The sequence below is a fragment of the Apium graveolens genome, chromosome 1 (genome assembly GCF_009905375.1).
Source record: "Apium graveolens cultivar Ventura chromosome 1, ASM990537v1, whole genome shotgun sequence".
NCBI classification, from domain to species: Eukaryota; Viridiplantae; Streptophyta; class Magnoliopsida; order Apiales; family Apiaceae; genus Apium; species Apium graveolens.
In genome coordinates, this window is record NC_133647.1 from 172,953,265 (window position 1) to 173,025,353 (window position 72,089).

The 72,089-nt window shown below is 33.1% G+C and overlaps 3 protein-coding genes and 1 long non-coding RNA gene across 8 annotated transcripts; 2 read left to right on the top strand and 2 right to left on the bottom strand.

The window, feature by feature from the left end:
• Positions 1-18,152: 18,152 nt before the first annotated feature.
• On the top strand, positions 18,153-19,983 carry LOC141671176 (uncharacterized). Its single transcript, XM_074477330.1, has 2 exons — positions 18,153-19,239; positions 19,484-19,983. Exons 1-2 carry the CDS (start codon positions 18,271-18,273, stop codon positions 19,544-19,546), a joined length of 1,032 nt encoding a protein of 343 aa, XP_074333431.1. The 5' UTR covers positions 18,153-18,270; the 3' UTR covers positions 19,547-19,983.
• A 1,422-nt stretch (positions 19,984-21,405) lies between these two features.
• LOC141671182 (heterogeneous nuclear ribonucleoprotein 1-like) lies at positions 21,406-27,942 on the bottom strand. Its single transcript, XM_074477341.1, has 5 exons — positions 27,616-27,942; positions 26,783-27,005; positions 24,594-25,797; positions 22,893-22,950; positions 21,406-21,777 (listed from the first exon to the last, which is right to left on the bottom strand). Exons 2-4 carry the CDS (start codon positions 26,996-26,998, stop codon positions 22,937-22,939), a joined length of 1,434 nt encoding a protein of 477 aa, XP_074333442.1. The 5' UTR covers positions 26,999-27,005; positions 27,616-27,942; the 3' UTR covers positions 21,406-21,777; positions 22,893-22,936.
• A 4,482-nt stretch (positions 27,943-32,424) lies between these two features.
• Positions 32,425-38,837, bottom strand: LOC141671188 (calcium-transporting ATPase 12, plasma membrane-type-like). Of its 5 annotated transcripts, none has more exons than XR_012555002.1 (4): positions 38,664-38,837; positions 35,554-38,359; positions 33,638-33,836; positions 33,159-33,281 (listed from the first exon to the last, which is right to left on the bottom strand). XR_012555002.1 is itself a non-coding variant. In XM_074477361.1 (3 exons), exons 1-3 carry the CDS (start codon positions 38,835-38,837, stop codon positions 33,082-33,084), a joined length of 3,180 nt encoding a protein of 1,059 aa, XP_074333462.1. In that variant the 3' UTR covers positions 32,425-33,081. The 5 variants fall into 5 exon arrangements, 3 of the variants coding, with proteins under 3 accessions (XP_074333462.1, XP_074333470.1, XP_074333456.1); XR_012555011.1 differs by having other exon boundaries at positions 33,198-33,281; positions 33,652-33,836; XM_074477361.1 differs by lacking the exon at positions 33,638-33,836 and having other exon boundaries at positions 32,425-33,281.
• Positions 34,134-38,993, top strand: LOC141671221 (uncharacterized). The gene is made up of 3 exons (XR_012555012.1): positions 34,134-34,235; positions 37,979-38,362; positions 38,657-38,993. It is a non-coding gene; the product is annotated as an uncharacterized LOC141671221 (long non-coding RNA).
• Positions 38,994-72,089: the final 33,096 nt, after the last annotated feature.

The window sequence follows — 72,089 nt, forward strand, 5'->3', positions numbered from 1 at the left end:
ATCTACATGATCTTTTCCTTTCGTACCCCTGCAAACACAGATTGATTAAGAAGACTTTGGTACCCAAGCTTTCTTGGGTCCTGAAGGTTTAGGGGTAGAAACAAATTCTATAAATGAAACCTTAACATGCTTAGATTTCACTTTGACTGACTTCTTCTCAGTGCTAGTCTCAACAGAGTTGTCAGACTTAGAGATATGAGGTACTACATTCTTGGACTGTGTGTGCTCATTACTCATGCTTGTCTTAGTGTCAGTGCAAGTGCTAGCAGTTTTATGAAAAGCTTTAAAATATTCGGACATGGTAACAAATGCACATGGCATACAACCAACTACGCCACAGGGCTCATGAAAACTAGGCATCTTAGGCATGGCAGGCATACTAGAAGTTGCAACAGATTCTACTTTAGCATTTATGCATTCATGTGTAAGGTGTGCATCAAAATTATAAGATGCAAAATCAGATTTCTTATTTACACATGCCTTACCATTTCTGTTCTTCTTAGCTTTAACTTAACACTCTCACCAGTCTTAGAGTTATCTACTGGGTCTGGTTTCTTAAGTGTGTCGGGTTCTTTCCTATCCACCTTATTACCTAGGTCAGCTTTGGATTTAGCTTTACTAGCTGGAGCCTTAAGTGTCTTAGGGGATTCCTCTACCTTCTCTTTATCTCTGTCCTTGACAATCAATTCCTCATTGATTAGCAAATTTACTTCATCCAAAGGTTCTGAAACAGACTCAGTGAACAACGGAGATACAACATCCTTAATGAAATATGGTACCTTTTCTGAGACAAACATGTTTATCTCAGATGCACCACTATGCTTCTTACTATTCAGCTTAGAATAGTCAATTCCTATTAAAGTCTTAGATTTAAATCTTTGACTATCTATTATCTCCTTCTGAGTCAAATCTGTATTCTTAAACGCCTGTAATTTCTTTTCTAAATCAGCAATTTGGGTTCTAAGAATGGCTTCTATGTCTGCGTTGCACTTAACCTTATTCTCTAGATATTAATTCTTTTGTTTAAGGTCTTCTAAGCCAACTACAAGCAATTCTAGTTCTTCATTTCTAGAGATTAAACTCTCAGTTTTAAGAACTAACCTATCATTTTTAAGTTTATATGCAAGCATGCTTGTATGAACATTATACAATTCTAAAGTAAGTTCATGCACAATAGATTTGTATTCAGATACAGACATATCAATAGTGGTAAGTTCAGGTTCCTGAGATGATTGTGGTGATTCCTTTGCAGAGTCTTCCATAAGAGCTAGATTCACATACTCTTCCTCTTCATTCGAATCAGTATCATCCCAGCTTCTTCCATCAGCAATGTACGCTCTTTCCTTTTCCTTAACCATATAAGCATTCAGCTTCTATTTCAACTTCTCATTCTTCCTCTTCAGATCTTCGTAAGTTTTCTTCATTTCATATAAATCTTTTCCTTTTGCTGCCTTGGGCATTCTGCAATCAGATGTAAAGTTTCCCAACTCATTACAGTTGTAACATCTTTTTTTGCTCTTGTCCACCCAACTTGACTTGTAGCCTCCTCTTGAGCTTGACCCTGATGAGTAGCTTCCTTTCTGAAATCTCCCTGATGAACCCCTTAGTTTGTAGGTGGGTTTCCTTCTAAATCTAACATGACTAAATTTTACAGCCATGTATGCCATAGATTTATCCTCCAACTGTTCAAGTTCTTCCTGAGTGTAAAACTCACTTTCATCTTCTGGCTCACCATGAGCAATTTCAGCTATAACAATTTCTTTGATTGTTGAAGAGGGTGCAACCTTGACTTCTTGAGTTTTAGGTTCACGAACTACAAGTGCAGTAGTTTTTGCAAGTGTCGTACTCTTATTGTCAATAGAACCAGGTCCATAGATAATAACTCTCTGCTCTTGTTCTAGTTCATGGGTTCTTAGCTTTCCATAAATCACATCCATAGACATGGTAATAAAATCAGTTTTTTCCCTGATTGATGTGTTCTTTTGTTCCAAGTGAACAGGTAGAGTCAGCATAAAATTTATGTTAGACTCTCGTATAGGATAAACTTTCCCTTGTAGATTTAATTCACATAACAGTGTTGTATATCTCTTAAAGAGTGAAGACGGTGTTTCTCCAGGTTGAAGTTTGAATGCCTCATACTGAGTAGTCAGAATATCCATCATGTTCTCTTTGACTTTTTTTGTACCTTCCATCAAAAGCTCAATGGTATTCCACATATCCTTTGCACTATTACTTCCCAGAAGTTGATGACTCATATCATTATCGGTCGATTCCACAATTATGAGTTGAAGGCTTGTGTCCAGATTTATCAACTCCTTGTCAGTCTCCGTATATTTAGACGGATCCCTGGGAGTAGATGAAGAAGGAATTCTTACACCAGTTGCAGTAGTGGATTCAGCAACTACTTCCATCGGGACATAAAGGTCATTCAGTAGTATCCCAATATAAAGTGGATTCGAAGCTTTCATAAATAACATCATCTTTTTCTTTCATAGGTTGTAATTATCTCTGTCGAATGGGGGAACCTTGATACTTCCAATTCTTTGATTATTCATCATCTTGGCGGAATTAAAATTATTTAAAGCTCAAAAAATTAAAGAAATGAAAATTTTTTATAATTAAAAAATTTTAAGAAATTTTTTTAAGAACTTATTTCTTTCTCCGGATCTTGATTTGTATGTCAATCAACAAGCTCTGATACCAATTATTAGTCCCAATACTCGTAGAAGGGGGGGTTGAATACGATACCTACAATCTTGTTCGATTTGTTACAAGTTCTTCGTTATAAGTACGAAATCAAAATAGACATAAAACAATTCGAGGAATATATTGTTTTATTAATATAATCCTTGAGGTTGCTACAATCTAATCAATGAATTGATTAGCTACAATAAATTCAGCCGCACAACTTTGTGTTTACAAGCTTAATGAATGAAGTCTTTAAATGGAGCTCCCGTAAAAACACTTTCTGTTAGCTGAAGAAGATGATCAAATTAAATGAATTCATTTGCTGCTTTGTAGACTTCAATTTTCATTGGACATGTAGCATAACTGTATCCACACATTCCTTTTAATTGCTGCATTTGTAATCACCAATAATATAACCAAGTAGTTACTTGTGACCTTTATCTGCTGTGTAGAGAAGCAGTTACTTACGACTCTGAGGAGCAAGTAATTTCCTTAACCAAATTCTGCCTTTGAGACTTACTTGCGACCTATCTCTCTCTGTTGGCAAGTTAGTTGCGACCTAGATCACTAGTATCAACTTACTTGTGACCTGGGAGGATAAGCCATCTTTACTTAGCCATTTTTCCCTACTTTGATAGTTACTTGCGACCCGGTACAGTAGAGCAAGAGTTACTTGCGACCTAGTGTACTGCTGTAGGATTTTTCCTTAGTCAAATACATCCCCAACACTTACTTGCGACATGTCTTTCCCTGTACAGGTTACTTGCGACCTATTACTTCTAGGATGATACATTTTTCCTAAGTCACAGAGTTACTTGCGACCTACCTCTCCCTATATGAGATACTTGCGACCTAGTTGTCTTGGAAGAGAATTTTTTTGACTTAAAAAAATTCTTGTCTTCAAATAACTGTACCAACATTGATCTTTCTGAATTACTGAATTAAACCCTTTCTGATATGCTGATGTTTGGTGCACTGGTCTGGTTCACAAACAACTAACATAAATTGATTTAATTCAATTTCATTTGTAATGCTAAGCTGATACATCTTGATTGATTATTCATTGCTTCAATCACTGAACCCTTGATCTTTAATACTTCAAATCAAACCATGTAACTGATACTGGAAGCCTTTGATGTCTTATTCTTCATGGAGGCTTGAACATATTAATGAACTTATTTCCATGACTTCATTGTGGACTTAGAGAGTCATTTGCATCTTTTGATTCTTTGTGTATACCATGTCTTCATATTCAGGGTTCATGTGCTTCACAATTTAATATTGTTTATCTGTTTCTGTTACATGTTGAGTTATAATTCCTCGATTACATGTTACGTTACATTATGTTTTACAAAGATCCAAACAAATTTTTTATTTCATTAAAAATATATATAGAATTTTACAGGAAACAAAAGTATTGCAATTATAATACCATTTCAATAGTTTTATTATTTCAATAAAACGTAATATAAAATTTAAATGAAATAGGAATTTAAGGGTGAACTCATAATACGGTAAAATCAAGTCCCAGTATTTAAAAATAATATAGAGTTTTACGGAAAATAAAAGTACTATAATTATAATATGATCTGAACAATTTTATTATTTAATCAAAATGGTTATTTATCACATCACCTAGTTTATTCTTCCTAACATTTAAATTTTTAACAATTAATTAATTTGATTTTTAACATAATTTAATTATTTGTTAAATATCTTTATTTCTCTTAATACTGTAGACACCTAATTAACGGTAGTTATATAGGTCTCCAAATAATATTGGTCTCCACTGAACCCAACTCTCTATCTCCCTTCCCCCTTTATACACACACACACACACATATATATATATATATATATATGTATATATATATTGGAGTTGTCCCATATCGTTTATGGGAAGGGCATATTGCTAGAATATAAGCAAGCAGATAACTCTATTAGTATGAGACCTTTTGGGATGTCCCCAAAAATAAATATTAGGAGTTGTTTCACATTGTCTATGGGAGGGGCAGATTGCTAGAATATAAGCAACCAGATAACTCTATTAGTATGAGGTCTTTTGGGAGTGACCCAAAAATATATCTGTGCGGGTTGGGCCCAGAGCGGACAATATCATACTAATTTGGAGTTAAGATGCTTAGCAAATCCCAACAAGTGGTATCAGAACTTCAAGTTATAATGGTCCAAAAACAATCTCAGACGGGCTCACGGAATGGATCTAGGAGAAGGCTGATGGGCTACCCAGTAAGGGCTCAAGAAAAAAGCAGGTGGCCTTCTAGTATGGGCTTAGGGGGAGCCAGATTTCACAATCAGGAGGCAGATCCGATAGGTGTCGAGCCCGATATGTAAAGGGGGAGATTGTGAGGAGTTGTCCCATATCGTTTGTGGGAGGGTTAGATTGCTAGAATATAAGCAACCAGATAACTCTATTAGTATGAGGCCTTTTGTGAGCAACCCAAAAACAAACCCGTGATGGCTCGGTCCAGAACGGACAATATCATACTAATGTCAAGTTATGCATGTTCAACAAGCCCAACAAGTGATATCAGAGTTTAAGGTTGTGCCAGTCCAGAACAATCTCAGACAGGCTCCTAGAATGGGCCTTGAAAATGGCAGAAGGGTTAACCCAGTATGGGCTCAAGGAAAAGACATATGGGGCTTCTAGTATGGGCATAGGGGAGCAGATAGTCAGATGGACTTCTAATATGGATCAAGGGGAGCCATATTACAATGAAGGGGGCATCTTCAACTGGTGTCGAGCCTGATGTGTGAAGAGGGAGACTGTTAGAAGTTGTCCCACATCATTTGTGAGAGGGGCATATTGTTAGAATATAAGCAACCAGATAACTCTATTAGTATGAGTCCTTTTGGGAGTGACCCAAAACCAAACCCGTGCGGTTTTGGCCCAGAGTGGACAATATCATACTAATGTGGAGTTAGGTCTGCTTAGCAAACCCAACACACACACAGATATATATATATATATATATATATATATATATGTGTGTGTGTGTGTGTGTGTGTGTATGTGCGTGTGTGTTTATTAGGCATAAAGAATTATAAAACATATAGGAATAAAAAATACATAAAGATAAACATATAAAAATTATATCATATATGAAAAAAAACACTTTAAAATAACACATATATGATTAGAAAGTAGTACAAATAATTAATATGCAATTAATTATGATAAATATAGGAATCAAAGAGTGTGAAACCAAAAATTTAAAAGGAATCATAATACATATAGGAATCAAAGAGGGTGAAATAAAAATATAAAACATATATAAATTAAAAAGGGTGATAACAATGGGGTGATGGCCCTAAATTCCCACCACAAAAACAGATGGTCCAAAATCCCTAAATTCAGAATTGATGGCTCCAAAATTCTGACCTGATAAGTAAAAAAAATTAAGACAAGGTAAACATTTGTGTAATGCATATTTTTTTGTAAATTTTTTTTAAAAAAGAACAAGTTCAGACACGAATACGTGAAATACTTATCCCTGGATGCACATTTGACAAATGCGTGTCTTTTATAAAATTGGATATTTTTTTTCAAAACAATGTGTATCTCGTTAGTATTTAGGGTGATACACTCCAGATCTGGCTATTTTGGACCATTGATGTTGAAATATGGGTATTTTAAGCATTTTCTCGAAACAATAAAAGTAAAAAATGGTGAAAGCGAATTATCACTAAAAGAGATTTCGTTTAATAATAATGGTTATTAATTCTATGGCTTGTATTTATGACTTGTATTTATATGTTATGGTTCCCCAGGTGGTCTCTTTATAAACTTGCATTAATATAAAATTTCACGGGTATGTTTTCAGTTAAAACTTGATTTTTCTTATAATTGAATTAATTAATTTCTCTATATTATAAGTATATAAATATTTTTTATAACATAAATATTAGAAAACATAAATACTTTGTTTATTGAACCAGTCACTTTTTTCGACCTCAATGATGTTGGAATAATCTTAAACTTAGTTGTTATTAATTATTTGTTTTGTTTAGTTATTTATTTGTATGAAGTTTGTTTTATTCCTGCATGGTCGTAGAGATGGCAAATTAATCCGATCCGACGGATATCCGATCCGAAATCCGAAATTTTGGATGATCCGAACCCGATTTTTTGGATATGGATTTAATTTTTGTACCCGAAAATTTTTGGATTTGGATTTGGATATAGCCATATCCGATCCGATATCCGATCCGATACCCGAAACCCGATCTAAACCCGATCCGAAACCGAAACCCGATAAAATACTCGAATATATATACATATAATTATATTTATATTTATGCATCATTAAATAAATAAATAAATACTTTTAAATTATAAAATACATTTATCATTTTTTATTTTAGTAAATAAACCTAATAAACCCAAACAAAAACACAAGTAGACAAGTAGTCAAGTACAACAAATTAAACACACAGTCCACAGAGTTAGAAAGTCATGGCTCATTGCTCAAGCTAGGGTTACAGGTTACTCACGAGTCGGCCACCGCCGCAGCAGATATTCATCAATTGATTCATTCAATAATCGTTATTATACTTATATTGGTTAGTTTCTATATTCAGACAATTGATTCGTTATGTTTATGGTGTATGCAGTCATGTCGACATCACAGTTGGCTCCCACTTCTCAATCGGCTCCCACTTCTCAATCGGTTCTAGGAGAACAATTTGAACTATCATCAACACCAGAGTTACAATCGGCTCTGGATTGCTTATTTGCTTTGATTTATATGTTCATTATTCAGTAAATTTATCTATTTCAAAATGGTATTTTAATTTTCGGGTTTCGGATATCGGATTTCGGTTATCGGGTATATTAAAATTCAATCTAGAAATTCGGGTTTCGGGTATATCCAAACCCGATCCGAAATCCGTTGGATCGGATTTGGATATTAGTTTTCGGGTAATTTTCGGGTTCGGATCGGGTTCGGGTATGATCAAAATTTTCGGGTTTGGATTTGGATATAGTCATACCCGATCCAATCCGACCCGATTGTCATCCCTACATGGTCGTGACTGTTGCTGCATGCCTAGAAAGTAGCTGCTGATCAGGTCATGGGGTGATGGAGTAGAAGTAGGAGTAGTTCCTTGTTTTTAGGTGCCACCTCTGTAGCTTTAGGTGTTTAAATTCAAGCAAGTTGTATGTATTTTTTTTCTTATCAGTAGTGAAATCAAAGGTAATACAATATAGTCCTAGAGAGCATTTTGGTCTTGTACATATCAACTTTCCATCATGTTTATTCTACAGTAATCATTTTTGTATTTATTTTCAATATGGTATCAGAGCCACCGATCTTTGGTGAGCTTGTTTGCAATGTTGGTGAAGCCACTGCTGGTGTACGTTCGAATTATGACAGGTGGCTGTGCTGCAGAGAAGACAGCTACCGCAGGCAGTGGCAGGATGGTGGTAAAGCTACATGTGTAGTATTGGATGCATGTGTAGTACGGGGCTGCCCAGAAATATAGGTCATGCCAAATGGGAAAACAAGAAATGTCGTACGGGCAAAGAAGCAAAGTGCCAGACGGGCAAATCATATCCACACAGGCTCAGTTGAATAGCCATACGGGCTCAGTGGAATAGCCATACGGGCTCAGATTATTAGCCATACGGGCTCAGTCGAATAAGCCATACGGGATGGAAGGATTACACGAGTCAAGTTTAAGATTATGGGGTGATTGTTGGAATAATCTTAAACTTAGTTGTTATTAATTATTTGTTTTGTTTAGTTATTTATTTGTATGAAGTTTGTTTAATTCCTGCATGGTCGTGACTGTTGCTGCATGCCTAGAAAGTAGCTGCTGATCAGGTCATGGGGTGATGGAGTAGAAGTAGGAGTAGTTCCTTGTTTTTAGGTGCCACCTCTGTAGCTTTAGGTGTTTAAATTCAAGTAAGTTGTATGTATTTTTTTTCTTATCAGTAGTGAAATCAAAGGTAATATAATGTAGTCCTAGAGAACATTTTGTTCTTGTACATATCAACTTTCCATCATGTTTATTCTACTGTAATCATTTTAGTATTTATTTTTAACAAATGATAACACCAAACCCACCAAGCCCATTGATACATGGGTTTAACAGTTACAACAAATATGCGCCTAAATTGTATAAAGCTTGGCGTCTCAAACAATATTATTTGTAGATTGTAAATACCTGTCAGAATTTTGACGTCATGTGAACTCATTTTCATATTTTAATAGCCTTACAATTTTATACTATAATACAAAATAACATACATACAAGAACTTCAAATAAATTTTATATAAAAATTTCCCGTACGCTTTAAATGACATCCTAATGTACCGTGTATGCTAAAATGAGATTTCATATTTACGGACGCGAAATGTTACAATTTTTAAATTCGTGTTTGAAATGGTTGTTAAAAGTATGATGTGTTTATAAGCTGTTGGATAATTTTTATATAAATAAATTGGACCCTACTTATGTAAATATGAATTTATTTTCAGTTTAAAGAATACGTGTATTCAGCATGTTAAGCGATTCAGAAGCAAAAATTTTAATTATTTAACTATTTTTAACCTGATTGCAGCATTGATCGAAAATTTATCACGTCTGATTTTCATTCAGGTCCAGTTGGATACATTCGTGACCAAACTTGGATTATTTTAATTTTCTTTTGTTTGTGTACACCTTTTTCGCAATATGGAAGTAACAAGGAAGGAAGCTAAGTGAGACAAAACAAAATAAATGTGAAATTCATGGGGTCATGCCCTTTTCTAGATAGCGAATAAACAGAAAAATCGTAAATTGAGATTTTATTATGATTGACCAGGAGTGGCACAGGTGATGGTTTTGATTTGAGTTTTACACAGAAGCACGTTCCGGAGGTGGTAATTATAGTCATCATGATCGTGTTAATCAATCAGATAAATCAAAACATGCTGTTACATTTTCATTTCATGCAGACTTTTTAATGATTTTTTTTATAGTAGATAACCTGCAACTAGACCTGATTTGTGTCGTATATTTCCGTGTCATATATTTTTGTGTTTCGTGTATTTGAACGTCAAACACAAAATCGACATGTTTAGGTTTCGTGTAATTTTATATTTGTGTACTTTCATTTCGTGTCGTGTTTTTCATGTAAAATTGAAATTTAATATTAATTAAATGAAAATATAAGGTTTTTAGGTAAAAATTTTATGAACTATATTAAAGATATATATTTAGATCACATTTGTATATATATTATAAAATTAAATAATTATTAAAAAATATATATTCATATATCTATTGTAAATATACATATATTCATTATAAATATTAATATTTAATTATAATATTTATTTATATCGTATACTTCGTGTCGTGTCGTGTACTCCAAGGCAAAACACAAAATCGACACTAAATCTCGGTCATTTACCTTCGTTTTCGTGTATTTCCGTGTCGTGTACCAAAAAGACAAACACAAATATTACATTTTCGTGTCATTTCCGGTCATGTAAGTTGTGTCGTGTCAAAAATTGTCGAGTCTAACCGCAGCCGCTACCCTTCGAATGCGCACTTGGTAAACCCTATGTGTTCACGTAATAACTTGAAAATCACATGAACCCGATAAATCGTATTTAAGCGACAGGGCTGGCTCGTGAGGCATAATCATAAATTCTCGTTTTTGTGGAATTTGAACCTGTAACCAAAATGATAGTTATCCACTATTTAAACAACTAAGTCGATCCTTGCTAGCTTTTTTAATGATTTTTGTCGGTGAAGATGATATTTCTTGTCACCAACATTTAAATTAGTGAAGGATGGTAATCCCAAACAATCATGTGTCAGATAAGGCATATCTAACACACTGTTCCAGAACCTTATATCAATATTTTAAGGATCCAGATGTAAGGAATTTTTTTTAGCGTTCCGTGGATATTTTCCGCGGAATGGGGAAAAAGCCCTTCTGTGGAAAATATTCGCGGAACGCTAAAAAAATTTCTTTAAATCTGGACTCTTGAAATAAAGATCTGACGCCACTGGACTAGTATGTTAGATAAAACTTATCTAACACATGATTGTCAGGGAACATTATCCAATAGTGAAATAGGTATTCTAAAATGTTTAAACTTTTAAATTTTTTTTGATTAATTTATTAAAAAAAATTTGGCTAGAATTTTGAAATCTAAATTTCTTTATAAATTAACATTGAACAATGTAATTTAAAATAAATAAAATCTAATATGTTAAATATAAATAAATTTTTTAAATAAATTTGTTTATTGCTGTGATTAACAAAATCCCCCAAGTTTTAATTGATACGGTTTAGTTCCGAGTTTCGACTTTTACAATGATAAATAGAATATTTATTAAAATTTTACTATCGTGTTTAAGGATATATTCTTTTTTTGTCGAAGAAAAGATACAAGAATAAATTAGAGAAAATATTAATTAGTGGATATATTTTATTCGGCACCTTTCTGAGATAATTTAATAAAGAGAGAAAATCTAATGAAAAGAATGTTCGGTATCATTCTACTGATTTTTAAAAAACAAATCCTGAATAATTCATTTTTTAGAAAAACATTAAAAAAAAAAAATTAAGTAGGTCCTTCTCTTTTAACCCTAGTGACTCGCTATTAGTATTTGTCGATACATAGTAGTAAGTGGTAACGAGACTTAACAAAATTTTGTTCTTGCTTAATAATCTCCTCCGAGTATCATAAAATTATCATAATCCCATTTTAAGTGGCAGATTTGGTTTTGAATGGTCAAATTTTTTAATTCTAGACTGAAAACTATAAATACAAATTGTACAGGTACATTTAATTTATTTAAAAAATGTATTCAGATTTTTAAGATAATAAATATATTAATCTTAATTTTTTTTTATCGTAGGTAGGTAAATCCTACGGGCTCACGAAATAGCCTGCAAATCACGTGAATCAAGGTAAACCGCATTTAAGCAACAGGCTCTGACTCAGGAGGCATGTGATTCGAACCTGTGACTAAGAGGACAGTTTTCCTCTTTTTAACCAACAGAGCCAACCATTGCGGGTTAATCTTAGTTTTCTATCAAAGTGAAATTTGACTATCCAAAAATTAAAATTCGTAATGCAAACGGAGGGGAGGCTGCATATATACAGGGGGAGGTGGTTAGAGTTGGACCACTCTGCTGCATTAATAATTTTCTGGAAATATAATTTGGGAATTTCGAAGTTACAAGCGAGTTGAAAGAATTTAAACAACATAAATGTGATGTTCATGTGAGACGCCGTCCTTGGATAGCGATTGGACTGAAAAAAGGCTTAATTCAGATTTTATTATAATTGACCACCAGCCTCACAAGTTTGGTGGTTTTCACTATAATTAATCATTAATTAACCTAACCAAATTTCTGATTTATTTGTAACTAAAATGTAATAAAACATAACTTATCAAACAAAATGTAACTAATATGCGCATGATAGTTGTCTTATTCGATCGGCTATTCCAATGCAGGTCCGATCAGGCGAAATAACCAAACAATTCTTACGATTTAACGCATAATCTAACAGTTCACAATTAAATGATGTGCTGTATAAATTTTTAAAATTAATAGTTAGGGGTAATTCAAACCTAGTTATCTTTAGTGTAAAAAAAGAAAATTACTTTTTATATTCAATCAGTGTTCAAAATTTTAAGTACGTTTAATATTAAGAATTGCTTAATTTTATGAAAAATAATTAATTTTTTTATGTTTTTTAATAATTAGTGGAGATATTTTAGAGTTGGGAAAATTAATTTTTTTATCGCTCAACTATTCAATCTTTTAACAACCTATCATTCAACTTATATTTGAATTTTTATGTCATTAGTGTTAATTTTACCCTATTTCGTAAAGTTTAACCTCCTTTTTTTAAAATAACTGAAAAACGAATAAAATGCTGCGGATTCTGGATTCTGGACTCCATTCACTTACCGATTTTCCGGCCTAGCTACTTCATGGTAAAATAACTTAATTTTCTATGATTTTTCAGTCCAATTATTCTATACAAATTCAACAACTTATGTATAGCAACAACAATCAACTTCTCGAGAATTCCATCGAGTTCAACAAAAAAAGTCCGCCAAGTTCAAAATTCAAAAATATCAAAATTAACAAAATTTAATGAAACTTAATACATATTAACCAATACACTCAATGTGATAAGACCAATTTATACTAACAAATAATCATTTAGTCAGCCGGAAAAATGGATGTCACTTGCGCAAGTGACATCCATTTTTCCGGCGAACATCAGATCTGATGATAACCCAAAATCACGAAAAAAATATATGAAAACTTAAAATCAAACGATTTATGTGTTCATAACTTCAAAAGTAGTCAAAACTGGTGAACAATTAACCACAATGAAACCCTAAAATTAACATTTTTGAGACAAAATATTAACAAAATTGTTTAAAATGAAAAGGAAATGGAACGTCAGTGACAAAAAAAATCAATACATAGATTGAGTGGTACATTTCTAAAAAAATAGATAGTTGAGTGATAAAAAAATCAATTTTCCTATTTGAGAATAAAAAAAGTTTGAATTTAAAAATAGAAAGGTAAGAATCGGGAAAAAAAATTAACTATTGTTGAAGTTGAGAGTGTTAAAAATGGCCCCTGCAGAATACCCTTATGGACCGGTTTCTGTTCCTACGTAAACATTGTAAATTGTTTTGGCTGTGCTTGTTTGTAAGTTACCGGCATTCGCAACGACAAGGAGAACAACACTGCGTAAGGTGGCGAGGGAACACTTTAACAGGCAAAATCTATATATATCAAGGTTGGGACAGTGGGACAAAGAGTATATACTTCTGACTCTGAAATGTTCTTATCAATTTATCACTGGAAATATATTATCTTTGGTTAGGGTTTCGATTTAATTATTGATGACATTTTATATTTTTGTAGTTCTTCCCGTCCTGTTGTTGGTGGCTGGCATGTTAACAAAGATGACATTGCAAGTGTTTGGTTAGACTTGTTCTTCTTTGATAATACACAAATAATGAGAAAACTATTCATATGTTTATCGTCTTCTTAGCGTGATTGTGGGAAACTAATGCAGTCAGATACTGGTCAGATGCTAATACTGTGACTAATTCTAGCTATCACCTAATTTATAAAGCAGTTTCTCATACTTTATTTGTTGTACCCAACAGGGTTTAGCCGGGGGAATATGTTGGTCGAGAGCCAACATGAATTAGTGGAAGACGGAAGACCTATAAATAATTTATGTATCTAGAAACTAATCAAAGAGATTTTTCTCCTGGAACTTAAATTATTATATTGCATGGCATCTCACAAGCAGCTTCATCTTTCACATATAAAACCACAAAGAGAGTGAACTAAACAACTGTCTGCTAATCCATTTGCAAGTTTTTGCGTGCCTTCATACATTATTGTTCAGTTTGGTAAAAAAAAATATGACAATTAAAACCGGAGTTACGTGTGCCTTCATAAATTAAATTCTGCCACTTATTATGATACATTATTTTATAACTATTTTGGAAAAAAAATAAATTACATAGCATTACTTATCAGAAAAACACTCTTTCACTGCGAGCATAATAAAAATATAATTTCAAATTAATATTTTTTACCATCATAAAAAGACACCGGAAAATAGCATTACTCATCTCGAAAACACCATTTCACTACGGAATAAAAACATAACCTCAAACAAATGTTGTTTACCATAATAGCAAGACACCGTAGGATTAGTAGAATTTTTTAACAAATAAGTATTAAGAGCATAATTATGTGACCCTTTAAATTTAAAACACTACAACAAATCTGGATATTTATAACGGTCAACTTACGACGGAAAAAATGCGCGCTTAACTTACGACGGAATATATCTTCCATTGTAAAAACTTACGACAGAAATTTTAGCTCGTCGTAAGTTAAATATTTTATTATTATTTCATAATAAAGTTTAATTACAAAAAGGATAAAAAAAGATATTTTACGACGGGAATGATTTAAATCTAATGAATTTGACACAAAATTCACTCAAACAGGCTAACTAGTTGTTCCTTAAAATTTGACATGCTCCTCTTCTATCTCATTTTTAAGAAACCCTATCTCATTTCTTATTATTTCATTTTTTTTACTTCAATTTTAATCTTCTCTCCTCTCTTTCTTTCCTTCCCTCTCTTTAATTCGTGTTTCACATGAATTATGAATAATTCTCTACAAATATTAATTGGATATTTTTAGTATCGAGCCCGTGTTTCGCACGGGTTATCAACTATTTATACTAATAAGCGTACCAAATCTTCGTACTCACTAGAAAATTATACAACTATTTTTAAAATTTTAAGTAATAAAATCTCAACTGACAAAAATTAACTTCTACTCTCTGAAAATTTTATTTTCCTTCAATTTTTATTTGTTGCTGAACATTCAAGCGTCAGTTTACTTTAAAATAATCGTATTAGTAAGTTAACATGTCAAATTTATATAAGTAATTAGGTGCATGCACAACTAGAACTATACAGTGAAATTTTAGAGTTACACTTAACTTCGATTTTTTAACCACATATTTTAACAACATTTTATATATTATATTTAGATTTGTATTTTGCACGGATTATAAATTTCAGTTTTATGCAAATAATAATGTGATAATATTATTTTTAATTTTGGGCCCGTGCTTCGCACGGGTTACCAACTAGTATTTATAAATGGTGGTTGGGTTTAACCTCATCGATTTAGAAAAAAACTAGTCGAAATTGACCAAAAATAACGTTGACTTTGTTTGTCGGTCAAAATGACGTGTCTTGACACGTGGCAGGGTCTCAGCCAACTGACGTGATGGACCCACAATTCTGATATGGCGCTGCCACATCAGGTGACACGTGTTCGGGGCCGAGGACATATTTGGGCATTTTATTTTTTGAGGAAAACCGACTGCTCAAAACCGACTATGTCTATAACCAACCAATATAACTGACCAACAACACGAATGATCTAGATGTTCCATTCGGTTTTCGGTGGTCGGTTTTTTAGCTTTTGCATAAAAAATCAAAAGGTTGCAGAAGCTAAAAAACCCGACCAATATAACCCAACCATACTGTTAATTTGAATGCTTGTTGGTCGGGTTTGGTTGCATTTGATCGATTTTTCTAGGTTTCCAAATGGTCAAGAACGGTCAATTTAGGTATTACATTCGCTTTAAACGGTCGTTTTTAATCCTGAAGTTTAAAAAAACAGTAGGATTTTCTACAACCCCTGTTTTTTCTATCCCAATCCATAATAATGCATAAAACTACTACTCAAAACATAAAAGACCATTTTCATTCACAATTAACGTACCAAATCATTCACAAAAATAATTATAATTACAATACAACCATAAAAACGTTGTTCACAAACCAAATTGTTCAAAACATAGTACAACGTTAAAAGCATGTACTATAAACATACTATAAACAGACTGTTCGATCAAAACTCAAACTGAACTACAAGCTCATTCCTCCGTCATCACGCTCACCCCCGAAGAAAGATGTATTTCTCATTTCCATTTTCGTCGTCATCGTGTCCACCCTCATCATCTATATGCTCATCTACATGTTGGGAGTCATCCTAATCTCCATGATGGTCGTCATCCTCATCTTCATGCTTACGGTTCCGGAATACACTTACGTTTCTTCGTATGAGCTTTTTTCTCTTTACCATGTTTATCACATATTTCATAATTTCTTAAATGCTATTTTGATACAAGTGAAATTCAAAAATTCCATCACTCATTCATGTTCCATTTTTACATTTGTTACACAGACATAATATTTTTCCGAATACCATCCATTTATATGGGAAAATTTCAAAAAATCTTGTACACCATCCCAATATACATTATTCGATGAAAGTTGGACATGTTCGAATCATATTTTCATCTAATCCTGATTTTGCTTAGACATCTACCAGTGCAAAACTATATATATCGATTAATTTATTTTAACTAATAACAAGAAAATAAAATAATATCCATTTAATATCATCAAATCATTTATCGTAAATTAAAATTAACAAGTTAATTAAGAAACAAATATGCATACATGGTATTCATATTGAAATAATATCAAAACAAACATATATGTACAAGTTATATATATATAGACACACACATATCTATAAATTGAGAAAATATTCAAAATACAAGTAATAATTAATGATTCATATTTTTTTTCTACAAAAATTTCACTTTTCACCCACTTTTCTTCTCCTCTTAAACTCAAAAAATTAATGAAGAACAAAAAAGGAAATAAGGTAAAGAAAATATTATTTGTAGATTTAAAACTGACCATTACAGTCCGTTTTATTAAAGTAATATTTTCCACCTAACTGATGTGCAGGTAGTTGGGAGTATTAACTGCGCGCGATCTAAAATCAATGATTACGCGCTCAGTTTACGTTGGTCGAGTTATTTGATCGGATTAAGCGGTCAGTTTAGGTTGACGTGTCAAAAATCATACGAATTCTCTCAAAAGTGTGATTATAGGAAGTTTTGGTCGATTTTTTTTGTTGGTATCTGTTTAAAACTACTGTCACAAAAAATGATCGATTTTAACTTTCGACTTTTATCGGTCGGATTAGTGACGGTCGAAAAAGTCTCTACTATTTGTAGTGCAAGTTTTAGGAACGAATTTGAAATATATAGCACTGCCTGTGAATGTTGGTTGATAAATTTTGAAGATTTACACGTAGAAGTACAATGTGGCACTGTCATCAGCATGAAAATGTTAATAACAATATATACTGTGCACACAATATGATTGCATCATTGCATGCCTATTTTGCATGCATGTTTGGTACAATTTAAACTTCAAAGCTATTGAAGAAATTATAAAGATTTAAACTAGGGTGTTATGTAGTCGAATTGAGGAGTCTTGTTTCATTGGTAAAGTAATTTTAAATGAGATCGTTTAATTCTGTTCGGTTATTTTTTAATAATCATTATTATGGGATTTTAATAATTATATAAAGGAGACTCGTAACGAACGTATATCATGCATTGTCCATGAAACTTTGTAAAATAATAATTACATGTTATCATAGCGATATCTCTTTCGTTTTGTTAATAGGACGGCGAATATTCGAATTCTGTTTAAGAACTAAAGAGGTGTATGAACATTTTCTATAGAATGGGTGTGTGCATGAGTGGCTTTAAACGTTTAACTAAAAAAACCTCTAAAGCACAGCCACATAGAAAGAAAAAAGAGGGTTTGCGTATAGCGTATGTAAATATCTTTTTTCTACGACCGTATATATTGACGTCCTATGTACGTAAAACAGCAGCTAGCTTTGGTTTTTTGTATACTCAATAAACAAATAACATGTGTGTGTGTAAATGTATAATACGACAGTGGGGCTTGCGGCACCGATATACGTAAAAACGTGTGTGGACACACACTTCCGTGTACTCATATTTCAGTCTCCTACACCTGCAAATCTTCGAGTTTAACTCATAATCTCATCATACGCCTTTCTCTATATAAACGTATATACTTGCCTACATCTTAGAAATAAATACACAAGTCAGCTTACAATAGCATACTCTTTACAAAATTATGGTTTCATTACAAGAATCTAAGTGCTTACATAACACTATCCCATGTCGTTCCATGCGCACCATACGCTCCAATCTCTGTCGTTCGTTCTCCGGAGATCTTCACCCGACATGTGCAACTGATAAACTAGATTCATGCAGTTCTGTTTGTCCAGAGAATCTTGAACAAACTGTCAAGAATTGCATTGAAAATCTTGAGTTTCCGTCTGTCACGGTTAAAAGATCAGCGGCAGCTAAGCTCAGGTGTTTAGCGAAGAATCAGTCTGAGAATCGAGCTTTGATTGGAGAATTAGGAGCTGTTCCAGCTCTGATAGCGCTGCTTCATTGCTCTGATTCGTGTGTTCAGGAACATTCGGTCACAGCTTTATTAAATTTGTCGTTATTGGAAGAAAACAGAGTCTTGATTAGTCAATTAGATGGTATTAGGCCGTTGGTTCATGTGTTGGAGAGTGGTACGGAGACTTCTAAGCAAAACGCAGCTTGTGCGTTACTTAATCTATCTTTATTGGATGAAAACAAGGCATTAATTGGAGCATTAGGCGCGATCCCGGCTCTGGTGTTGATGTTGCAAAACGGGTCAAATAGAGGGAAGAAAGATGCGATTACAACATTGTACAAGATATGTTTGGTGGATGAGAATAAGGAAAGGGCGGTGAATTGTGGGGTAGTGAAATTGTTGGTGGAGATGGTAGGGGAGGAAGGCGATGGAATGGCCGAGAAGGCTATGGCAGTGTTGTGTAGATTAGCTGGAATAGAGTCGGGGAAACAAAAGATAGTGGAGGAAGGTGGGATTCCTGTCTTGGTCGAGGTCATCGAGGAGGGGTCGATGAATGGGAAAGAGTTTGCTGCGACAATATTGCTTCAGTTGTGTGATGTGAATATGAAGAATAGAGAATTGTTGGTTAGAGAAGGTTGCATTCCTCCGTTGATCGAGCTATCGCTGTGTGGAACTGCCAAGACTAGGCAAAAGGTGAGTAATGTTCCCGAGTGTTCTAAGCTTTTAACTAGATTGCAAATGGTCACTAGTATTGAGTTGCATTTGCTTCGTTCAAATGATTAACTTTTTTGATTATATTAGTAAACAGAAAATTTCATACTCATTATACTAGTTTATAACTCTAGGCAATATAAGGTTAATATTCTCTGATGTTCCTGATGAATCTTAGCAAATTTCAGTTTCTGTTATCTGATAGTATCTAGTTTGTTCTTAACAGGCTAAAATCCTTCTACGTTATCTTAGAGAATCAAGACAAGAAACTCCCGGTTCTAGTCCTTGAAGGATGTTGATCTGTTCAGATTAAACAACAATATTGACTGAAGTCACGAGTACAGACGCTACAGATTCATCAACTTGTCTAGGCCACAACCTACTGTTATCAGGCCAAAATCCAAGGGACACCCTTGGACTGAGGTCAAGAAATTTTCTTCCATTTAGACTCCACACTGGGCAAGGTTCTGTTGGATGTTGCTGCTTGTTCATAGTATTTTGTAACATCTATGTTTGTACAGATTAGGGCTGGGTAGAATACTTTTTCTAGGTTTCAGGCAGGTTTAGTATCTGAACATGTACCTAGGTCTATTTTTAGACAGTCCAGACTCCAGAGAATTTGGGTACAGAATTTTTGTATTCTTTGGTGATGACAAAAGGTCTTGTACTTGGTTCTGGTTTGTTCAGAAGGTCAGTTCATTAATGTTACAACTCTGTTCAGGGCTCTCTTGCCTCGGTTCTTTGCTTACTGCACAAAAAAAGTACAATTTATGTATGTTGCTAGAAGCAGAGGTTGGATTCTCCCCCTCTCCTCCCCCATACTTGAAAATACATTAACCATAGAAATAAACTATTCTCTCGTTAAGGTATAATAATACCAGACAATTTCATATGGCTGACAAAACAGCAAAGTCAATGGAACTATCATCCCATATGCTAAACAGCAGCACCATAGACCTCCATATAGTCAGCAACTCAGCATGATCATCTAAATGCTTATTCTTGTTTCTGTGATTTCTTACTGTTTATCCGATGTCAATTTCCAAGGTCTTCACGAAAATGGTCTCTCTAAGTCTAACCCCCCTCCCTCCCTCGTAAAATTTGCACACATTATCATCCCTGCTATAAGAGCAGAAAATAGTAGCTGGTCTGATACTAAATATAACAATAACATCAAAGTATACACTCCCTCCTTTCTTTGATAGATATCTCCAACACAATAGTCATTTTTTTCACAACACATTAAACAATATATATTTTCTACTATGTTATTATGTTTTTTGATAGGTTCCAACATCCTTGTCCAACTCTTGGTGACTTGGTCTTTAGCCTTTCTCCAGCATTTCATCAACTACCTCCAATTGGAGCCCTTTTGTTTCAAGCACAAGCATGTCGATGAATACTGAATAGCATTTCAAGAGAGGAAAATGTTGCAAAAAGCTCAAGTAAAACCAAAAAAATTCACCTCTGCAGCTTTGACACCTAATCTCTGTTTAGTTCTATTTGTCTATTCTAGTCATTTTATCTTAGATATTGCATGATTAATCGTCAATATGACTAAGCTCAACCCTGTTCAGAAAAAAGTAACATAATAAATAAATAAAATTAATCTTTAAGATTTTATAGATTAGAAAAAGTTCAGTGGATGGATGAGAATTTAGAAATCCGGCACTTTGATAAAATGTGGGATCTCGAATGGAATGATTTTGACTATCAGTTTATCAGTAAAAAAACCTTCTCCTATGTTTCAATTGTCAAAACAAGAACTTTATGGGAGAGTCGAATCCCCAAAAAGAAGAATTAGAAAATACGGGTGTTTTCCTGGGAGATGAAAAATCCGACCACCGGATTTTTGCAAATCCTTCCTCAATTACTTAAAAGAATAAATAGTAGTTAGTACTCCAATTAATAATCGTCCTTATAATCCTCCGATAAACTACACCCTATTAGTTGTTTATGGTAAAACTATCTTTGCCCTCTATTGTTAAATTAAGCATCATCGTCCCCCTTGTTTTATAGTTGTTGAGCTTGTAACAGAATATCTCTAGGAAAAGCAAGTATTATCTTTCCAACTGTTCTTTGTGAATCTCAACTTGCTGAACCACCCCAACAACATTAAATCTAAAAACCAAACAATATGTAAAAAAATTAAGAAATCAACAATATTTATCTCAACTACCGGTGAAAACTTCTCGATAACATAACACTTAACAAAATACTACACAATATTCAGCAACTTTGCTGGACATTACAGCAGAGTAAAAGTACGAAAATGTAAACAAGTTTTCTTCTATTTTCGTTTTATCTTTTATGTATTGTTGTGTCACCTTCGCAATCGTAATTTACAGTTCAACTGAATTCCATGAAATGATTCTATATAAGAAAAAACTCAAGCTTAAGGCTTACGGAAAACCTTCTGCATATTGTTTTCTCTGCAGACAAGATGTTCCAATTAGCTCTTCTAATCAAATATACTTCTCCCAATGGGCTGCATATTCAAATGCCTACTGCATATTGTTCCTGCAAAATTTTGTACCAAATTGTTAAAAAGAAGAAATAGACATAGATATAGAGTGTGGGGTTTTACCTAAAAAGAAAATGCTAATCACTGTAGAAATCAAATCATCCATGAGAATTCAAACTAACAGATGTTGTTGACACTCTTTATGAGGGAAACTAAATCACTGTAGAAACTATCATGATTGGAATATTTTATTCATTGGAAGGTCAAATTGTACAATCCTCGAGGCCGTATTTCAATTTGACACTCTTTATCTTTAATCGATTAAGTTAAAAATTAATGACAACTAGCTAGGCTTTACATACTAGCCAAAATCTTTAATCAATGCATTTACATAGCATGCATTTCATGAGATAATTAAACATAGTCATATCTTTACACATAATTACATAAAAGCAAGAGTAATAAATAGCAATGGTAAACACAAAGCAACACCGAGCAACCATGAATATAAGAGAGATAGCCATGGTAGTTTAGATATTCAGATACCAATCTTATTGCGTTTACTTCTTGATTTTTCTTCCCCTTTCTGTTGAATCTTCGGAACTTCTTTATTCACCTGTCTATTTTTCTCTTGACATGAACTTTCTATTATCCTTTACTTATAATATTTCTTCTGTCTTTCAGAATGTATTTGTAGTTCTAATTATTGAAATAATAAATTTAATATAACATATTTCTTCTGTCTTTCAGTATCTATTTGTACTTCTAATTGTTGAAATAATACATTTAATTTAACTTGTAGATATAACTTGTTCATTAAATTCTTTCTCACCTCATTCACCCTGCCCCTTTTCTTCTTATTCCGTCTCACTCCCTCAATTATATCTTCTCCTTCAGTAAATAATTTTTTGCCACATTGTATCATACTTCATACATTAAGTGTCTTGTTCCGCATATACACGTGGCTAATAAATCTATACAATATAAGGAATTATATTTAACAACAAAAATCGGATGAAAAACAAAGTAGAAACATCATTCATTATTTTTCATATTCACTGCTCCATGCTCACATGATGCATCGAGCAGGTAGAACACCCAGCTAGACCTTTCAACTTGTATATTAGTTCACTGCTATTAAGTAATTATGAGTTTAATCAGCCCCCTTTACCTGATTTTCCACCCATATAACCTTCTGTTACTATAATAATCCTCCTAGGCAGCAATCCCTGATCAAAAACGAAAAGGAAGAGGATATTAAGTACAATAATAGCATACTTGAATAATTTTTTTTAAGGGAGCAGAGTATACAAGAGAAACATTATTGCATTTTAGAAACATTCTTGTGCCTAATTATACCAACAACTTCATTCTTGTTTGATGAATTAGATAGTTAGCAACAGACATGTAACAATTTTAAAAAACTATCATTTCAAATTAACTAATTTGATCCAAACAGGACAGGAACATGCACATCCATTTTTGGAGTGTTACTAGATGCTGGCTTAAAAAATTTATTGGTTCAAAACAAAAATATAAAAATACTGAAACACCTTTAACATTGTAGGACATAGTGATTGTGCTGTAAAAACTAATTCATATTCGGTACTCCTCAGTCTGGCATATAAAATAAATTTGGGGTCAAGAAAAAGAAGTACATTACAATAGACCCTAAAGTGACAGTTGTGTCAACACTAATTTACCAACCCAAATTAAGTGTTATCTTGTTCTGGATTATGCATCTCTTTGGAATCAAGTAGTGGACACCTTCAACATTAATAAAAATGATTTTGTGGTCAGTACTAATTTGTTTAATGAAAAATCAACAACCATTGCTATATTTTCAAGACTCGCCCCACTATAAGACAAAAATGGAATGATAAACGAATTAATTTGGACATATTCAAGTTATATGAAGATGATTTTTGAGTGTTGATTCAATGTGCAAAAACAAGGATTACTCTATCTTATCTAACGAAACTTCAGAACAAACAAGTGTAATCGAGTACTCCCCGTGTTTTTTTATCAGCTCTTTTAGAGAATTACAGTTAATACAAATGCTAAGCTTTACTTTTGTTTAAAGACTACGTTGATTTCCAACTACATCCTCAATAACAATGATACATATCTGTGGTCACTAATTTGTTGAGTACTTGTGAAGAAATATAAATAAACACTAGAGTTCAGTAGGGGTAACATGTAAAGATCACAACTATTTACATTGATACTTGAAAGTGGATCATGTATTGGTCTGTGTGTTCCACCTTAAAGAAAAAAAACTAAAAAACACAGAAAAAGCATTAATTAACCATATGTTGGCAAAGAAGGCTTGATTGATTTACTTCCAAAAATTCATACAAGAAACATTATTTAACTATATCAAACTGCAAAAACTTTGTACTTTTAACCAAACAACCAATGCATGCGCTCACTATCACATTAAGGTGAGAAGTTCAAGAATCACTATAACAATGCACATCCATAGCCCAAATATGGAATTTAATAGTGCAGCACCATGCGTCCAATTTGGGGAAATAATTATAATAAGATCTCAGATTATACTCAAACCTATACCATGTTAAATAACCAACTTTTTAAACGTTGGGTGTTAAGTTTTGAGCCTAATATGAATATCAAGCACTCTAAACATGATTAACTTAAGTTTGAGAATTTGCTCCCTGAAAGCATCATGGGTTCGAACTGTATCATAAAAAAAGTGGCATAGATCTGTACACTAAAACTGATGGAACTGTAAAGAATAACAAAAAGCAACAGGAAGAAAAAAAGGTATGCACAATGACATCACATTGAAAGAGTTAAAATTGCAAAAAATAGGAAAAGCAATAGAAAGATAGAAAAAAAGGCCATGTACCTCTTGTTGATCTATTATTAACACTATATCCTTCAGCATAATGAACAGCATCTCTAGGGGTAACATTAGAAACTGCATTCCTGAGTCCATCACCAAACAGGCCAAAGCCATCAATCTCTGGAGATGATGATCTCCAGGCTGGATCACCATAAAATAAACCACCACCACGGAAGTTCCCAAAATCCCCCTCATTATTACTAGCTGCAGCAGCATACAAAGACGATGTTGGAGCAGTATTGTTGCTTGTGTTCCTGGCATAACCTACAGAACCTAAATCAAAACTGCTGTCAGCACTGCCAAAATTTAAAATGCCACTGCTCAAATCAGAAGCCATTCCTCCTCTTTGACCTGAAATTGGAGGTGAATCCCAAATAGCTTCAATATTGCCAAAAGAATTGAAAAGTCCAGAATTCCCAACTTCAGTACCCATAAAAGAGCCAGAGTTTGTGGGACTTTTAGCAAAAGTAACACTACTGTTTCCCAGTGAGTTCCTGTTACTTGAACTGATGCCATATCCACTGCTACCTACACCGTACCCAACTGCACTACCATACCTGTTTGGACTCACATTTTGTAAAGGATTGGGACCACGACCATAGCCAATATTAGATACATGTCCAGCTCCCTCAAAATCTGTAACAAAACCAGGCTCAAGATTTGGTCCAATGCCATAACCAGGACTGAATGTAGGATATACACTCCTACCAACAGAAACTGGACTAAACCTACCATCCAATCTCAGTCCATAGTTTCCAATCGGGCTTTGATTAAATCTCTGAGTGTAAGCACTAAGCAAATCACTGACTCTGCTTACTCCATAGTTCGGTCCACCTAATTGTTTCTTGATTGTCCCCGGGGATAACTCTTTGGGAACAGCACGCTTGACCTCAACCATTTTGCCATTAAGTTCATGAAATGTTCTGAGCAGGACTCTGTCCACTGCTTCCTCTGAATCAAATGTAATGAATCCAAAACCTCTAGGCCTTTGGGTGTTGTGGTCATACATCACTACAACATCTGTGATAAACCCAAATTGATCAAAGTACTTCTTGAACTCACTCTCCGTAACTGTAGATGCTAAGCCACCCACAAATATTTTTTTTGTGCGAGCAGTTCGGGCAGGAACTGGAGACCCTTGAAAGCTGCCACTATTCCTCGTTGGAGTTTGTTGATCATCCCTAGGGACGGCCTTTTTTGCTTCTACCTGAGGAAAATGAAGTGATAACATGTAAGGTTATAGTTGTAACACAGAAAGGAGTGTTCACTGAAAGAAATTTATATAGAGAGAGGTGTTGTTGAGTGGAATTGGAAAAAAGATGTATCTAGACTCTCAGACAAAGAGTTTGTGCTTCCATGTCCAGTATAAAAGAAATTGTCATGCGACTCTAATCGCCATTTAAGCTCAGTGATTAAAAACTTCTTCATAGTTAGCATGTATTATTTTCATGTGAAATTTAGTTCCTTCTTATAAATCATAGCTAATTGGGATACCATAAGCATGAATAATTGCATATTGACATAAATCAACTGGAACTTCAATTTTTGCTACTTACAAAAAAACATTAAAGACCATAACCTTATTTCATTTTAGAAGTCCAACTAAAATATGTGGAGCAGCATTCAACCTCTAGTGCATCACTTGTTACTCCCTGTGTGGCCCTGATGTTGTCTCAACCATCTCAGTCACATAAATCATGTCCTATCAGGCTAGCACATTCTTTAACATGCAGAGATGCAGTTGATTGTAATTGTGTAATTATTCTACAGAATATTTTATCTCGTGTCTTTTCACATTTTGTCAAGTTTCAGGCAGCAATTGTTACCATATTACAACATTTAGTTATGGTATACAATCATAGAGTAAGCAGCTTCACTTCTCAGTCCCATCTACATCAATGTTCCAAGTGCATTCTGATATTTTTTTTTATTCTTGCCTATTACTTTCTTTCTGAAGAAACATATTTTAAGCTGGTGTTTCTCATTTATAACAGTCTCTACTCAATTGTAAATTGTAAGCAATTACTAAGACTCTAATTTGTTTGTTAATAACAAGAATTTGTAACCAAAATCATTCAACTACCAAGATCTGATCACAATTGTAGCACATATAGTTCATAGTAGTATAAACAATTTTCTATGTGCTGATATACCAAAGTAAAATATTACATAAATTTTAGTGTGCAACTTACAGTTCTGCCATCAATCATGTGCTTTGCCTTGACAACTCTTTCTGCAACTGCAGCATCAGCAAATACAACAAACCCGAACCCACGGGCCCGGCCTGTTGCTCTATCCTTCATTATCACAGCTTCAACAACCTCCCCAAATGTTTGAAAGTACTCTTTCAAACTATCTTCATTAGTGTCCCAAGAAATTCCGCCAATGAAAAGCTTTCCAGTTTCCATTTCCTTTCTGCACATTAAAATTCAGTCATACTTTAGTTACAATACATTGCCAATGAAAATTTATCATAGTACTACAATTCATCCGGTCTGTGGTTTATTTTCTAAAATAGTTTGTACTCAAACGAACAACTGTACACAGCTATCTAGATACACATAATGACAATCTCAGCAGAAAGCACTCAACATTTAGTTACAAAATCGCCATTGATCACACGACAAATAAACAACATATAACAGATCTATTTAACAGCTAACAAGTAGAAAAAACCAAAACCAAACTCAATCAGGTTCACCTTTATTCTGCAATACTAAAAAAACTGAACTCGTCTGTTCATCAACAAAAACACAAACAACACAAAATATCATAATGTAGATTAAATCAAAAAGCACCATCTTTACCAAACCAGCATACAAGAACTAACCCAATTCTTATAATTCGATATCGAAAGGGCAATCTTGGAAATCTTAGATGACTATGGATCCATTACCAATCAACCCACAATCCAAAACACCACAAAAATCAATAAAAATGATAACTTTCACACTATAACTCATAAAAAAATCAATCTTTACACACAAAAAATGATAAAAGGCCTTAAATTTAAGCTGTAGATTACCAAATTCAATGACCCAGATGAGAGAAATGAATAAAAATCAAGATCAGAGATGATACATAAGGTGAGAAGAGGGCTAGAAGAACCCCCTTTATTATCTGTATTTTTGTACTTAAATTTCAGTAATATTGAATAATATATCTATAATTTTAATATTTTAAGAAAATAAAGGAAGAGAACAAAGTAGTGTGAGAAGGTGGATTTTACATCTAGAGAGGATATGAGATGATGATGATGGTGTGTGTGTGTATAGTGTATGTATATATGGGAGTGAGAGGGGGTGGTCTTTGGCTATCCTCTCATGTAAGAAATGCAAATGGGAGATGGAAGATGGTGACTTTCCAAATTTAACTTATATTTGAATTAATGCATGATTTTATATTTGTTACCATTTTTTGTACAATGATTTTTAATGGAATTTAAATGGCTATTTATGTAAGATTTTTCAATTTTGACTTCTCATTTTAAGCTTCTCGTAAATCTATCGAAATTTTCAAAATTTTATTTGCAAGTTTTACTACTATTATATTTCAAATTTCGTGTATACCACGTGTTATCCAACATTAAAAATGTGAATAAATGAACCATATCACCTATTTAAATTTCAAAATTTTCATAATTTCAACAACCGTGACAATATACTTACATTTAGAAATATGATAGTTAATATATTTGAACAAAAACATAGTCAGTAAATGTATATTGCTTGAATGTTTAATTGTCTATTTTCTCGTATCTTCTTATCTACTCATATTTTTAGTCAAGAGAGAAACGTATATTTCATCTATATTGTAACTAGCATAATAACCCGTGCGTGACATGGGTCATTTTTTAGAGTTTTTTTATACATCATGCGATTATAATGTTTGTAAAGCAACTCCAACAATATTCTTATATAGGTTATTGAGTCAAATTTTGAAGAAATTGAGATAAAATTTCTCTCCAACAAACTCCATGTTCTCCTCTATAATATTATGAGTTTCGAATTCTTCCTCACTTTTAGGAGTGGATATCCCCTCAACTGTTATTATATTGTATTTTTCTTACCCGTTATTTTATATTTAATTAATGAATACATAAACGATTAAACTTAATCTGTAGAATGTCGTTAGTATATTTACAAATAAAAAACTACAAATTAACATATATGTTGAATACAGAGTTGACCAAAATCTTGAATTTTATTTAAATAAACTATATGTATTGCTATATATTATTAGTGAGTTCACTACTAACTTACAATTAATTTACTCAATTTAAAAAGATAAAAAATGCATAACTGAAGTCAGAATGACTTGCAATCATAATATACAATAATATAAAATTTACATTATTGTTAATATTAAAGTTGATTTTAATGAAAAATATTAGTTTTTGAAATTCAACGTATGTATGTATGGGAAAATGTTAATTTTTTATTTACACTACTGTTAACAAAGTAAGATTAAGTTATATGTATGTGTGTGTTAGCATGTAAATTATTGTATGTTATATCTCTTAGTAAATTATGATGTCTTCAACTATTTATATGTTAAATATTTGATTTATGTATATGTATAATCATTATTAACATCTAGTGAGATAATAGATCACTTAAATAACATGAATTTATAATTATTCAAAAATTAAAATTATGTAATAAATAAATTGCTATATTCTATATATGATATTCACATTATCACCGACAAACAATCCATATCTATTTTTTACGCAACCGGGTATCAATCATGGTTGTAACATAAAAATGAATTATATATTTTTAAGACTTATTATTGATATTCATGATTTTTTTCAAGAATTCGAAAGAAAAATTGTATTTATATCATTATTTAAACCGTTTTTAAAGTTTCTTTCCGTACGACTTTGATATTTCTTAATATAATAATTTGATAACATTTTATGCTATTCTTCTAAAACAAAAAATTTTCAGTTCGATAAAGTTTTATAAATATCAGTTGAACTGGTTAATTCCTTCAAATTATTGAACAACATATGTTTTTTTCCTTAAATAATATAAAATGCATTGAATCAAATGCTACAATATAGTATAGATATAACTTTTATTTGAATAATTCGAAATATTAAAATAATTCAACATATTTGTACAATATTATCCTGATCAATGAATATTGCTCATGTAAAAGAATTCTTTTTAAAAAGTTAGTTTTTTTAAAGTGAAAATGAAAAATAAATCGATTTAATATATCATCGTAGTTTTAACAAATCTAGTGAGTTCTCATTTCAAATTTCAAATATTCTTAAAATTGGGACAAATCTCAAAAATAATAATGCGTTACCAGTGAAGTTAGTAATTTTAATATAAATAATCAATTGACTTGATCCTATAAAGACCTCAAACACATTAATTTATATTAACATAAGATATTAAAAAAATTCACATTATTGGTAAGATATTCTCGCCGAGCTTGTAATTTAAATTTACTAAACGTAAAATGTGACGATGTTTTTGGGCCGGGTCATGTAGTCAAATTTCGAGTATTTTTTGAACAATGAGTCAAGTTCTAAAATGCATTGACTCATTATAATTCGAACTTATCTAAATATGTAATACCAATATAGATTATTTATATATAAGCGATTTTATTTTCAATATTTTTTTAAAAATTATATATGTACATTTTAATTACTTTTTATAATAAAAAATACGTTAAAAGTATATGAGATATATTTTCAAACTAAAAAATAATTAATAAATAAGATAATAATTCATTTATGTAATATGCCTAATTTAATATTTGGAATTCAATTCTTTAAAATTAACTGTACAAATATTCAACTAACTATCCTTTTTTTTGCGGAATTCAAATAAGTATATTTAAAGTTAAATAAAATATTTATTTAGAACACTTATATTATGTGTATGATAAAAAACACATGTGACAATATGGTGTAGTGATAAGAGGTTGTATAGTTGAATGAAATAACTTGAGTTTGATTCCCACAAACAACATTTTTTATATAAATATTAAAAATATGGGTAATTTAGTCTTTTCAATGAGACTTTTTAATCTCATCAAATTATACCCTTATTCTATCAAATTATATCCTTATTCTCCTATTATATATAGAAGAGATATCTATCGCTTAGCCGTTCAATATGTCAATTTTATTTTCAATATAAATATCTATCACTTGACTGTTTAATTTTATGTACCACAATACAGATATAATGGTTAAATTTATGATTATTTTATTTATGAGTCGTATGTATGTCGGGGTAATTTAGTCTTTTCAATGAGACTTTTTAATCTCATCAAATTATACTCCTATTCTCCTATTATATATAGAAGAGATATCTATCGCTTAGCCATTCAATATGTCAATTTTATTTTCAATATAAATATCTATCACTTGACTGTTTAATTTTATTTACCACAATACAGATATAATGGTTAAAAAATTATGATTATTTTATTTATGAGTCTTATGTATGCCCGATCTTTATTCATACTATCATATAACCCGTGCGATGCACGGATTGCTTCTAACATTCGATAGTTTTTAATAATATATTTTATAATATAATTTTCAATAGTTGAAAAATAAATTGAAAAATATAATAAGTTATAACAATATATGTTTTATAATAATTTGAGACTTGACTGAAAATTAATAATATAATATAATATGTTGTTTACAGGACCCGAGCCCTGAACCTATAAAAATTGTTAAAATAAAGAATATAAAAGTTTAAATATAATAAGTTGTTGACGGGGTTCGAACCCTGAATCCATGAGAGCAGTTTAAATATTAATATGATAATATTTTATTATTGCATCCAACGGTTCTCATCTTTATGACTTTAGATCTGACGGCTGTTATTTGTCGTACCGAGCAACCGACTACTAAACAGAGGGTGTTTACTTATAACAGTATAATATAGATATAATATATGTGATATTGACGTTTGTTTAAATCAAACAATCAAACGTTAATCACATAAACATATATGAACACATAAATAAAAACCCAATTTTTTTTGGAAGAATGAGAAAAAAGAATGAAACAACCGAGAATGATATATGAATATATTAGGATTATCCTCGTTTTGCATCGTGTAATTTCAAACAAATAAACATTAATCAAATACAATTATATTATAAACATACACATATACGAACATATAAACAACAAAAAATCATTAAGATTGAAGAACATAAGAAAACACAAAAAGAAAAAAAGAGATAATTGTATGAATGGAGAATGATTTAAAAATTAGGGTTAATCGGAGGTGATAATAAAGATTTTGAATTTGACAGTAATGGAGACTAACGGAGAAGTAAGTAGGTTATTTCGAAATCTTGTTAGCTGGCGAATGGATCTTTGATTGGTATGATTAAGAATTTTTAATTACAAGGAAATGGTTTATATTTCCTTATATGTATTAAAACCTATTTTTTAATTAGTTTAAAATAGCTAAATGGATCGATCCACGGTCAAATCTAAATTTGTCTAACTCCTTCTTTAACATACATTAAGAATATATAGATATAGATAACGAACAAAAACCCCCGTTAAAGTTCAATTTATGTCGCATTGATCCAGATTTATTCACACAAATTTGCTACATTCCCATTTGTAAATCACATACAGAATGCCCACAATGCCCACATAAGAAATGGACGTAACAACCGACAAGTGAATGCACAAGAGTATATAGACTCATAAAATGATATTCATAATTTCACTGTGGAACAATCATTTACCATTTCAAATTTCCCCAACTTTAGAAAATAATATCTCATCTATTCTTTAATAATTTAAAGTAATTAAATGTGTCTCGAAAAAAAGTTTTGAAGGAAAAATGTACGCTACACATTATATATTGCGCACGAAACAATCGTCTACCCAAGATGCAACTCAAAATCACTTGACAAATGTGGGCTTAAATTTGTCTGCTGATAGGTTATAAGGAACCTGGTTAGAAACCAACGCAGATCTAGGATGAGGCAGACTCAACTGATAGATCAAGACCCCACTCGCCAATAGTATCCAAGTGAAGTGACCCAGGCTCGGGTGCCAACCAGAACCTGGATCATTCCCCAACCAGGGCCCAGACCAGGATCTGGATCATCTACCAACCTGGATCTGTCCTAGTCCCAGGATCACCCAGATAGAGTAGACCCGAGGGGGGTCCCTACGAGCACATGCACGCCCCATAACCTGCCAAGTAGGGGTACGTGGGCACGTGACAATGATAGCTATCAACAACCAACATATCGGACAAACACGACGCGTGTCAGAGTACCGTAAGACACCCTGAAGGTGATACTCACCTGGACACGTGTATGCAATCTACCCAAGTTAGGCGTCCTCCGCCTCCAGCAACCAACAGCCCTGATCTAGAGGTACCAACCCCTAAACCCTACCTTGGGCTATATATACCCCTAAAGATGAAGGGTTTAGGGGTTAGACACATTTCATTACACACACTTTCATATATACAGCTTATACACACACAGCCACCCTTGTCCTCTCTATCTTCATCTTCCCCAACCAGACTCTTATTCTCACACCGAAGGCGCTGCGGGGACGAAACCCCCCTCCGGTATTGTTTTGTAGGCTCCCCACAACAGCTACACCCGTTCTCGGAAGGAATGTCCAGGAATGGCGTCGGAAGAAGTCGCCCCGCTCACAAGAGTTATCACCTGCAATACAAAAATTAGACACGCCCTCTAAATTCACCTCTGGTTGTGTTCACTTTGATGGAATGGAATGAGAGGAGAATGGAATAAAATTTGAACTCTTATTTGGGTGAGTTTAAGGAAAATGTTTAAAATTTTTATTCCTTCTTCCATTTCATTCCAAACTATTTGAACTAGAATTTTCTATGTTGAGGATTGTAGGAAAATTGATGCAGAAATGGCATCAATTTTCCTACAATCCTCAACATAGAAAATTTAGACTACCTTATATTTATTCATAATTTCACTCATATATATTTTTTTCTTCATAAAGTTTGTATATAATTTTTCATTTTATTATTTTCACATCTCATTCTCACCAAGTGAACCCAACCTAAGATTACAGAGTCTGAGTTATGCAGCCTCCAGTCCCTCCACAATAATAGTCTGATCATGATGTCCCCATTCTCTCGGATTCATAATCTCAACATGTGTATGAATGTTTGGAACAGTTAGTAGGCTAGTTTAATTAAGCTGCATTCGTCTGGTAAAAATGCTAGCTTTCAAAAGAAACAGACCCTGTCAAATTATTTAGTTAGAAACCTGTCAATATTTCTTTAATATATTCTAAACATCAAATATAAAAATTATTTATAAACATCAAATCAGTCCCATATTTTCTATGAATTTGTGTATCTCTTCTCTCGCTTTTTTTTGACCATCTGTCTGAATGTCAACAATTCGACATGCATAAAACATTATAAAACCAAACATCAATCATTATTCACAATATAGTGTCAGAAAATGCCAAAGAAGGAAGACGTTGACTTGGACCAAGTCAAGTAAAAATGCATATAAATTTTCTAATAATGCAGTGAAGAGCTCTGCATTTTATCCTCACAAGTCACAACTCATCAATGGTTACTGATCAAGGTGGAAAGCTCTCTATTTCATGTGAGGCAAGTGCTACAAATTAATGTAAGTCTCTATTTTTCTTGTGAGAAATGGCATTTTGTTTCTGTTATTCTCTTACTGCTTCTGTGATAGTATTCTACTCCTGTCTGCAAACTATTTCTGTAATTCTATCTCAACTAGATTAACAGAGATGTTAGAAATTTCATGATTTAATGTCTACTCTTGTTTTGCATGTTCTATGTCATACATTATTCTTTCACTTGATGTCTGATTAAGAAAAACTTAATTAGTATGATTAGTAAACATAATGATTGATTAATTTTTGCTAATGAACACATTCAATGACCATAAAAATGGTTATTTGAGTACATACATCTAATTGTTTGACCTAAGTTCATTACCCCACTGTTTTGAATTGTTGTCACTACCAAACCAAATTATGTTTATATAGTAACATTATAAGATTTTAGGAAGTTAGTCATTTAAAAGCCCAAATATATAAGTTCTTGACTTTAAACTTGGTAATTAACCTAAATCTCAATTTTTTTGAAAGTCTATATTCCCTATAAATCTCAATTTTTTGAAATTTTATTATAATATAATTCAATTAAGCTGTGCTACAAACTGTAAGAAGATATTTTTCAACTAAAACTACATAGCAATAACGTTAACAACAAAAAACAATAAATAATCAAAGAGAAAGAGAAAGAGAAAGAGAAGTGTTAAGAAGCTGAATGCTGGTACTAGCTAGTTTTTCTGCTTCATTTGAGTATAAACTTAAGATTAAAATTAACAAAAAGTGACAAACTTTTACTGTACAGGCCACTGGCTTCCTAATAGAACATGGCATACGAAATATGAAAGAACTGAAAGCAAGGAAACTAATTATCGACGTGTTACTACTCAGAAAAAAAGGGCAACAAAAAACAGCTATCAATGCCATGTACCTATGATCTCCCTTTCTTTGACACTAACAAGGGAATATATCATTTTAATGTCTCATTTTGATGTGGGGTGCTTAAAGATTCTGAGGTGTTGATGAGGGGGTCATGAAGATTAGAATTGGTTTCTGGTGGTAAAGATTCAGAATCTAAACATCCGCTCTTTGCTAACCACCAATCTTTGTTGAATACGACTATTTTGAATTTTCCAGCACTATTCGTAAGCCAGCCAGTAAAACATTCTATCACGCTAGGAGGAAGTACAATCTTACAAATCCAATCAACCAGCCATGAAAGAATACCAATGAAAAAACAACCTGCCCATAACCCATAACTTAAACGTGTGCCTCTAGCTAGTCGATATCCAATGGCAACATATAATGTGTGCAGCAATATGTAAATAGCCAAAGCAAACCAAAAGCAAATGTCATGATGAATACCTTTGAAGAAGTTCTTCTTCTGTAGCTCTCTAGCACTGAACAGGTTAAAAACCTGGCATATGATTAGGCTATTGAAGATCATGGATGGGATTGATTCCTGAGTTATGTCAAATAGATGCCATTTTTGCTGCAGAGTCATTAGAACTATAATCTGGTATGACGATTGAGCAATTACGTTTCTTTTCATGGCCATGTTTAGAAGAGAGCCTGTAGGTCCAACTACGAATTCATTACCCTGTCTCCTAGCTAGCGGTGATCCCAACAGTGCCATGCCATCTATAAATGTCATGGACAGGTTTAGTCCAAACCATTGAATTGCTGTCATTGGGGAATCCCCAGTGAAAATTACACCCATGAAGTTTATCAGTGAGCTAGAAACTGTCATAATAAGCAACACTTGAAGGAACTTCTGCAACTTCCCATAAATACATCTTCCACAACAGATCACGTCAAAAAAGAAACATAGACCCTCATTCCAGATAGTTATGTCAGAACATTCTCTCGCCACATCTGAGTTCCAACTCCCCATTGCCACCCCTATGTCAGATTCTTTTAGTGCTGGAGCATCATTTATTTGCATTCCAACCATCGCAACTTTCTCTCCTCTGTCCCTTAAGCATTTTACAAAAAACTTCTTATCAGCTGGAAGGCAATTTCCCAGAATGCATATTCTATCTATCTTCTCCATCCTCTCAGTCTTGGTTAGTTTTTGAAAATCTTCACCTTTGAGCACCAGGTCTGATGTTATATTGAGCAACCCATGTTCAACAGCAATAGGTTCGAGTGAAGAAACATCATCTGCTGAAACAAGTATAGTTCTAACCCCACCTTCTTTAAAAGCACTTGCAATTCCCACCTTGGTAGTTTCTTTACCCGAATCTTTTAAACCAATCAATCCTATTAAATCTAAGTCATTTCCTTCCAGTCTACAGACAACAGTGGGTCTACAAGCAAGTGCAATTGTTTTTAATTGTTTGTTTAACATATCTATATGAACATCGTCAAATGCCTGCTTTTTCTGACTGTTCATGCGGTGTAGGTTGCCTTCCTTATCATAGTAACGGGAACATTTGGCCAAAATTTCCCGGACAGGTCCCTTCCAATGCAGACACATATCATCTTCTTCAGCTTTCTTAATCAACACTCCACAAGGATTCATACACGGGTCTGATTCTGTCCACCGCAGAAGTTCCCAATCGTTTTTTAGCTTGTTACTTGTAAGCCCAATAGCATCATTAGCCCAAAGACAAAGTGATTCCCCCATCGCTTTACTAGCATCTGCAGACGTCAAGACTGATGTGCCAATACCTTCACAGAGCACTTCAAGAACTTTCGGGGAAAGACTAGAGCTGTCACTTATAATATCACAGTCAACCGAAACCATTTTAACTTCCATGTGCTGCTCGGTCAACCCACCAATTTTGTCTGTGCAGATACGAGTGACTGATGATGACTTAACGCAAGCTAGTAAATCATGCCAGGTACCTTTATCTAATAGAACCTTGTCGTTCCATAGAGTGATAGCAAGTGAAACAACCATAGGCATATTGTCCATTATTCCAACCAGTGAGATACTCAATAGATTTGTCAAGGTTCTTGCTGTGCTCTTTGGTTCTGTGATTATTTTCTCAAAGGTATAACAGATAACCCTGATTGTGATTGGTTTATCCTTGACATCTGACCGGTACCTATTTGCTTCATCTGGTTTTTTTATTACAAACCGCAGGAAAGATGCTATAAACATGAGGATAGTTATTAGGAGACCAGCAATCTGGATCCTCTCCATTAACTTGTTAATATGAGCTTCTACCTTAGACATTTTATCTCCAGAATTATTTCTCATCAGTTCACTCCAAACTGTGTTCGTTCCCACAGATGCCACAATCATCCTGCCACTGCCATTGATTACCCTTGAACCGTAAAACAAAAACGGATTGTTGTCATCAATTATGGACTGTGATCCAGAATCCACTTCTAGCAATTTACCGTCAATAAAGAAACCATCACACGGAACTTTATATCCTCTTTCAAGCAAAACTATATCACCATGCACAAGATCTGACATGCTGATGTGCTGATTACATTCACCTCTAGTTACATGAACAGTCTCAGTTGAAACACCTTGCTTCCTCGACTTCTTCAGCAAGTTTCTTTCATGATAATATCTGCAAGAAGATTTAAACAGAACTAGCACAATAATCATGAAAAATATAATGGCTCCATCAATCCAACCAGTATGTGTTCCTTCCTCCTTTAATCCAAAGCCAAGAGAAAGTATTGCAACCACTAAAAGAAGAATCATGGTAAAACTTTTGCATGTATCAATAAGGAAGGAAAAGAAACAGCTTCTAGGCAATTGATTTTGAAAGTAACTTTTCACTTTTCGTTGGTGAATATCGTCCTCATCATAAAGTCCTTTGTCCAGATCAGAAGTCAATGCATCTGCCACTCCGTCGATACCACCAAAACTATGGAATGATTTTAAATCCTTCTCCTTCATGATTTGGGTGATTTTTTTTGTCTGGCTACGTTGGAGCATGTCCTGTTGGCTCATTGGCAGCACAGAGTGAACAGTTGAGGCATCCTGAGAAGCAGTAGGTGTGCTTACAGATATCTCACCAATTTTAGATTGACTCAGGAGCTCAATGCCATGATGACTATTATCCTGCAAGTCTTGTGAGGTTACTTTTGAATGGAGCTGGTACTGAATGCTATTGAGGCCATCCTCCGGCGCAGAACCAATCTTTAATAACGCATCGTTTGTGCTTGACGAGCCATCAACAACATCAATGATTTCTGACTGTCCCTGGTACGTAATTTAATTTTTCAAGATTGTTATACATTAAACATCTATGCAATAGTTCATGAACTACTAAATATAATAGAATATTTTTTGTTTAAGGATTTTAATCAATAAATAAACATAGATTGTTCATTTCATTGTGTTATATATCTTGCAGTTTGGTCTAAAGAATTTGTAACATAGTGTAATGGACTCATGGAGTACATCTTCATTGTGTTCAATGATTAAAACTGAAAAAAATGATTTCATTAATATTTAAAATTGTAGAAAGTGAAACCAGAACTTGCACTTTTTGTACAGGACTTACTTCAGCTTTAGGATCATGGATACAAGTATAACTACTCTCAGCTTCTGATTTGAATTTTGAAATTGAGTGAAGGAGCACAATGATTCGGGTCCAAATGTGACGTGGTGAGGAATCCCTTGAAAAAACTAGTAAAGTCTGAGCTTCATAGTCGATGTTTTGGTTGACCTCTGGCATGTTACGTACCCCGTAGATTGTAATATATGATGACTATCTGGGTCTGCAATTAAGTTAATAGAGAAGTATTATTATCTAGTTAAGAAATCAAGTTAATTGTAAAAAAGAACAATATGCATTAGATAATTAATAAGATGATCATGCATGTTTGAATAACGGAAGCAGTATAATACCTTACTTTTTTCAGTGACAACTGAATACTGCTGTTAGCTGTATGGCGGCGGCCACACAGGAGGGTACAAATTTATGATATAATGGAGTACCTAATACTGATGAATTAGCCTAGTCTATATTAGGCCAGACCACAAGTGAATCTACAAAATGCAGTTTGATATTGAGTTGTCTGCCTTGTTTGGGGTGTCAGTCTCGCCTTTGTGTGTAGGTGAGCAAGTGTTTGAGGATTGTGGTGGTTTGGGGCATTTATTTAGTTTAGGTGATTAGGCGTTTATAGAAAAAGTGTTTGAAAGAAAAGGAGATCTAGTGATTGGCAAAGATGAAGAGTATGTAATTGTTGGACAGTTAGAGGGAGAGAGAGGTGTAGGAAAAATTTGGAGAACTATAAAGGGCTTTATATAGGGCTGGGAGATGAGGGAAGTTTCTGGGGAAGCAACCATTTTTTATACACGTAGCAATACGTAGTACAGGCAGTACATAAATAATTATGGCCATGCAAAGCAAACACTTGGTAATTACTCAGCTAATACATACACATGCATGTTATTACTCTGTAAGAGTGCCGCTCATGATGACGCATTGATGCTCGAAAGTGTTAATTATCGGTCAGTCAAGTAGATCCAGACGGACAGGAACGTGCACTATATGGCCACAAAATCGGTTATGGACAACTTCAAGTGTCTTCAACAGATAGTCGTCGTCGATGGTGAACGATCCAGTAGCAAAATATGGTTTCTCTTGATAATCATGAACTCATTTTTACGCACACAACTAACTATAATGGTAGATGACGTTCTATATTTACTTGTATTCATCCTAAAATCGCATATTGTCAAACCAACAATTTGGTTGATTAGTACTCCAATTGTTGTTGTGATGCGATGCCTGATGTCACCCCAAGTGTGTGATGCATAAAGCATCCCTTTCCACAGTTTACGCGCTTGGGCCTTCAGTCATTGCTTTAGTTTCCCGTCTCTACGGGATAACCGAATTACTTGATCAAAATCTAAATGCTGCACACATTACATATTGCGTTTACTAACAGCCGTTAGTACCACATTTATGATGTTGAATTTCTTGTCAAAGAATTCTCAGTATGTTGATAATTAAAATAAAAATGTTATATATTTTTTCAGATGATAGGATTTACTATTTAACTAGGTATTGCCGCCCAGTTTATTACCTGTTTATTATTTTTTTATTATTTTTAATAAATTACATTTAAAATAATGAAACAAAGGAAATTTAATGCGTAAAAAAATTAAAAATAAAAATTGCATTCATGGTTTTCTTTTTATGCTAAATCATAGTAATATTCTTGGTTGTATTGTAATAAATATCCAACGTTGATGAAACCGGTATAAAATTAAAACCCATCTTACCACAAAATTTGCCACGTTTAATAAAACTAGGAAATATAGCCGCGCTTCGCGGCGGTGTTATGAATTTTTTATAAATTCTGATATGAACTAATAATATAATTTAGATAAAAATTAATTTGGGTCTCTCTCCTGTCAAACACGATACGAATAAAAATTATAAATTAGATAAAAATTAGTTTAAGCCGTCTTCCCATCACACATAATATTATTAAAAATTTATTATAATTTAGAGAAAGTTAGTTTGAGCTGCTCTGGCATAAATACAATACTAATAATAAAATTATATAATTTAAATAATAATTAGTTAGAGTCGTTCTCTCGTCAAACACAATACTAATAAAGAGTTATTATAGTTTAAATAAGAATTTACTTGTATGACAAATATAAAACAAAAGTAATGAATTTTTAAAGTTATGATGAAGTGAAGGTTGGTAATAATTAACTTCTCATGAATTGGTCTTTATTTATTTACATAGTATTAAATAGTTATCATCTTCTTCAGGATTCTTATTCTTTATAAACTTGATTGTCTTCTCTAGTTTGAATTATAATTCTACTTTTAATATGCTAAATTTATAAAATTATAAGTATATTCACTATAAATTCTAACTATTCTCTAAAAACTCGAACTTTTTTTTACAATAATTATTCTATACAAATTCAAACTAATATCTTCTCTTTAAATTCGAACTATTCTTCTTTATAAACTCGAACTCTTCTCTATTAATTTGTATGTTTATTCTATATCAGATATGTTAAAAGATATTATAATTATTATTTTTAAAATGGTAAAACACTAAGAAAATTAGAAAAACTGAGACGATTTTACCGCCACCTAATCTCCCGTGTATCCTTGTTAATATAAAACTAATTTAAGCCACCCTCCTGCCAAATATAATATTAACAAAAAATTGTGTACTTCAATATATATAACCTTATCTATTTTGAATATCATTGTCTAAAATAAAATTAAAAACCTATTTCCATGTATATAACTTATTTTGTATAGCTAACAATAATGTCCTATTATTTGAATGATCCCTATAATTATTCTTATGGTATGCTACGTAAATTTTTAGCTAAAATTTTTATCTCATTAGAGGTGCGCAGTGCACTCAATATACTATAAAATAATTAAATTATGCCCTTATATTTTGATATACTATAAATATAAAATAATAAAATAAAGTTAAATTAAAATCAAACTTCACTTTCTCCTGTGCCCATGAAATTTCCCTAAAAAATCTAACAAATTACTCATATCAATATTTAATAAATCAAGAATTAAATATTTCAAATATTAAACAGCATATGTCACCTAATCACCCTGCTTGCAGTTTTGGCATGTACCCAGAGTATCCATGGTTACATGACAATATCGACAACATGGAGTAGTGGCATGGGTTTGAAGTCTGCCATCAAGTAAACAAAACAAAATTTAGCATTAATCTTTCCGAGAATAATATATGTATAAAAAGTCTACTTTATTTAAGTTCAACTTTTTTTTAATTCAAATTAATTTTTTTATTTCGATACATTAAATAAAATTATAAGAATATATCTTCCAGGTAGAATTGAACTCTCATGCTCTTAATCTAATTCTCAAAAATTTTAAAGATGGACAATTTAATTTGATACCTTACATACATCAAGCTCGGAGTAGCGATGGTCCATTACACCAGTACTCAAAACCATTTATTTGACTAATAAATGTACCGTAGTTCTGGCTTAACGTCATTTGCAGGATATTAGAATTTGTGGAGTTTATTATATGCGCATCCTAAAAATAGCGGCCGAGAGTTCTCTCCAATAAAAAAATGTACCGTAATTACATTGTCATCCTGTAACAATTTTATAATTTTGCCAAGAAGGTTAGAGATGGTGATACAAATAAGTAATACAAAAATGTATAAACTAAGCCTTAATGTCCTGAACTAATTCTGTAGGCAGATTAAGCAAGCTTGAATGTACGAACTCTTCGTCTAATTTACGAACTCTTCGTCTAATTTATTTAAATACTTAAGTTTTAATTATACGTATTCTTTACAATTTTAAAGTCCTCTTATCAATGAACTCGATTACTTTTCTAATTCTAATAGACTAAGAGATATTAATTATAGGTCTTCTTTATAAATTCAAACTCATCTCCTCTATAAATTTGAAAGCATATTCTACTTCAAATATGTTGAATGATATTTTTTTAGTATTTAAAAATCTAAAACTCTAAGAAAATTATAAAAATAGAATGAAACGATATTAGAGCGCCACCTAACATCCCGCGTATCCTCCTTTATATGTATATATTGATAATGATAATGTGTGAACACTACGAAAAATGGGTTTCGAAAATATTAAATGGCTAGCTCTTGTTTTTTCTTATTATTATTCCTCCAAACCAAAATCCCCATGCCACCATCTTATTCCTCACCTCACCTTCCAGGTACCTTCTCAAATTCAACTTTTTCTATAAAATCTAGAATCTTTTATGTGTTAAATAAATATTAATCCCTAAACACTAATCCTCTTAAAATTACTCATTTATTGTGTGACTATTTGTTCATAATAAAAAATCGTTCATTGAATAATAAAACATCCCAAAAAATGATAAAGTTTCTATTGAAAGTCTGCAAGTAGCATAACACCATTAAACTTGCAAACACTTGAACCCAAAAACTCTGCTAGTTAAAGGGTTAAGAAGGACTAAATTAAATTTTTTTTTGCCAAAATATTATGCATTTCATCAAAAACACTTAATTCAGTTTGGACAAATTACAAAACTGGTGATACGATCAGGTTGACAAACAAATAAACGAGCTAAATGAATAGCCGTTTTGTTTCCACATCGCTTAACATACAGAATATAAATATTATTTAAACTGAAAAAGATTACAATAATTTCCCAAGAAATCCATCCTACACAATTTCCAAAATCAGTAGCATCACAATTGACTTTCACACAATTAATTCCAGTTGTAATACAATATTCAGAAGTGATTGGAGGTTCAAATGCCCTCGTAATATGAATAATCTTCCGTTGTGAAAGGTGAACTTTTACGATTTTCACCCTTAATTCAGACTCGATGCGAGCTTTCAAGATTTCCCGAAATACCAATTGAATCATTCTCAACGATACAAACCAACAAGTCAAAAATATCAAAAACATACGATAACTGAACCTGAACCTGTGCAAACTTCATTGATTCAAATCTAGAGGTATTATCATCAAAATTTGAGTGGCACCCCCACTGCTTTAGCAATAAAACTCAGACCTTCAGGAGACCAGTAAGAGTGTGGAATATCTACCAGTTTAATCCAACAAGGCACCGTATGAATAACATTTCTCTTAAATTGGTTCCCCTTCCATCCAAGGCACCAAGTACAAGGTTTTGCCTCCCATTTGAACAGAATGCAATATGAGTATTTCATCCTTCTCTTCCACAGTTGTGAATTTGAAGGTGAAGTACCCCTTAGAGCTATAAAAAATTTTACTCAACCATTTGTTTTTCACAACCACTCCAAAAAGAGGACAAAAAAAATATCCAAAAAGATTGGGTACGATAGTAATCCTTATAAAATAAGGATGATTATTGAAAGAAAAATAAAAAACTGATTATTAGATGGGGGAGAAAAAGATGGAAGTGATTTTGGGAAAAGGAAGAGGGCTTATTGATGAAGAAAGAATAGATTTGAATATATTTGAGACGGCTAACTAGGGTTTGGGGATCAACTCTCATTGAGAGAGTTTTTCCTGCCTCTTACTGTCACTTTTAGAAGGACTAAATTAATAAAAACATTGTACAAAGGGTTTTTTTCAAGTAAATGCAAAATTAATTATTGCTTAAAAGGAAGTAAATTTTGAGCTGCTTAGAGCATTAACAATGGCCGGCAAACCTTCTTCGAGCGTCACGGTCAAAAATATTATTTTTAATATATTTTTTTCACATCAATTTTAACATTTTTTTTGAAAAACAATTGAAAAATCGACACCCTTCTTCACATCTTGCATTGTAGATGTCAATTAAATTATTTGATCAATGCACATTATGTACTCCCTTAATTAGACATCTCTGATCACTGATTTTAGTAAGTTGCAATATAGCGGCCACAATTCTGTTCATTATTGCTCAATGGATTAGATGCTTTGCAAATAATAAGTCCAAGACATTTGATTTCAGCGGTGCCCCTGCCCAGTCCCAGAAAAATAAAAAATATCACATTCATCCTTGTATTCAAATAAATATCCAACATTGATGCAACCAGTGTTATATCAAAAAAAATCAGGTCTACCTATTTTTTACGCTTATTTAAAAACCCTGCCAAAAAATTTACCAACACATATATTATTATCATAAATTTTCATTCCATGTGATTTCTTGTCCAAAATTTGTCCATGTGTAAATGATAAATAACTTGATCTATTTTACTACTATTCACAATTTCTTTTAAAGGGAAAAAACAGCGGGGGAATAAATATAAATGAAAGTATAAAATATTTGAACATACAAGGTGTGAACCCCAGGAACAATGACTTTCGAAAAAAATATTAAATAAATGGCAACGCTCTTGTTTTTCATACGGCTATTGATCCCTTCCGATTAAACGGCCAATTCCACCATCCTAATCCTCTTATCTTACCTTCCAGGTACCTTCTGAAATTCAATTTTGGAATCTTTTGTGTTTCCATGGGATTAATCGAAGGCACTAAATCACTGAAAACGAGTAATTTGAAGAAGAAAACGTCCCAGATAAAAGAGTAACTTCCTATTGGAAGCCTAGGAGGTAGCATGAAAAACAATTACACTTGTCATGCCCACCCTTGAACTCAAAATATCTACTAAGCAGCTTAAGGGTTGAACATGACTACATTACTATAAACATTTGGACATGCTAAGCAATATTCTAAAGATCGAAAAATCCATAACTTGTCCAAGTGTTTTCGAATCCGGTCCGATTTCAGAGTAATCGATCCAATAACGATTTGATAAAAAATCGGCAAAACTCGGTTAGTCGGAGTCAAACTCGGGATTGACTTTTATTCGGGGTCAAAGTTCGGTTTGTGTACTTATCGAGAAGTCAAAAATAAACGTTTGAGTTATAATTATCGAGAAGTCAATTTTTTAAAAAAGAATAATATATTGAAAAGTCATTTTAAATTACTCTTTTAGAGAACTAAAAAAAATAACTTATCGAGATATCAAATAAATACCCAGTTTGTCCAAAAATGGATTGAATTTAATCCCAGTTTCTATTTGCAGAAGTTTAAAATAAAATCAGAATAATTTTGCCAAAAATATTTTTACCAAAATAATTTATTGAATTAAATTATTTTAGTTCTGAGTTATCTATAAGTCTAAAAAGATACTTGTAGAGAACTCTGTGAGTTTACACTTATATAGAACTCCACAATAACTTATCGATAAGTCATAATAATATTTATCGAGAAGTCAGTAAATTGATTTATCGAGAACTCACTCGATAAGTCTTAAAATGACTTGTCAATAAGTCAATTAGGTTCATCGACAACTCAGTTCTCTATATATTTTTGATCAATTTGATTTTTCCTTGTGTTAATTTTACATATTAAAGATATAAATTAACAATTGAGCAGTTTACTTAGAATTTGAAAATTTCCAAGCTGAAATTTTGTTTTTGAAAAAAAAATATGTAGGGATTTCTGAAATATTTATAATTCATATTTCAGTTAATTTCCAATTAAATTAAATTAATTTTGATTTACTAGAAATTAATCTGCTGCAACACATTAGCTGAGTCTTTGCCTTAAGATGAAGAATTGAGCATTCCAATTTCACCTACAAGTCTAGTGAAAGTTGCTTCATCCAAAGGTTTCGTAAAAATGCCAGCTAATTGTTTTTCTGTTGGAACAAAAATGAGCTCAATTGTACCATTGTTAGCATGTTCTCAATAAAATGGTACCTTATATTAACATGCTTTGTTCTAGAATGATTAACTGGATTGGCCACTATAGATATAGCACTAGTATTGTCACACATAATTGAAATTTTGTGTAACACTAGGTCATAGTCCATTAGCTGATTTCTAATCCAAAGCACTTGAGCACACCAACTTCCTGCAGCTATGTATTCAGCCTCTGTTGTAGAAGTTGACACATATTGTTGTTTTTTACTATAACAGGATACAAGTCTTTGTCCAAGAAACTGACAGCTTTCACTAGTGCTCTTTCTGTCAACCTTGTATCGAGCAAAATCTGCATTTGTGTAGCCAACAGCTTCAAAACCAGTTTCCTTAGGATACCATAATCCCAAGTTTGGAGTCTCTTTCAAGTATCTGAAAATCCTCTTTACAACCATCAAATGTGATTCTTTTGGATTAGCTTAAAATGTTGCACACAGACATGTAGCAAATATGATGTTTAGTCTACTTGCAGTTAAGTAAAACAATGACCCAATCATCCCTCTATAACTTGAGATATCTATACTTTTGCCCTTTTTATCTTCATCCAACTTTGTTGCTGCAGACATATGTATAGATGCAGGTGAACAGTCAACCATACCATACTTCTTCAATAAATCTTTGACATACTTAGTTTGGCTGATGAAGATTCCATCACTTCTTTGACTGACTTGTAGTCCAATAAAGTAACTTAAATACCCATTTCATATTCACTCTGCATAAGCCTGAAGAATCTTTGACAAAATTTTTCATTTGTAGAACCAAAGATGATATCATCCACATAAATTCGTGCTTTAAATTATTCCAAAAATATCATTAATATGGTTAAAAAAAATTAAAATAGATATGAGTCTTTTTTAAAATAAATTTGATATGTAATAATTTAATATGTATTTTTATTATAATTTTTTCTTAAATTTTAATCAATTAAAACGAATTATAATTTTTTTGTAAGCCAAAATTAATTGATTAATAATTTATTGGAAATATTATGTAAATATCTACAAGTTTTCTGCTTTTAGTTTGTAACAAAATGTATTATTTATCGGGTCAAATATGTTTGAAACAAATTTATAATGACAAAAAATTGATCATATCGATTTTATAATCATATGAATAAATAAGTATGTACAATTTTAAATTAAAGTGTAGTTTTTCGGGAAAAAAATTAACATTCAAAAGATTAATCGGTTATTGATGTCGGAAAAAATGTGATGTTAATTAATTAATTTAGAAATTTGAAAAAAATATATGAATTTCTTATTTTCCAAAGAAAAAGATTTTTTTTTTGAAAAAATTAACTAGTAAACTAATTAAAAATGACACCAAGTTCAGTAGTGAATTTGCCATCAAGGCGACAACACTTTTCCTTTAGTCAATCTGACAAGATTACCTGCAAAAATCTATTTAATATATTTTTATTATTCAAGTGTTCGATTGATTTTTTTGGATCGATAACCCAACTGAAAATTTTGATATTATATTAGAGGTACATAATGAGTTACTAAAATAGTTACAAATGACATATGTCACATGTTGGTTGACTAAATATAAATCGACCCCTGCAGTTACATTAATAGAATCAATTGAATTTTTTAATTTTGATATTATACTAGAGGTAGATAATGAGTTACTAAAATAGTTACAAATGCCACATGTCACATGTTGGTTGACTAAATATAAATCGACCCTGCAGTTACATTTATAGAATCAATTAAATTTTTTCATTGTGTCACATCATCCATGCCATGTCATTTTCTGACAATTTTTTGTAATTTTCTTTTGTGTCTCCAAATTACTCGTTAACTCATTACCCTATTTTTATATAAAAGATCTAAGACTCTAAAATTTAAGTGGTCTGTCCCGGCCACAAATCTTTGAAAGAACACGGCTGAAATAAAAAAGAACACAGCTAATTTTTAACTACAAATGGTGACTTTATACAAAATTTTAGATTTCTTGCTAAAATTTTTAGTTTAGCCCAGGCTTGGGCCTCATTTATCCCCCTTGTTGGAAGAGGGGTAGTCTTAGAGGTGTAATAGAGCCGAATACTACTAGGTTCGACTCGAACTCGATTAAAATAGTTCAGACTTGAGCTCGAGTCGAGCTCGATTGAACCTTTAATTTCAAGTTCGAAGGTCGGTTCGTAAAATGTTCAGTAGGCTCGAGTTCGGCTCGAAAACTCGAATTAATTCACTAAATATTAACAAAAAATTTGAAATATGATCGGTTCGACTCGACTCCGGCTCGAGTTTGGCTCGAGTTCGACTCGATAAAAATAAATAATATATAATAAATATTAAATATTTACATAAAAATATATTTAGAATAAAAAAAATTAAAAATAATAGAGGCTCGATAAGGCTCGCGAACCTTACGAGCCAAATAATTTGAAGCTCGAGCTCGGCTCGGTTAAAAATTCGAAAAGCTCGAGCTCGAGCTCGAGATCGGCTCAATTATTTTTAAGCCGAATTCGAATTTTTTATGAATCGAGCTCGAGTAGCTCACAAACAGTTTGGCTCATTTACACCGGGAAGTCCTATGCGAATTTGTAACCAGTCCGGAACCAGAATTCAGTGAGCGCTGGGCTGAAAATTTGTATCATTAGTTTTTGAAAGTCAGTTTGGGTGTTTTAAATGATCGTTTTTCTATTGTTTTTCACCTCAAAATCAACGATTATGACTGTTTGAAGTACTGCAGCCTAGGCAAGCCCCATCTGGTTCAAGTGTTCAACCACCACGCCATACTCTAATAAGACGAACTCGTGCCTGAAAAAAACAGAATTAAATAACTGAAGCTCTCACCTCTGTTTCCAATATCTTTTGAACAGCTCCTGGGTTCCAATATGTTTTACTGCACCAACAAACAGCACCGTTTAATTATTTGGTTACGAGAAACTATACATTTGGCAATCAGTTTGCAAATTGCAAGAAACAATTGTGGCAAAAGAGAGTGCGCGCAGCCTCGCCAAATCAATCAATGGTAGGCAAGCTCCATTGTCGTCCTGCTTCATGCAAATAATAGTGGAATTTCAATAAGAGAAGTGCATACTAAGCTTCATATCTGTTTTCCTTCCACTTCTTTAAACGTACTCATGGCCATGGGTAAGCAGTTATATATAGCTTGATATACAAGCACACAAAACAACTGACAAAGCATGTAAACATATTAGAAACTACGTTCAACAACTGCGTTTCATGATATATTCCAATAGCATGACTATAGTACCTTCTGATCGCGCATAGTGCAATATCATGTCCCTTAAGGAAACAACATCCTTTCCTATCGTATTTGAACAAATTTTGGGAAGATGACACAGACTCGCACAAGTAACCGATACACATCCTTCATAATATTTTAGGAAATTAGGTCTCTATCAGACATTTGTTAGAGGAGATACAGCTGAAATTAAGAAATTAGAGCCGAAAATAAAGAAAACGGAGCTGTAGAAATGATTTAGGCAGCAAATTTTGTTGAAACCGAAAGTCTGTCAAATTTCAGGCTTTTGGCGGGAAAAATTGTTAATGCTTTTCTTTGATCTTGACAGTCATCCAATGTAGAATTAGTTAACAAGCTTGTACAATTACAGAAGTGGTGATATTGGAGCCTTCATTAATCACTTGCGAAGATTTTTTTAATTTCTCTTCCCATTCTCTCCCTTTCCCTCTCTGGTTATCCTTCCTTTCCTCATTCCCTTTACTGTTTTTGCTACAAATTTAGTTTGTAAACCGGTATCAAGTCAAAGCTATCTCCCCGACTCTCACGCGTTCTACTAGCATGACATCACAAGAACTGCAATCTGGGTTCTTCATTTCATCAGGCACTTTCCCATAACATCCGTTAAATTATATTTTGCATGCACTTCAAGCAACGTCGTCTAAACAAACAAGTCAGGCCTAAACCCATGTTTTGAGGAATGTGCATGAATACAGGGGTGAACCCAAAAAATGGCTTGGGGCCAAGATGCATGTTCAGTAAATATAGCAGATGCACTATAAAATTAAACACATACATTTATAGCTAAAATAGAACAAAATGACTATACCAGAGTACCGGAGTACCAGACCTTTTCACAGGATCTCCCCGTTACCTACTCTCTAAGCTGTTGCTATTATGCCATTAGTTAATGAAAAAAAAAAACAACTTGAAAAGAACACACGTATTATGATTTTAGAGGAATGCCCAAATCACAAAGTTGTTGATATGCTACATAAGAAATTGAAAATTTTGATGCAAATGTACTTTCAGGTTGCTGATTTTTGTTTTATTTAACTATTCAAATTTACTATACATTTTATCTACCATATACAAGAGTTCTATCACGTTCCTTTTGTCTATAATTTTTCCCCAAACCTTCATATTTTGGCAAGAAGATTGGTCATTTGGATCATGAAATTTCAACCTCGTTAATGGGTGTGAGCATAATGTTTCAATAAGAAATATATTAGGATCTCATCCCCATTAATTGGATCGAAATTGCATGATCCAAACAGCAATAAATTTGAGCCTTCTGAATTAGCAAAATAGCATGCAGTTCGACCAACTGACCATAACCTTGACCATGTGCTCAACTATCCGACTAGACTACATCAGAGGTAAATCTACTGAAGGAGGAGCGGGAACTATACAATTTAAAACAAACACCTAGCATATCAGAACGTTAAACTAGAAAGCATCACCTCCTCTTTTTTGTTAATTAATTATATACGCATACACCAAATATCAAACTCTTGACCTCCTGCAAAGAGGACAAGAGTCGTGTGATGAAGTACCTTACAATAAGAACCAGCATTTTCTCCGGTTGAAAATACCAGAGTTTCGTTATCATCCCATAGGCCTATCATCCTCTAAGTAGCAAACAAATTCCTAGTAGCAAACAAATTCCTAGAATTTATGCATTCCTGTTCCTTTTAATCAAAAATGTTGTGCTATCTGTTACCTTAAGCAAATTCGTTATAAAATATCATATTACTCCTTTCAAAAAGCATCAAATTCATCTTTATTAGCTCTTGAAAGGGCTTATAATTTGACTTTTAGAAAAATTAAAAACCATATACTTGTAAATTTGCTTCATCACAGTGAGGATGATTTGAAAACAGAGAATGAAACATTTTGCTTAAGAAATGATGATTAAGAGTTTATGACTATTAGTGCAAATTTCTATTAAAGCCGGTGCAACATTTTCATGATGAACACGAGTAAAAAAATTTCCAATAATATTCTTAAAATCCTATATGTCACGGAATTTTGAATAAAAAACATTGCAACATTTATATGATGAATTTGAGCCGTATCATCTTAAACGACATTCGAGTCTCTCTACAGACATCCACGGTATGTTAAGAGAAGTAAAACTTCTTGTAAAATTTTGATTTGCTCAGATGACAAGTTTCTAATTAAAAAAATGGATTTGGATCCGTTATATTCAACTATATGCACAGATATAACCTCAAACTTGAGAATCTATCATAACAACTCAATTCGAGTTTCGTCATTTAAATAAATTCTGGGCTCTCCAGACACAATTCAATGTTGTATCTTTAGGTAAAAATGACAAATTTTCATATGAATCACTCCAAGATATATTAGGAACAAATTATGGAGATATATGAGATGAAATGTTTTAGAATTGGAAAACATAATGAATTTTCTTCAAATTATGAAAAGACAATTGACAGGAAAGAAGATAATCATATAATATAAGTATATAACCATTTTAAGAACAGGTAATGATGTATGAACTTAGCCAATTTATGCCTAGTCAAATAAGGCAAACAAAATGATAATCATAATCTTAATACAACCATTAAGAACCGCTAACAGGCAATGGCCTTTTGTATTTGGGTCGATTAGCAAATGTTTAGCTTCTAACTGCTCTCTCTCTCTTTACACATCAGAAAGTTGATCCATCTAAATTTTTACTAGCCTCGGGCATTTTCATCAATGTATAACACTCTTATTAGTTTTTTGTTGGAGGAATCTAACATTTAAACAACATTTTTTCGACTTTCACACACTTCTTTTATTCTGGCAAATGGTTGAAGACAATGATGCTCACTCTTAGTTAAAACCATTTAAAGCTAGAACATTAAATTGATTGATTTGATTCAGTAAACTAAAAATCTTTAAAATATCTCCCGTTCATACGAGACTTTGAGAAGGATAGAATGTATGCAGTTTTACTCCTTACTAGAAAGTCAAATGTAAAGAGATTGTTTTCAGAGAATAACCACTACACGGTTAAACAACAGCACACAGTGTACTCCCATTTAACAAAGATTTGGTTTGCAATATGAACCACATATCATGCATACACTTTTTTAGTACAGAGAGAAGTTGAAATGGATTAAACCTTGAACTTCAACTTAGATTTTAGTATACATTGTATACCATCAGATTCAAAGATAGAAGTATGGTAGAGGCTCCCCATGCAAAGGTGGAAATCCAATTCCAGATACGAGAGAAAAGTTATAATAGAGTGGGTGGGGGCAACTATTCAGCATAATATTAAAAAATCAACCTATCCTTTTCCCTTTAATCCTAGCATATGCAGCTTTCATCCCAGCATGCCATTACCATCCAACAACTCCAAGACAAGAGCAACAAGATGAAATTGAAGATTAGCAAAAAAGAGAACGTTAGTTTTTGTTTTTCAATGTAGCTGCAGAGTTATAGAGAGAATGTTAGTATTTAGTATCTTCTTCAACTTTCTCAGCTTTTTTATTTTAAATATTGTACTTGCTTTCATATTCTTTTTGCTAATTCTTAATCTTATTGTCTTTTTTTCTTGAAATAATTTTTATTGATCGAATAAATTACATAGCTTGCCCACACGGTTATTAATGTTCTAGCATAGTCTTGCGTACAATAATCATCTTTCGTTCAAAATCTAGTATCAAGGTATGTGGAATAATCATCTTTCGTTCTCATTTATAATTTGTATTGTCCGTGTGGCTCATTTATATCATAGAACAAGGGTTGTGTTTCATATATTTTCCATGGATTTTAAAGAGTATATTAAAGATATTGAGTGTGTAATTATTATATAAAACCAAAGAAGTGACTAAAAGATAAAGTTTAATATGCAGATGGAAAAGAAAGCAGTAATAGAGTCATAGATACGATCATAGTATGATATAATTTGTTAAGGTTCAAAGGAAGCATGATGAGCTCCTAAATTATTCCCAATTTTACTTTGTCTTTTTCCTCTCATTTCGCCTCCACCTCTTCCTCTCCCTCTGCTACAAGATCCCAACAAACACAACAAGTTAAACAGAAGGGAATTTTGAAACTGAAACGAAAATGCTTCATCAACCCACCAAAAAAGTACCATCTAATAATAATTAAAGAAGATCGCCATTTTTTTTACCTCTATGTAAGCAACCTTTCGATAGGGTTAAAAACTCAAATATTTATTCTTGTTCAAAATAGAACAGAACTTCATATTCTGTTGTTTCTTTGTTGTTATATATGTATGCAATCTTTTCTTTGTCTATGTACAGTTGAAGATTACATAAAATATTTGTAGAGTATGAAATGGTTATATGGGAAAGTTTTTGGTTTTCCAACTAATTAACAAATAAACTAGTGAGCGCAATGAGATAACTAAGATGGTTAACGACTTATCTCTTGTCATCTCTGAGATTTGTTAGAATATATACTCATTTTGTAAACCATATATCCTAAATATTCAAAAAACCAAAAAAAACAAGGTGGCTAATATTTAGCCACAAAAAGTGAGTAGTTGATCATATATTGCAAACATGATTACACATTTTCAACAAAATGCTATCAATAAAGTTTTAGGTTCAAATAAAAATCGAAAGTGACTAGTTAATCATACGTTATTTATTTGATCAAACATTACCAAAAAATTATAATTACTACAGGCTCAACTTCAAACGATAATCAAATGAAAAGTTCAAATGAAAATCTGGCGTTTCTTGTAGTGTGCCCAGCTCCTCCAACATTTTTGTATAGCTGCATTGTCTATTTCATTATCATAAATTTGAATTGCAGATGGACAAGATGATGAAATAAAAAATAGTGAAACGTTTGATATGAGTTCAAAGCACCATAAAGAGGAGTCCAAAGGTAAAGGGGGGCTTTTGGGGACAAGCTGACAGGCAATCAGCCCTACTAATTATTCCTAGAAACACACAATTCCATGTGCTAAGTTCAACATTCTTTTGGAATTACTTACCCACCATTTTCTTCCTCCTTTTGCTTTTTACCTCTCCCTTAGGCTGAGAGTCCTTAGATTAGCGTCACTTGCTTTCTTCTTCTTGGCCCTTTCTGCCTTTTGCTGCCGATTCTCCCTTTACTTGGCTACCTATCTCCCTCATCTTTTTTCTTTTGAATCCCAACAACATGTTAAACACTGCAAACACATGCATAACTAAATTACAAAACACTGTTTCAGGTGTATAAACTTAAATTATATATACATGCATGTGCACGAGATTTTGTTTTCCATTTTTTTGCTCTAGTTTTTTTTTTAAATCAACGTGCTCCTCAATCTTTCGTCTTCGAAAAATCTCACTTTCCCATGCCAGTTGCAGAGTCATTCTTCTTCGAATATGTAAATCTCCCAAACCTCTCATTGACATATAATCCTGATGATTTATATATAGTATTTTGGAAGCAATGTTCCGAGTTTATCAGTTTCTGAGTTGTTATTCTAAATTCGAAAAGATTAGCTTACAATCTCTTTATGATGGTATTGACATCCGTACAATTATATCACCGAATAATTTTTTTCTAAAAAAACAGTTTGAACAACCCTAAACTAAAAAATAAATAAAAATACGAAGTGGTCGTGATTGTGATATAACGGTAAGAAATGGCCACGTTAAGCCAATCACAAGACAACACGTCTTCCGGTTAATGGACGGCTCATTTCTTATCGCCAGAAAATAATAGAAAATGCTTTCAACAAAACGAGGATGTTTTGTTATTATCACACACGTCGACAACCACTTGTTAATGGGACCCAGCAAAGTCATTTTCTACCGATGCCGGTGAATTGATGCACTCGAAATCGACCAGATCGTGGTGATAAGAAATACTTTGACTAAAATCGTTGCGGTAAGATACGCGGACAATATTGACGTGATTAGCTTTTTTTTATCAATTTTTATGTGACGGTAGAAAAATATCATTTGACTTGAATATCGGTAGAAAATGACTAGTAGAAAGTCGGTAAGTGAAAATTATGTTGTAGAAAAAAAAATATTTTTTTGCAGTAATACATAATATTTGGTCAATATGAAAATTTTCAATTCACCATGTGACATACATTTTTTAAAGTACATATACGGCTATATGAGTTATAACTTAAAATACATCACTTATTTTGGAAATAATAATGTCCCTGGCGCCTATATATATGCTTACATATAAAGGCCATGCAACCTAAACTCCCAACTCACCAGTCACACCACCATCTTTACTTACCATATACACACAAATCTCTTTCTCCCTCAGCAAAACAGAACTAAAAGAGAGGTATGGGCAGGGAAAGTAGTGACCAAACAATGACGCATTCCTCCATAGTCTTGTTACAAGAAAGGTTTAGACAATTGCAAAGAGTGAAAGAGATGAGAGAAGAGAAACAGATGTTAAGACTCTTTTCGGAGTCTGATCGTTGCACAAGTCCTCCAAGCATCAACTACAACACTCACAATTGCAAGCCACCGAATCTGTTTTTTCAGTCAGAGGTCCTCCATCCACTTCCACCAAAGGTGGCAGCTCCGGCCATCATGCCATCATCCCATATTACATGTCTCTCGCTATGGCCAAATAGTCATGTTTCGGATAACACGAAGAAGGCTCGGTGGTTAAACGATAAGTCATGGCTCCCTAATAAGAGCACTACCACTACATTTTATGATGTTGATGATCATGACAATGAGTGTGATGTTGATACTTCTCTACATTTGTAGGATATGCAGTATGCGTGCACGTACACATATATGTATGATTATGTGGTTTATGTATGTGCTCAAGTCTTTCATGGTTGTGTTATCAGTTATGGAGTTTAGCACTTAATTTAGCTAGATAGTTATAATTAGTTTACAAGATAAAGTAACCACTTAACCAGCAACGTTTTACTTATAAATGAGTCATTAGGGCGAAAAAAGTTAGTAAGTTACAAATGGGGAGGACTCTGATATATCTTACACAGGATCTCAGTTTCTTCATCAAACTAGTACCATTTGTTTGTGGTTGGTGTGCCATATCATTTGATAATTTGTGCTGTACTAAAATTTTTAAAGTAAAAATACTTTTAATTAAGCTGAAAATAGAGAAATTTGCAATACTTTAAAATGACAGAGAATGTGGTTTTAGATAAATAGAGAAATAAATCTTGCAGAGAAAGCAAATTCCATTGCGGGATTGCAATTCAAATAAGAGTAACTGGTATTTTGTAACCCATTTTTTTAGACGTTTTTTTTAATTCGGGTTTATATAATGTTCTTGTAAGTTGCACATTAAATTTGAATTTCGCTTCGTTTTGTACTCCTGTAAAAAAATTATGTTGAAATTGTTAGTTTCATCAGAGTTAAAATCGGGAAAAAAATATTCAAGTTTAAATACACCTCATAATTTCAAATTTCAAAGATCAAAAATCATTTTTGAAGATGATATTGAGCTAAAATTGCAATCGAAACTCCGATCAAGCCCTAACAGATTCTAACCTCAAAATCACTAAAAGAGGGGAAAAAATAAAAATTAAACTCGATTCTAGGGTTCTTACTTCAAATTAGGGGTTTGATTGCCCGGACATTTTTCATGAAATTTGATATTACATATAACTTTTGCTTGTTATTTTCAATCAATTCATGTATTTATCTGTAGGTTTGGACTGGCAAATCGAAAGATTCGACGATTTGATCTTGCAGATCAGAAATTTTCGATTTTACCCCGGGTATAAAAGTTAAAACGATATAGGGGTGCAAAACAAAACGAAATTCAAAGTTAAAGGTACAACTTGTAAGAAAATAAAATATAGACCCAAATCAAAAAATGTCCAAACAATTGGGTTACAAAATGCCAATTATTCTTAGAATCACGATATAAGTTATTTGTATAGATGACCGAGTTACTCTTATTATCTCTGCTTCTCTTCATGTCGGATTCTATTGTATGTATGGTTTCAAAACCTTGACATGATCATTTTCGATCATATGAACGGCCAGTTTGAGTCTAAACGGGCATCAAGCTGAGTCTAAAACGATCATATTTGAGTTTGAATTTAACGGAAGTTCATATTTTCAATTCAAAACTCGATTCATAAAATATTTTAAAAAAATTCAAAAAATATCATTTAAGGTTATGTTTACAAAATTTTTTTTTTAAGTTTTGTATTTTCAAAAATATAATTTTTTAATTTTTTTGTAAAAATACGATTTTGCAATTCGATAGTATAACCAAATGCAATCTTGAATGCAAACGCATGCAACCTCGAATACAACCAAAAAAAATTCAGTATTTTTTTAAAAAATGTGAAAAATGTTTCAAATCTAGTTGCACTTGATTGCAAACCGTGTGTTACAACCGGATTTTTGCATTTTTGCATGAATGATGTTCGGTCGGACCTGCAAGTCGAAGGATGCGAGGGTTTATCCCCCTAATTCAAAACTCGATTCGTAAAATATTTAGATATTTTTCGAAAAATATCATTTAAGTTTGTGTTTACCAATTTTTTTTTAAAGTTTATATTTTCAAAAATATAATTTTTTTTTGCAAAAATACGATTTTGCAACTCGATAGTACAACCAAATGCAATCTTGAATGCAAACACATGCAACCTCGAATACAACCAAAAAAAGTTTCAGTAATTTATTAAAAAATATGAAAAAAGTGGCACATCTAGTTGCACTTGGTTGCAAACCGTGTGTTACGACCATATTTTTGCACGAACGATGTCCGGTCGGACCTGCAATGAGAAGGATACGAGGGTTTGTCCCCCTAATTCACCTCCGGCGTGAGAGTCTGTTGCCATTATACCGAAATTATATCTAAAAATTTGTATAATTGTGTGAATTTATCCAAATCTCATGTATTAATTCTTTATTTGTTATGCGTGAATCCCGAAGAGATGTTAGAGATGAGTAGGTTGTGGTCTCCTAAATCTTTGACCACGTCCAACGATAGGCCCATGACTTATTTATGGGTATTCGTCTATTGGGTTACGAGTTCCGATATAACAAAATATGCCTAACATATTGGTTCTGATCAATTTCCCTGTCTTTCGATCACACAATAGTGTAAGGGATGAACAATGAATGTGGCCCCGCTTTAGGCAAAACCCTAAAAGCTTAATTCTTTGGGCGAAAATAAAGTTAAGCATAAAGATATATGAGCCGAATGAACTGCCTGAGGTCTCTTCGGGTTCATATTTCAAATTAATATGATCAATTTATAATTAAAAATATGCCTTCAGGCATGAACTCCAGCGTGATAATTTGTAATTGGTCTTTCATGAGTAAAATGGAACGTATAAGTGTTGCCATTATACCAAATTGTATCTAAAAATGTGTATAATTGTGTGTGTATTTATCCAAATCTCATGTATTAATTTTTTAGTTGTTATGCGTGAATCCCAGGGAGACGTTGAAGATGAGTGGGTTGTGATCTCCTGATTCTTTGGCCACGTCCAACGATCGACCTTTGGATTATTAATGGGTCTTCGTCTTTTGGGTTACGAGTTCCAATAGAACAAAATCTGCCCAACATATTGGCTCTGGTCAGTTGGGCCACCATCACTAATATGTCCATATTTTTTGATAAGAGAAGAGTGTGAGCGATGGACAATGAACGTGGCCCCACTTTGGGTAAAACCCTAAGGGGTTAATTTAATGGGCGACAACAAAGTTAAACATAAAGGCATATGAGCCGAATGAACTGCCCGAGGTCTACTTGGGTTCATATTTCAAATTAATATGATCGATTTGTAATTAAAAAAAATATCTTCGGGCATTAACTCTTGTCTGCCTTCCTGCGTGACTTATAATCTGCCATTGGGTTTAATATTTGTCTGCATTCGCGTGACTTATAATCTGCCATTGGGCTTAATATTTGTCCGCATTCGGGCATAACATGATTTGCCTTCCAACTTTTACAAGTATTTTGCTTTGTTTAACTTTAGCTTATTTTACCTTAACATAATTTTTATGCCTCTTTGATTTTATACTAGCATCGCCCCTTAACTTGCCTTAGCCTAGTCCGTTTTACGCTTTCTTCGGCCAATTATTGTGTATCTTTGGTATTGATGTTAACCTTAGGACAATCCGTTTGACTTATGCATCTTCGATCTTATAGCTTTTGCCTTAGCATATCTTATATGTGTCATCAGCCTTGTATTTCGTCTTTGCATATTTTATATGCTTCTTCGATCTTTCATCTAGCATTAATATATTTGATACCTGTATTCAAATGTATTCAAAATAACCATCTTTGTCCTCAATTTTTAAGGGACCGAGCAGTTCAAATTCAGAACTTTGGTTTTTACCCTAGCATAATTTATATTTATACTTTTTCGATTTCCATTCCATATTTTAATTATTGTGTATCTCTTCAGTTTTAATATTTACATTAGTATTATTCAATTTATGCATTTTTGGTATTTAGCCTAGCGTAATTTATTTAATTTATATATTTTTGGTATTTAACCTAGTGTAACCTAGTCTTCAGTACCTAATAGTTACCTTAGAATAGTTTATTTGTTATGTACATCTTCGGTTTTGTTATTTGCCTTAACACAAATTATTTTTTGACCGTATCATAACCTTCTTGCCCCCAAGTATTAAGGGATTGAGCTGTTCTCCTTCAGGACTTGTACTCTGGGTCAATTTTTTCCTGAGTTGTGAATATAACAGGTCGGCGCCTTATAGGCTCATTTTTCTTCGAAATGTTCATTTCCTTTAAATATTTGAGTAAGCACTTATCTTCCTCAGTATATTCCCGTAGATATTTTTTGCTCAAATTGCTTTAAATAAATGTGCTAAAATCGAATAATGAGATTTAATCCAAACAAATATACATAATTTGGATAAATATACTTAAAGTTGTAATGTACTTAAAGCGTTCATGTAAAAACTCTTGGCATTTTTGTAGCAGCCCGCACTTTCAGACTATTATATCTAAAATCTAAACTAAAATAAAATATAATTTATGGCTCAAAAATCTATTAAAAAGGTCACTATTATAAAGGAGCGGCTAAATACGGAAGTTCCATTTTCTTATATTATTATTATTCTAAAAATTACGTTATATTATATATTGTTTATCTAATTATAATCCTTTTATTCCATTTTCTTCTAGTATTATTATTCTAAAAATTACAGGATATTACATACTACTCTTCTTAAAAAGAATTTGGTCCTCAAATTCATAAAAAACATCATAGACGTCTAAGCCCCATAATCTTCTACAGGTCAAACTTAAACTACGGTCCATAGGAACCCATCCTAGGGAATGTGCTATTCCCTAGCCTAATACACTCCGAAAGACAACCTGCTTTTGGTACCAACTGTAACACATCGCACTTCCGGACTATTAACTCTAAAACGTAAACTAAAATAAAATACAATTTACTGCTAAAAATTCTATTACAAAGGTGACTATTATAAATGCGCAACTAAAAGCGGAAATCCGGAGGTCAATCTACTTTAACACTAAGTCCTCAAACTTTAATGTTATCCAACTTGAATGCTAGACGAAATCTGAAATTTGTAAGTAATGAGCTATATAATCCACCAAGAAAAAAATTGATCCAACTAGTAGGGGCAAGATATAAACATATAACTAAAAACGATAATCTATACGATACGAAACAAACACTTTCAATACATTTTCTTATTCTTATTCGATACACACAATATATATAATCACATAACAACAATAATTCAAAACCCATAATTCATGCCATAACCATTACAACCCGGTGATAACAGTCATAAATTTTCAAAAAACCGTCACTACAATCCGGTGACTACGGTCCTAAGTTCTTATTCGATATTTTCACAAACCATGCCATAAATAATAGATCCAAAATTATCATTGACATACCACACATATACGATAATACATATCACTTCAAAATATATTGTCACTTAGCGGATGTTTTGATAATCAAATATAAACGTATAACACATAATTTTGAAAATACTAGCAACAACGATCGAAAACTTAACTCAAATTATGACCAGATCTGAATTTACCATTTTTGACCATCTAAACAACGTCTTCTTGAAAAATACGAAGTACGAAAGTTGTAGATAACAAAAAGAGATTTCAGAAAAGCCCAGATAAACAAATTCTGACTTACTATAAATTTTCTACGAATTTTACATGACTGCTGATTTTTATGTGATAAAACCCTACAGATTTTGATAATAAACACGAGAAAGATGAATGAGATGTATTTATAATGATGAAAAACACTATTTCTTAACCTACAAATTATCCATATAAAAAATCGGTCCAAATTTTAGGCTCATTAATCTAATTCAGTTTTAAAAATCCTAACATTTTTTTAATTATAATCCTTTTATTCTATTCTCTAAAAATTACAGGATATTATAATTTTTCAATTCAGCACCTATTTTTTCCTTAGCATATTTTCTTTAATTTATATATTATTTAGCTTTCTTCTTCAACTTTATGGTTCTTCGGTTAGTTATCGGCCTTAGCATGTCATTAATTTTCCTTAGCATTATTACGAAGTAAAATGCTTTGTTCGGCCTTAATAATATGCAACTTCGATATTACCTCAGTATAGTTAGAATTTGTAACTACCTTCTTCGCACCAAGTGTTTAAGGGGCCGAGTAGGTTTTGCTTTGGGATTTTAACTAATTAGTTTGATTTATTCTCTCCAATCCCGAAGGAAAAATAATTAGCGTCTTTAAGACTTGTGAACAATTAAATCATTTTTTCACTTTTTGTCCACGTATCATCGGCTTCACGTCCGCCTAATTTATACTCTCTTCACCAGCTTGGTTCCCTTCATTCTTCCACATAACTTGTTTCAGGAAAATAAGCTGGAAGACTTTCCACATACTCACTTCATCGAATTGTAAGACACAAAAATGAAGTTGTATAGTTGTAGGTTTATCACACTTTCTCCGATTCTTGACATACTAAATCAATGGTCTCTTGATAAATGTAGTTAGTGTCTTATCATCACTTTTCTACCCTGGTGAACATACCCAAGTAATGAGTGCATTACTACCCTTTTACGATTCATCTTCGAACACCAATCTGAATAAAGTTTGCAAATTTCTTAATTTGTTGCAAGTTTGCACCGCTATACACCCCATCACTAAAACAGTCATATCTCTCTGACCATTTTTTCATAAAAACTAGACTCCGAGATCTTTCCAAAGGCATATATGTTGCCTAGTAAAGTAATTGTTTAAGAGGGGTTCGATATAATTACTAAACAAATCGATGTATTATGAAAGTAAAGTAAGAGCAAATGAATCAAATAACAGTTTACATCAATCTTTAATAAACTGTTACAAAACTCTCTCAAGAACAATATTCTTAAGAGCTTCTAGGTTATTCGAATACTCGAGTTGTGCACCACATTGTGATAACCTATTCTGTGTTTATATACTACACAACTACAAATCAGACCTCTATCAATTACAAGATATGTTACAATATAACTCTAATACTTTACATATTTGAATCAACTACGATCCTATAAATCAGCACCTTCTGATTTATCTTGCAGTCATGACTTATCATCCAAGTCATTCTCAATGGATAGCTTTGACCAATGGATAAATGCTTTAGCTTCAATGGATAATCATTTATATATATCAACGGATGACTAACGATTGTCAACGGATGATATCGAAGCTTTCAACGGATAATCATATTATAACAGTTGATCATATCCTGATTGTGACATAGATCTTGATCTTCAACTTAGCCAATTCTCAAAAATCTCCCCCAGTTTATGCTTTGCGGAATAAGCATGAATTCTAATAGAAATGTTTAGTGCCAAAAACCAGATAGACAAAATAATTAGTGTAAAGCTTACTTTATTTCAGATGTAGATCTTCATATTTTTTGATAAACTCTATAGTATCTTTGAACAAAAGCTTTAACTCTGTCATTAATCTTTTTCAACAGAATATCTTCTAACTTGATCTTCAAATTCTTCTCATACTCTGTTTTGTCATATAATTGATAGATAGAAGCCCTCAGACTTCTTATTTATGCTCATCTGTTATCATGTATTCCAATGAAACATAGCAAGTTTTTCTTTCATCAGGATTCATAGTTATATGTCTATGAGTAAGAATATTTTCAATGACAGCTTAACCTTTCTTCATGTTGATTTCTTGCCCTCTGAAATTTATGTATTTAGGAACATATGATTAATATCGACCATCATCTAGTATCCTTCTTCTGATATTGGCAAGAATCATGTTCGACCATAACCTAGAAGTTTCATCTTAAACTCTTAGCAAATAGTGAAAGTACTTCAATTCTTTTATAGACATGATCATCAGTTCATCAAGTGAAAGAACTTGAACTTGATCATTTTGCAATAAGAGTAAGATCTTGTAACGACCGAGAAATTACGCTTATATTATATCATAATAAAGATAAATTATGTGTATTATTATGTGATTAAATGTGTTGAGTCATTAAACTCTAACTGCTATGTGTTACGTGTTGTCTGTTTTGATCCAAAAGAACCCAATTTGGTTCCCTATTTCCTGTTTCTGAAATTGTAATTAATTATTCATATTTTATATATATAAAAAAAATCAGTTTTATTAATTCTAAAAATATTAAATAAAAATCAGTTTTAAATTTTGAAAAATAGTATTATTAATTTCTAAATTATTTTATTAATTTATAAATTGGAATTTAATTAATTATTTAATTAATTATCTAATTATTTATTAGTTATCTAATTAATTAATAATTAGGTAATTAATTAATAATTAGGTAATTAATTAATAATAAGGATTAAATAATATGATTAATAATCCGATAATTAGTTAATATTACGAGTAACTCGTATTTATACGAGTAGTGATTCGATAATTAAAATTATTATTCGAGTGATAATTATTCGAAGAATATCGTAATAATTGTTCGTAGGGTATAATTAAATACAGATTAATAAATCGTACAAGTTATAATAATAATGATAGTTCGATAGTATTCGAGAATCGCGAGTAGCTTGTATTTATACGAGTAGTTAATTGTTGAGTTAGATTATAATTCGAGTAATTAGTATTTATTCGATAAATAGCGTATCAGTTAATTGTATCGATTGATTATTTGTAAATAATCGATCTGATCGAGTAAGTATTATTAATTTGTAAATAATTGTAATAAATAGTAATTAATCCTAATAATTAGGGATTAATTATTTTAAAATACAATAATTATTAGTTAATTATTAAAGATGTAATTAAGGATTATTTAATTATAATTAATTATTTATAATTAATTATTAATTAATTAAATCTTGTTTAATTCATAATAATTAAACCGTTAGTCCGATTTGAGCGAAACGAGGACCCCTAGACTCAGAAAAATGAAACGAATCCAATAAAATAATTGTAAGTTATAATTTCTTCCGGAAGAGAGTGGTCTTGTGATAATTAATTGTTCATAGGCCCTATTAGGGGTATAATCGAGTCAAATAAATCCCGAAAAATTGTAATAAAATCAGATAGGGTTAGTTATTATAAATATGAGTCTAGTATCGATTCTAAAAATAATTATAAGTCTAAAAATCATTTATGTGCTTTATATGCTATGTGCTTTACGTGGTTATGTGAACCTTACGTGCTATATAGTTATATATGTGTATATATGCGAGTCAGATAGAAACGCATGGGTAGACTGATAGGGTTGCGTAGTATCAATTCGAGATACACGTATATAGTAAGTTATCTAAATGACTATCTTTCTATGATTGGTTCAGTGTCAGCAAGGCAGAGCAAGCTAGAGACCGAAGGTGGTGAGTTGAACCAGGTTAAGTACGCGCAAGGCAAGTTTTCCCCTATTCTAAATTCAGAATAGTGAATTATATCTCATTTTCTCATATCAGTTATCTTTGATAATTTTGTTCATATACACTGTTACGAAATTATTGAATCTTGTTTCTATTTCATTTCGATTCTTAATATCTCCCAATTTATTGAATCCTCTATTCATATTCCAATATTCTTACCCTTGTTACATATATTATGATATATCCTGATGTTGGGATACATCAAAAGCATTCCGATTATTCCGGATGCTAAGCTTTGGACTGGATGGTTACGATGCGGACTGGGTTTTACCCAGACCTTTAATTAATAGGCCATAGTTGCCTGAGTACTCCTTATGTTGGTTGGGTCTATGCAGTTGGGTATAGATTCACACTGTATCCTGACTGATCAGCGGGTTATAGTGCATATGTTGGTTCTTGTTTCCAGTCTTGTTCATTTGGTACTCGCCAGTGTTGGTAAATTATTATCCTATACAGATACAGATGGTTGTTCAAACCAGCAGCTTATTGGTTCACTTATTTCTCTCTCTTTATAATATATATATATATATATATTGTTGCAGGCTTGTTGAGCAATTTTGGCTCATCCCTTTTTATTGTTATTCCTATTATTTTACAGTTAAGGTAGAGAATGAAACCCATCAGGACCCGCGTAGTCAAGAAGCGAGTCAAACAGTGGGACCCTCTTATACCAAGAGTGTTCCTTCCTATTCCCGAAGAGAGCTTTGAGTTACCAGATCAGGTGTAACAGGATAAGTAGTAATGTTGGGTTGAATAAAAGTTTTGTGTGGTTTGAATAAAAGTTGTGTGGTGAGAATGTAGATAAAATAAAGTTTTGTAACAAAGAGAGTTCTTTAGACGGATTGTTTTATTTGGGTTTGTAATAAAGTTAGTGTGTGATTCTTGTTTTCAACTCTTAACCTTAAAAGATCCTGAGTAGCAGTAGTTCGGGGTAATTATCATATTTATATTCCGCTTGTGCAGGTTTAGTTTGTAGTTGTTATTAATAATGCCCCAAATCTATACCCCGGATTTGGAGGGTGTTATAGTTGGCATCAGAGCTTAGGTTTTGACCCTTGAAAACAAGAACGTTAGAATTTAGATAAGATAGGAAGATCAGATAGGATAGAAGTAAGAGTGTTAGGATTGTCTGTTTATGTGATTAGAAGTTATGAGTTTTAGGATTGTGATTTGATTGTTTTTGTGTTATTATTGTAATGTATATTAGATGGCTTCTTTATCATCGTCTACGGAGCGGACCGAGACAGATCCAGTGGTTGCACCGGTAGTGGCTCCAGTGTCAGAGCAGATATTTCCTCCTTTGCCACCACCTCCACTATTGCCACCTGGACCAGTACTAGAGATGCCACTTCCACCAGAGGTACCAGATTTTGATGATTATTTTCCATATTTTAAGCCAGAGATACCAGATTTTCCACCACTAGAGTTCCCGATGTTCTATATTCCTGACATGATTGATCTTCCGCAGTGGGAGGATGTAGAGCCCCAGATTCCTATGCCACTAGTCGAGATTCCAGAGATTCCACCGATGGAGCCTGAGGCAGAGCCACCAGTGTATGCACCTATGGAGCAGCCTGTCTTATTTCCTGCCCCTTTAGCTATCTATGCCCCTGTTCTTGGGGTATATCAGTTTCCACAGCCGGAGTTCATGGACGAGGTAGTAGTAGATGGGCCATTACCTTCTCGAGTTTCCCGCACGGATCTTTCTGAGCATCATACAGTTACATATCAGCATTTTCAGGCAGAGAGAGAGGAGATGATTAGATGGCAGAACCAGTGTAGAGAGATCCTTGGATTGTTTGAGACCCAGGAGAATGGTCCCGTTCGAGCACTTCACCCAGACTATATATTGAGGGAGAGGCTACGTCAGATTCACAGAGTTAGTTCTCAGCAGCTTACTGATCTGAGGGAGCAGGATATGAGTGTAGAGGTAGCATACCGTAGGGCGATGGGACTTACTGAGGCAGTGTTAGAGGCATTTCAGGAGGAGCTGAGCCATGTGCCATCAGGATTCTGAGACTAGCAGACGGAGGAGTGTTATATCTTGTATATTTTTATAGATAGAGGCAGCATAGTATTGTATGACTATTTTGTATGCTTGTAGCTACTGGTTTTGACTGATATCAGTAGTAGTACGACTGACATATCATAGGCTTTTGTATCAAGCATTGACACCTGCAGCTGGTGTCCTACCCATATATATATAAGATGAACCTTTTCACGTTTTCTTTATTTTCCAGTCATTTAAGCATTTACATTTATTTCATTGTTTTACCATTACATATTTAAAAAAAATGTTGTTTTATTTACAATCATGTTGTACCCTTTATGTTTTCAAAATTTTTAAAAGTACTTTAAAAAGGATTTATTTACACATCGCACTGTTTTATTCATTTATATATTTAATAAATTGTTTTTTTCCCATATCAACTGTTTTAACGATGTTTTAATATTATAAAGATTATTTTTATTCCATAACACCTGTTTAGTATATTGTCATTAAGAGAACCCATTGTTTTATTGTCAGAAAGATGGCACCCAAAAGAAAAGTATGACCCGACTCATCTAATGAAAATACCGAGGGCCAAAACAATAATAATCAGATGGATCAGATGTTTCATCTCATGCAACAACAGATGTTACAGCAAGCCGCTTATCCAGGACATCAAGTACCACCAGCAACACCTACAGTCACTTTTAAGCAATTTCAAGCAGTAAAGCCTCCGGAATTTGTCGGTTCCACAGATCCTACAAAGGCGAGAGATTGGCTGAAGGAAATGGAAAAGGCTTTTACGTTGGTGAAAGTTGAGGAAGAACAGAAGACGGATTTTGCCAGCTACTTTCTGAAAGGTGAAGCCAATTATTGGTGGGAATCGAAGAAAGCTTTGGAAGGGGAAGGTGTGGTGACCTGGGATAGATTCACTGATCTTTTCCTGGAGAAATATTTCCCTCATTTTATGAAGAACTAAATGGAGATCAAGTTCCTGGAGCTGAAACAAGACAACTTATCGGTCGCGGATTATAAGACCAAGTTCACTGAATTGGCCAGATTTGAACCTGAGCAAGTGGATACGGATGAAAAGCGGGCCAAGAGATTCCAGCAGGGACTGAAGTCATGGATTCGTAACAGAGTAGCTGTATTTGAGCTAACGACTTATACGGCTATTGTTCAGAAGGCCATGATTATTGAAGGTGAGAGTGAAGCAGCTCAGAAAGAGAAGGGACCAGGAAATTTCCAGAACCGTTTCAACAGAAGGCCGGGATTTCAAGCCCGGGGAAAAGTAAATGCCAGGAGACCAGAACAAAACAACCAGAGGATGGGTAATCGATTTCCTGCCCCAACTCAGCAAAGACTTATTCGACCGCCTATACCTGATTACAGAATATGTGGTAAAAAGCATACGGGGATTTGCAATAAGCCAAATGTCACGTGTTTCAAGTGCAAGCAAATGGGACACTACTCTGGAGAATGTCCGATGGGAAGAGCAGAGGTCACTTGTTTCCAGTGTGGAAGAAAAGGACATATTGCCAAGGACTGCAGAGGAGTTGCCATGGCCGCTAGTATTCCAAGGGTTTTAGCATTATCTCCACCTCCACTACCACCACAAAATCAGCCCAGGGCAAGGACATTCAACATGTCAATGAAGGAAGCAGTGCAGAGTCCGAATGTGGTTGCAGGTACGCTCCCTGTGAATTCTGTAAATGCTCTAGTATTGATTAATTCAGGTGCTACCAGATCTTTTATTTCTGAAGATTTTATCTCTAAGATAGATTGTGAGACTCAGTGGTTAGATGAAGTGATAGTCATAAAATTAGCAAATGATGATCAGGTTATGGTAGATCAAGTATGCCCAAGTTGTGATATTGAGATAGGGAGATGTCATTTCTCAGTTGATTTGATACCTTTCAGGTTAAGAGAGTTTGATGTTATTTTAGGAATGGATTGGCTAGCTAGTAATAATGCTCAGATTGATTGCGCAAATAAGAAAGTGAAATTGCAAACTGAAGAAAATAAAACGGTAACATTTAAAGGTGAAAAGCAAAAGCAGAAATTCCTAACAATGATGCAGACGAGACGATTGTTACACCAAGGATGTCAAGCTTACTTAGCTTATGTATTGGATACTAACAAAGAAAGTCCGAAGATTGAAGATATTCCTGTAGTTTGTGAGTTTTCCGATGTCTTTCCAGATGAACTTCCAGGACTTCCACCTGATCGAGAAATCGAGTTCACTATTGATTTGGCGCCAGGGACTGAACCAATTTCGAAAGCTCCATATCGAATGGCACCCGTTGAAATGAAGAAATTAGCAAAAAAGTTGCAAGAACTTCTCGACAAAGGAATTATAAGGCTAAGTGTATCCCCATGGGGCGCACCAGTATTGTTCGTGAAAAAGAAGGACGGTAGCATGCGACTGTGTATTGATTATCGTGAGCTGAACAAGTTAACTATCAAGAATAAATATCATTTACCTCGCATTGATGACTTATTTGATCAACTAAAAGGAGCAGCATGGTTTTCGAAAATTGACTTACGATCAGGTTATCATCAGTTAAAGATCAAGGCAGAAGATATTCCAAAGACGGCGTTCAGAACGAGATACGAATATTATAAATTTCTTGTGATGGCTTTTGGATTGACAAATGCACCTGCAGCGTTTATAGATTTGATGAATCGAGTATTCAAGAACTATCTGGATAAGTTTATCATTGTATTTATTGATGACATCTTGATTTATTCAAAGACGGAAGAAGATCATGCAGCACACTTAAGAACGACATTGGAGATATTACGGAAGGAGCGCTTTATGCGAAATTTTCAAAATGTGAATTTTGGTTGAAGGAAGTGCAGTTTTTAGGACACATCATTAGTATTGAAGGAATTCAAGTGGATCCCGCAAAGATTGAAGCTATTTTAAATTGGAAAAGACCAAAGACGCCAACTGAAGTCAGAAGTTTCTTGGGATTAGCCGGTTGTTACAGAAGATTCGTTAAAGATTTTGCAAAGATAGCCACACCATTGACGAAGTTGACGCGAAAGAATGAAAAGTTCGAATAGAACGAGAAATGTGAAGCAAGTTTCCAAGAATTGAAGAATCGACTCGTAACCGCACCTGTGCTTGTTTTACCTGATGATCAAGGAGACTTTGTCATATACAGTGACGCTTCTTATCGAGGACTTGGATGTGTTTTAATGCAACATGGCAATATGATCGCATACGATTCTAGACAGTTAAAACCGCATGAACAAAAATATCCGACGCACGATCTTGAACTAGCAGTAATTGTGTTTGCTCTGAAGCTTTGGAGACATTATCTGTATGGAGAAAGATGTGAGATTTATACAGATCACAAAAGTTTGAAGTACATTTTTACCCAGAAGGAACTTAACATGCGACAGCGACGTTGGCTAAAGTTAATTAAGGATTATGACGTTTCAATCAATTATCATCCAGGCAAGACCAATGTGGTAGCAGATGCGTTAAGTCGAAAGGAACGATTGAACCTGTTAACGTCTTCAGAGGACTTAATTAAGGAATTCGATAAATTGGAGATTGAAGTTCGTGTACCAGAAAGTTCTACCGAAAGGAATTACGCTATGACTTTTCAGCCAGAACTATTGGAGAAAATAAAAAGGTGTCAGGAAGAGGTAATGGACCAGGATATCTACAATTTTACAGGAGAAGAGATTACCAGTCAGAAAGATGTTAAAGGAATTTTTCGTGTTGCTTCAAGGATCTGGATACCTAATGTACCGGAACTGAAAGCGGAAATTTTGCAAGATGCTCATAGTTCAAGATATGCGATTCATCCCGGAAGCACAAAGATGTATAGAGACCTGAAGGAAATTTTTTGGTGGCCGAATATGAAGAAAGAGATAGCGGAATGGGTCAGCAAGTGTTATACGTGCCAAAGAGTGAAAGCTGAACATCAACGTCCGAGCGGACTATTACAACCATTAGATATTCCCGAATGAAAATGGGAGCACTTAGCTATGGATTTTGTAGTGGGACTTCCAAGGACGAAAGCAAATCACGATGCAATTTGGGTTATCATTGATCGATTGACGAAATCAGCACATTTTCTTCCGATTAACGAAAGATTTTCACTGGACAAGTTAGTGCACTTATATCTCAAGGAAATAGTAATGCGTCATGGAGTACCCGTATCGATTGTATCGGATCGAGATCCCCATTTCAATTCGAGATTTTGGAGACAATTCCAAGAATGTCTAGGAACGAAGTTGAACATGAGTACTGCTTATCATCCACAAACGGACGGGCAAAGCGAAAGGACAATTCAAACAATCGAAGATATGCTACGTGTATGCGCAATAGACTTTGAAGGCAATTGGGACGAGCACTTACCGCTAGTGGAATTTTTTTACAATAACAGTTATCAAGCGATTATTGGGATGCCACCTTATGAAGCTCTATATGGAAGAAAATGCAGATCACCCTGTTGGGATGAAGTGGGAGAACGTCAAATTCTAGGTCCAGAACTGATTCAGCAAACCAAGGAAAAAGTAGAACTGATCCGCAAGCGACTTGAAGCAGCGCATAATCGACAACGTAAATATGCAGATCTATCTAGAAAGGATATGAACTACCAGGAAGGAGAGCATGTATTGCTAAAGGTATCACCATGGAAGGGACTAACCAGGTTTGGCAACAAAGGCAAATTGAAACCTCGCTACGTCGGACCAT

What these genes read in the sequence shown, in the direction of transcription:
- LOC141671176 (XM_074477330.1), top strand. Translation starts at nt 18,271, where the DNA reads ATGGTTTCATTACAAGAATCTAAGTGCTTACATAACACTATCCCATGT. An exon ending in CTGCCAAGACTAGGCAAAAG is followed by an intron (nt 19,240 to 19,483) that starts GTGAGTAATGTT and finishes TGTTCTTAACAG; the next exon opens with GCTAAAATCCTTCTACGTTA.
- LOC141671182 (XM_074477341.1), bottom strand. Translation starts at nt 26,998, where the DNA reads ATGGAAACTGGAAAGCTTTTCATTGGCGGAATTTCTTGGGACACTAAT. An exon ending in ACATGATTGATGGCAGAACT is followed by an intron (nt 25,798 to 26,782) that starts GTAAGTTGCACA and finishes CATTTTCCTCAG; the next exon opens with GTAGAAGCAAAAAAGGCCGT.
- LOC141671188 (XM_074477355.1), bottom strand. Translation starts at nt 38,837, where the DNA reads ATGCCAGAGGTCAACCAAAACATCGACTATGAAGCTCAGACTTTACTA. An exon ending in TCCATGATCCTAAAGCTGAA is followed by an intron (nt 38,360 to 38,663) that starts GTAAGTCCTGTA and finishes ATTACGTACCAG; the next exon opens with GGACAGTCAGAAATCATTGA.